This window comes from Mytilus edulis, chromosome 8 (genome assembly GCF_963676685.1).
Source record: "Mytilus edulis chromosome 8, xbMytEdul2.2, whole genome shotgun sequence".
NCBI classification, from domain to species: Eukaryota; Metazoa; Mollusca; class Bivalvia; order Mytilida; family Mytilidae; genus Mytilus; species Mytilus edulis.
The window spans coordinates 44,203,754-44,275,842 of NC_092351.1; the positions used below are offsets into that span (position 1 = coordinate 44,203,754).

The window sequence follows — 72,089 nt, forward strand, 5'->3', positions numbered from 1 at the left end:
TCATTTTCAACTCAACTTGAACTATATTCTATATATGTATAGCTATCGGCCAAAATATCTGTGTTAATGTGTTTATCTTCAATAGATATAAGAAGATGTAGTATGAGTGCCAATGAGAAAACTCTCCACCCAAGTCACAATCATAAAAATAAACCATTATAGGTCAAAGAACGGTCTTCAACACAGAACCCTTGCTTACACCGAACAGCAAGCTATAAAGGGACCATAAATTACTAGCGTAAAGCCAACAGTCTACTCTATATAAAAGCAAGAAACGATAAACACATTAAAAAACGAGAACTACTGGACATCAGATTCATGACTTTGGACAGGTGCAAACCATTGCAGCGGGTTGAAACGTTTTAATGGCACTAAACCTTCACTTGCCTACTAGCCATAGTGTCGTCATTTAAATTTCAACATATGAGTTTGAATGACCCTTTGGTATCTTTGCCTTACTTTTACTTTAGATAAGATATAAAGAAAAATTGAGGTATGTAGCTTCTCTGGACATATTATGCTGGCTTTTAAGAGAGAAAAAAGGGAGGTTTGAAAGCTGTTAAAAGGCAGTGAAAACTATTGTCTAAAACGCCAGTGCAATTCCATGTATGTTTTTAGGCTTATGCTTAACTGAGGATTGACGATGATTTTTGAATTTGCGGAAATAAGAAGATATAAACTATGGACATGACCATGTTATGTTCTCACATTTACTCAGTTTGTTATAATCTTCTGGACTAATGTTACCACATTTGATGTGAACCCATAGTTGACAATTGTCACATGACACAGCTCTATGGTTGCTGTTGACTGATTTATCACAGATTGCGCATGGATATTTTATGGGTCCTGGATTTTGATGAATGTCATTTGATAATATAAGTGTAAGTAGCAAAAATGTTTTCAGGATTCTTGGCAGTGTGTTCTTATTAATAAGAATTTTTAGTCTTTGTGCTTGAAGGCAAAGGCTTGGGTGATGTCTTTCCATGACATAGCTTTAACATAGAAAGTAGTTTTGAACTCATCTGTTGACAGCCATCGGGGTGATCTTACACTGACACACCGCGTCCTTGTGGGATAACTATTAATGATTACTTTTAATACAGAAGCCAGTACACCAGTACTTGCATGAACATACGGGTATTGTTTGATTAAAAGTTGGAAATCATTTTAGATAAGGATTATATATCCCTCGTGCAAATCTCTCATTCCTTGTCTGAACCTTTCTATACGGTAGCATCATTTTCAATTGATCTAGTATACAACTTTTTTGGGAAGGGGACAAATATTTCGGGCTCTAGAATCAGAGAAGATCCAAAAAAAGGGACGAAAGATACCAGAGGGACTCATAAATCGAAAATAAACTGACAACACATGGCTCAAAATGAAAAAGACAAACAGACAAACAATAGTACACATGACACAACAAAGAAAACTACAGAATAAGCAACACGAACCCCACCAAAAGTGCAAGTAAATATTTGACAAGAATGCGCATCTGTTCCAGTGAAATTGGTACCGTTCCTTCTATTTGTGTTAATTGTATATTTATTTCAGTTGGTTCATTAAGTTAAAACATTGTGTTAATTACTTGACCTAGTAGAGCTTCACATTAAATATATGATTTGGCGATAATTGAATTGATTCCCTTACTCACTGGCAAGGAAATACTGGTATTAACATATACAAATATGGTATGCAAAGTCTTTATACAATACACTTTTAACGAAAATTGTTCATGCAAGTTTCAACGGGTATTAGCTACGGACAAGATAACAAAAGATAATGTGTTGAATTGTTTTTTTTTAAAGTGGAATAAAGAAGAAATTAATAGTCTTAAAGGAGGAGCTAGTTGGTTCTAATTCGTCCAAAAAAGCTACAAGACATCACTTGCAATTTAAAATTTGAACACATTTTATTCCTTATTCACGCCAGCTTTCTTTTTAACCTTACGTGAATGGGGACGGCATGTGATCAGCAAATGGTTTATACACTTTGAAAAAAAGAACGTCAGCATTGAAAAGTAAAACAAGGACGACACATGAAATAAACATTTCGTTGACGGATCCGTTGGCATCTAATTGAATAATTATTGAAATTTTGTATTTGCACTAGACGTGCGTTTCGTCTATATAAAACTCATCAATGACGCTCAAATCGAAAAAAAAAGTTCAAAAGGCCAAATAAAGAACGAAGTTGCAGAGCATTGGGAACCAAAATTAGCTAAATGATTTGATAAAAATGTCGTCAATATATTTCCAAAAGAAGACAAGTTACAAATATTGTCGTGATAAATTAAAAGATATCTGGTGCAAAGTATCGGAAATACTGAGATGAAATATTTCTGTTGTCTGTTTGCTGTTGAATTTAAACATTATTCGTAAAATGTTTTATTCTTTTATTCTATTCCTTTTCATAAAATATATATGAAATATTTCTTTATAATCACTAAATGTTCCTGTAGTTTTCTGAAAATAAATTTGTTAAGTTAACATGATTTCAATAAGTAATATTATTGAATCATGTTCAGAAATCTATGCACTGTTTCTTACATTTTATATACAGAAATGTCGAATTTCTATTGTTTTCCACACAAACATGTTCTTTTGACCCATTGGTGGTCTTCGGTTGTTTTCTGCTCTTTAGTCTTATTGTTTTTTCTTTGACACATTCCCCATTGCCATTCTTAAATGTATCTTTTGGTATATTATTCATTGTTTCGACAATAAAAAGTAGTTTATGTATGTATATTTGTTTTAATTTTCTATTTCCAGTTCATTATACTATTCATTTTTTTTATGAACTATTCCGATAGAGTTGGCTGAATTCAGTAGAAAGTCTAAATCCTAATGTGAATTATCTCTGGTTTTTATAAATAAACTCATCGTAGATAACAGGATTGCAATTTTGTATTTGCGTCAGACGCGCGTTTCGTCTACAAAATAATCATCAATGACGCTCGAAATTAAAATAAAGTTAAAAAGGCCAAACAAAGTACGAAGTTAAAGAGCATTGAGGACCAAAAGTTCCTAAATGTTTTGCCAAATACAGCTAAGATAATCTATTCCTATTTTATTTGAATAGTAATCACATTTTATAGCTATACTTTTACCTGGATAATTTTCCATACACTCTTACAAAACCCCCAAAACATTAAACTACATATATATTGTCAGTAATCATGGTAATTTTAAGACTTAAAAAGGTCATACTCCTTGAACCAAGACATCTCATAATATTATATTGTCAATAAGTATCCTGTAACAGAAATTTTTAACCAATTGCATATAATTGTTTGTTTTTTTCATTAGAAGTGCCAAATCATGTTGGTAAACCTCCGTATCTGTCCTACACTATATTTGGATAACAATTGAATTGTATCTGACGCAAACATTTATGTCATCTGTTTCCTGTGGAAATTATTCATAAACTTCAATCGATATCTGAATTAAGGTTTTTACTAAGAAAAAGTTTGCAGTCATCTGTGGCATAATAAAATAGAATACTCATGTTAATTATTTTCTTCTACTGTTTACCATATAAGATGAGAAAAACAAAATAGCAAACAAACGTTTCTATTTTGTACTTACAGTAATGATTTATTTCCATAAGAAATAGATCATAAAACGTTTCTTCATTGGTAATAATACATATGGAAATGCTATGCATAAACAATTACTCGTGTATAACAACCATATGTTGATTCTAAGAATAACCCTAAAGAGCTTCTGTATAAATTCTGAAATTAATTCTATTAAAACTTTTGATTTTTCAACACTATATAACACCATTCCTCATGTATATATATGCCATTAATTTATAACTTCGGGATACCATACGGCATATTTTGTTAAAAGTTAACAAAAAAGTAAAACACAAAGGAACAAGTGGTCAGTATATATGCCGGTGTTTCTTATTGACAACATATTTGTTGAATTTGGAGGCAGACTTTTTCATTTGTCAGCATTCATATGAGAACGAACAGTGAGCCTCCTCTTGCCTACCTGTTATAATTTTCATATGAGTCTAAGAACCCAGATCAATTAACGTCACATTCAGATATATTGATGATTAGTTTGTTATAATTCAAATATGAGAATAAGGGTCAAATAGGTGAACAGGTTTTTGACAGCAAATGCAATAATGCTTTTAATTTCTAAGCATTAAATTGTTTTTCCTGAGTCCTACTATTTAGTCAAAAATATGGATTTAGGACAGAATAGACAAAATAGATCTACATGCATGTTGCTGCTCACAATGAATTATTGTACCAAGAGTTCCAAAAGGAAAAGTTGAAATCATCCCTTCGTTAAGTTTATGGACGCCATCGAGAGTTGGTTGAACTTAAACGGTTATGGAATATCTGTTTCACAGATAATAGCGAACATGTTCCTTATGTCGTAACTACAATCCCGTTCCCTTTTCACAAATGTGACCCACCCAGTTAGATTTATTACTGGGTTTGTACTAACATGAGCAGAACGACAAGTGCCACATGTGGAGCAGGATATACTTACCCTTCCGGAGCACCTGAGATAACCCCAAGTTTTAGGTGGGGTTCGTGTAGCTTCCTTGTGTTGTGTTTTACGTTCTTATATGTTTGTCTTTTCTTTTTTGCAATGTCGTTGTCAGTTTATTTTCTGTTTATTAGTTTAAATGTCCACTTGGCATCTTTTGTCCCTCTTTTATCAGTAATGAAGAATTATGTACTGTTTATGAGATTTTGCCATTCACAGGATGTATATTGGACTTGTTTTCTTTTCAACAAAAATCGTTTTGCAGATCATCGAAGTTAAGTGTTCAAAGATTTACATAGATTTAGATGTATTTGCATAATTAATATCATGTTATAATGTAGTATTAAAATAACTTCTTATCCACTTTGCAATTACGAATTTTGCAAACAAATCATCCAACACTACAAAAGTCAAAAAGTTTTTGTCTGAATTTGCATGAATTTTTACTCGACATTCTTTATTTGTCTGAATAATATTTAAAAACTCTTAACACAGTTCGAATTTGTTTAATAAGGTTCTTGAATATTTATTGACAAGTGTCTTGACAGTATGAACATTGTCTAAAAATTAAGAGGTAATGGTAAGAGGATAAAAACGGTTTGCTCTAGGTTTTCTTTGAGGGACCTATATATGTCAGTAGATTTCCTTCGAGACCTTGTTTGTACGTATCCGGACAATGGAAAACAGCTTGCAATAACAACTGTGTATGCAACCAACTGAAATCCGAGTAAACCAATATTTGTTCATGTGAGGGTCTGATGGTTGTAGAAATTATTTAACTCACCGCGCAATATTGGAAGAAGACGTCGATGAAAACGATGACTGATGTCAGGTTTTCGAAAGTTGCCATGCCTTTTGTTTGTTCAAATACCCCATATAACCACTCTTTCTAATGGGTCCATGTGTGCTTTTGTAAGGTAAAGGCGCATAAAACATAAAAAGTTCATAGAGCTAGAATATAAGCTGAAACTTTAGTCCATCATTAAACTCATTTGATTTTATTGCCTTGTGAAATATTTGTGACTGGCAATAAATTTACATCAAATCAAAAACCAAATTTACTTCGATTCTTTTTATAATGCCGTAAATTTCAGAAAAATGTCTTTAGAAGTACATGCGATGTCAAAAAAAAATGAATTGAGATTCGGTTGTTCCATCTTCTATTTTGTTTCTAGTCTGAACTCCCTTTTAAATTTGCATTTGGTGGTTTCATTTTTTTCAAATTAAGTAAAAAAATAAAATGTCACAGTTTATTTCATTATGAACTTCTTGTTTAGGAACAATTCAGATTTTATGGAGACTTTTTATAACTTCTTGTGAAATAAATTGACAATAGAGAAAAACCCAATCACTAACCTTTGGCCCGATTTAAAACAAAAATGCCCCATATTTCAATTCTACGACCAGGCAAAAATTAAAGAATAAACATTTCTCTTTTTAAAAAGTCACAATTTAGCCTGCAGGTAGGGTGGTCCATTAAAGTTGAAAAATTGTTGACTTGGTCACTCCACTAGGTTGTGTACAAGTTGTAAGTTTGTACACATTATAATTTGTACAGGGTTTTTGTACGAGTTATGAGTTGTTTTACCCAAAATCTTCTAAAATGTATGGGTTTACTTTCCTTAATGCAAATTTATATACCTCAACCTAACATTTTGTGCTATTCTCCTTGTCTTCAAACTGGAAATAAGGATAACTGAATGGTTTAAATTTTATTTGTATACCCCCGATTTAAAAAAAAGAGGTATATACTGTTTTACCTCTGTCCGTCCATCCATATGTCCGTCGTACCGTCTGTCAGTCCGTCCGGCCGTCCGTCTGTCCATCCCATGAATATTTTTCGTCGCATTTTTCTCAGGAACTACAATAAAAGGATTTCTGAAATTGGGTTTCAGAGTTTATATAAGTCTGCTCTACCGAGTGATGCGTTTTCAGATTCATCACTTGACAACTTCCTGTTTACCTAACACTTGTAGTGATTTTATACATGACAGCCAAGTTGAAAATTTTCGTCACATTTTTCTGAGGAACTACAGTACAAGGATTTCTGAAATAAATTTAGTTTCATTGTTTATACAAGTCAGCTATACCCTGTGATGCGTTTTAAGTTTCATCACTCAACAACTTCCTGTTTACCGAACACTTGCATCTTTTTACACTTTTAATATTACCCACTTGCGGCGGGGTACCATCAGTTAGCTGTAGCTCGCAGTTTCACTTGCTATTTTTATCCTTGTCTTAAAATCATATCCAAAAAAAGTCTGTTTGTGTTTTTATAATGTTTTCTGTATCAATGTTCAGTATCAAACTGTATAATGTAGTCCTGGAAATATGTGAGAAATATGCTTAACAAAAGATTGTAAGCTTGCATCATTCATTTGTGTTAAGCGGTTCATAAAACACTAATAACTTGTATAAAAAATCGGTTCAAATTACATTTATAATTTGTACAACATTACAATTTGTGCACAACATATTTATGCAACGATTCAATAATTTCCTTAACATTATAATGTGGAGCAGGATCTGCTTAACGCTCCGGAGCAGCAGAGTTCACCATCGGTCTTTGATTGGTTAGTGCGACTCAGTCTACTATGCGGATGTGTTCTGTAAACTGTCTTTTTGTCGTTTTTCATTTTTTGCCATTTCCCTGTGAGTTTGTTTTCGACGTATGAGTTTGACTATACCTTTGGTATCTTTAGTCTCTTTCTCAAATATAATTAAGGCTTTTAAAAGGTTCTGGTTCAACAAAGGTTAGGGTTATAGCAACACACGTAACAACTATGTTGGTTGGCAATAAATATATTAATATCAGTTATATCAACTCTTTTGTTTCATTTCTTTTTATAGGTTGCACTTTGAAAATACAGCTGTTGCACATGCCAAGCCCTCACGGTCAAAAAACAACATGCATCTAGTCAAACCAATAGTTAGAACAAAAATATACGGAGGGAGACGGTTTGATAGAGCGGCCGCCGTTTAATGAATGACTTACCGAAAGAACTGCGAAACACTGAATCTGTAAATGCTTTCAAGAAAAACATTAAAACTTATTTATTCAGAAAGGCTTTTCCACATAATTATTTATCGGACAGTATTAAACTTTTATTATATCTCAGTATATATATATTTTTTAATGTATCATACTAACTTTTTATTGCATTTTCATTACCTTTACACTTTTTATTTCTTTGAGACATTTTTCATACTTAATTTTTTTTATTGCTTTTTATTTCCTTTACTCTTTTTATTTTTAGACATAAAGATATTAAGCCGATTTTTAAAATTGAGGCATTTCTGTTGATTTTCTTTTATTATTTTTTTTTCAAATTTGTTTATATTTTACAATTATTTTTGATGAATAATTCTTAATTTTCATATATTGAGTTGTATTTTTTTACGGTTTCTATTTTGATTTTATTTTTAAATTTGTTTTTATGTACTTGTTTCCCGGTTTTTATGCATTGTAAAGCGCTTAGAGTAAATGTTTATTTCGATAAGCGCTATATAAGCACTGTAAATAATAACAATAATAAGCCTCTTTTGGGCAAATATATCACGTTTATCTATAATTTGTTTTGTTTACCTCATGTTTCCCAGATATGAACGCTATGGTCCATCTCATAGAGTCATAACATGCGAATGTTACTAGTATAAAAACACATGGTAACGTCGAATATTGAATTCTGAGGAAGACCTAAAGTGAAGGTAGGAGTAGTACAGAATTTTAGTACATTTAACTGCCAGCGGACCGTTTGAGGTTGTATGTAACTACCACCTTTCGATTTGGCCGATATATGTATTTTTTAACTGCCAATTAAAAACATTAATTTGATAATTCTGTCAATATTCCTTCTTTTTCTCTAGATTCTTCCTTTTTTCGTGACGTCATATACAATTCTCTGACGAAACGGTGACGTCATTGCTGTAAAAATCAGCGCAATGGTTTCCGTATATTCACGGGTGCAGCTTTTCCGTCAGAACCGGAGCAGAACACAATATTCCGTGCAAATCCTGGGCCGCAAAACATGCCCACAGTCAATTCAGCACAAGTAAATAATTGTATTTCTGTCAATCGTTCAACAATCGTATTGATAAATGAACACACACATTTTTGAATTTACTATATGAAAAAGAAAATTGATTTATCCAGGTATGATGATAAGTCGTTCACATAAGACTATTTTTTTCTTATTTTTTCTCTAGACGTTAGCGTTGATTTTTATTACCATGTATTGTCAGGCTTGGTAACTCATAATTGTTTCTCAGTTACTCAATGTACGATGGTGTCCCATACTGAACCTACTGACCTGGTTTGTTTACATTCAAATTTCAATGGCGTCAAAATCATGTGATGTAAAATCGTTCTACCCAACCAAATTGCTCTATTGTCAATTAGGTGATTTTTCAGTCTACAGTTATTACATAATTTGTTTGTGGAATATTGCTTTAAAATAGTTTGCAATAATTTTGGGTTTTATTCAACGGGAAACCTTATTTTTTCCATTTTATCAATGGAATTTTGTATGAATATTTAACAACAGTCATGATGGTCGAATAATCGATCTTTTTTATAATGAATCAATTTTTTTTTCTATGAAAAATAATGTAAATTGTTTTTTATTAACCTACTGTATATTCCTGCACAAAATTATGGCAGGGACATCGTTTTTTCCTATATTTTTCCTTTCTTTTTGGTTTGGCTTTTTTCACCGGAAAATCGCGAAAGACGTATGGAGCTTGTCATTTTGAAATTCATAAAAATATGATTTGCTTGACCTGTGTTGCCTGCCACAAGATTGATGACACTGAATTGAATGTACACAAATCAATGGAGGCCGAAAGTGGGATTTTGTGAAGTTCTAGAATGTTTTTAGACATTCGGAAGTTAGGATTAAAACGGCCATTAGAAAAATGGCATGTTTGAGCAATACTTGAGGATAACAATGAAAACTTACCTTAAGACATGTTTTTTATTCAAACAAGTAGGTCAAACGTATTCTGCACTATTTTTCTACGCTGGAAGTAACGTTGTGACGTCAATGCGTAGTTTCCCCGTGAGTTAAGTTCAAACACAAATACCTTACGAACTAACAAGATGACCGATGTTAGACTACGGTAGGATATATCTAGTTCGGATAATAGATCTATTCGATATTCAAGTTAAGCACCTAGTTCTAAAAATTGTTTTAGAAAATATCCTCAAATAATCAACATTGGAACAACGGTCATAAGGCTTTAATTTTTTGGTACGTGCACGTTTGATTGCAGTTGTTCTTTAGAACTAGGTTAAACGCTCCAAATGTGTATGAGAGTCATTACAGTTTAAATAGATGACGTGCATTTGTGTTTAAATCCCAAATTTGGCGTTTCTGAATATATTCACTCTTTATCTATCAGTTTGTGTGAAATAAAAGATATATTTGTTTTTATGAAGAACCTTGTATTGCTTTCTTTGCATAAAATACATATTTTGTCATGAATACGTGCCGTCCACAGTGGATTTGATTCGATTACTAAATACAGTTTATTAACCATTATATATTGAAATATGTTATATCAAAAACAAAGTTTTCGCGAAAAATTGTAAATTTTGTAGTTACATATTAATTGAAAAAAGGGGATTTTCCATGACTTTACATCATTTTGACAGTTTCAACGGTGGATTTATATTTGAAATTTCCATCCACGAATCGTACATGTTGCTGTCTGTGTTGGTTTTTCACTTTCTTATTTTTTACCGTGTGTTTTTGATTGGCTATAAGTTGGCACTTGTCTTGTAAAGTTCAGATGTATGAAAACTATTAGTTATTTCTGGTACATAGAGCATTGTATATGCTCTATCAACACTAATAAATTGCTCAAACACATGCTACCTGAAAGCCTATAAATTTTGCAAATTACGCTTTGAATTTTCCTTTGAGTTCAGGATTTTGTTAAAAGTAAAATACTTTTTACAGTGTAACGCCACCAATAAACTTGTATACGGACCAGTCATTAAATAAAAATCCCAACCAAGAAGCAAAATGACTGGATAATAAAATAATCCGTTTGTTGTGATCAACTTCAACTCTACCCTTTTCATTACCGACATAAAGACTTCGTCAATTAACTATGTTTTATTATCGAGGTGGTACCAAACATTTTGGAAATAATTTGGCTCGTTTAATTTTCATAAACTTTTGACAAAATATTTTCCCTTATTTTAAAATACTTGAACAACACACTTTATTGGAAAAAAATCATTGGATATATAGCAGTTTTACTAACACTTGTTTTGATCATTGAGAAGCTTAACAATAGAACGTGATTAAAACGTTCAGCTGATTTTTACTGAGTTATCTCCCTATAGTGAAATGAACATGTGCATATACTAATTGTTAGAAGGAACCTGATCTTGTTTCTAAAATTCTACAGTAAGAAATTCAAAAAGGTGTTGCAAGAAGCTCTTTTTAATCCATCTTTTGTAATTTATAAAGTGGAATACTAGTAGCTACCACTAAATCCTAACATAAGGAAAGATTGGTTTTAGATTTATCGTCATCCCAATTCAAAAGTAATCGTTCTAATATTAAACACTTAAGTGAAAAAAAATGTGTATTCTTTGAATTATAAGAGAAACAATGCTATTTATGCTACCCGTAAATACGGTTCTAGGTAAAAATGCTGTAAAAAAGACTTATCCGACGCATGTTAAATAACCTCCAATTTGTAAAAAACAGTGACATTTATAAAAGAGGAACGAAAGATACCAAGGGGACAGTCAAACTCATAAATCGAAAATAAACTGAGAACGCCATGGCTTAAAATGAAAAGGACTAACAGAAAAACAATAGTACACATGACACAACATAGAAAACTAAAGAATAAACAACAACAACCTTACCAAAATCTAGGGGTGATCTCAGGTGCTCCGGAAGGGTAAGCAGATCCTGCTCCACATGTGGCACCCGTTATGTTGCTTATGAGAAATCAAATCCGGAAAATAGTCGAATTCGGTAGGTCACATTCATGACAAGGAAGAGGATTGTATTTACGACGTAAGGAACATATCCGATATCATTTGTGAAACGAATCTTCCATAACGGTCAACCAACTCGTGATGGCGTCCGTAAAATTTACGAAGTGGTGATATTATGAGCTGGAAAAGTATGTCCTCACATTTTGAATGTAGATCTAGACACGATAAACATACATTGTCAATTAAAACTCCGGATCGATATGTTTGAACGTATCACAGAAATTATAATTTCTATTCGACACAGTGTAGAAGAAATGACATGGAGGAACTTTTAACTTGGGCGTGCCATTTTTTCGACTTATCTAAATAATCGAATGGCTTCTGTTTAAAAAGCTCATAATTGTGTTTACTTAAATAGTGAATGTGAATATGATCATAACTATATTATATATGAGTGCCCATTCTTATCATTGGCGGTATAAACATACAGTAACAAAACTTTCAACGCGTAAGCTATCAACTTGAACGCGTTGATTTGTTTTTCTTTTAACGCAGTAGTATTTACTTTTAACGTGCTGGTTTTCACTTCTAACGCGTTGAGTGTAAAAACTAATGAGTTTTGTAATCTTAACCGTTAGTTTTCTATGAATGGCCATTCGTGTCATTGGCGATATACACATACGGTATCAACTTTAAACACGTTGATTTTTACCTATTCAGTTGGTCAAGGATACCCTAAGGCACAATTACATATTCAACTTCAATAGCACCATTTGGAGAATAACATGTTAAGTGGTCAAGCAAATCAATATTCTTTGATTTTCTATTTACAGTATCACTATTATCACAATGGAATAAAAATCGTTTTCCTGTTTAATAATCTCTCCATAATATTACTGATACTTCTATCGGATATAGTTGTAAGAAGCTACACTTATAGTTGATGTATTTCCCTCGATTTTAGTTTGTAACCCAAATTTGTTTTCTCCCAATTGATTTATCACTTTCGAACAGCGGTTTACTACTGTTGCCTTTCTAGATAACTTATTATCTGCTAAATTGATTAAAAACTTCTACCATCTGTCGTTCATCCTAACCAGAGCTTCTTTAAAAATGCACGACTTAGGACGAAGATGTATCCATTTAAAGACATGTTTTTAATACTCCTAAAATAACTTTCAAAACCTAGCTTCAGGTACATTATGTAAGGGACTGGTTGTCTTACAAACCATAGATGAATGCGACATGGGTGACTTTAGAAATTGAATCAATTCTAAATATCCGTTTATATTATATGTTTTATTTCTTTTTACCATGACGGTTTAGTAAAGAGAAAGATACAACTTGATAAAATACAAACATACAATATACATCTGTAAATCTAGACCAAATAACTAGAATTATTGAATCAAATATTTATAAAAATAAACCTTTTATGTGAAAACAGAAAATTAAAGACTGTGTTAACAATATAACAAGGTCTTTAAATGTTTCTGAATGACGCAAAAGTAATCATTGTGCATATGAACTGTAGTTTAAACTGTTATATAATATATAGCCTATTCATGAGATAAATAATTCGTTTTAGATTTAAATAAACTGTAGACACTTAGTAACTTAGGATGATGTATCAAAGGTGAGTACCTTTCTTATTTCAAAATAATATAGTATTTGCTGGTAACTGGTAACAGTGTATCTCATACTTCATTCTATAAATTGAATTAAATACACATTGTTTATTTAGTTTGTAAACTTATGTTTTTACTTGTTGAGGCTAAAGGGGATAAAGTGGTGGGGTTGTGGGGTGTGGGTTACTTTAGGAATTTAGTTTTATGATTTGTATCCAAATTTTTGCTCCACAAACATGACCTCTATTGATAAAAATAGAACATGGAGTCAAATGCAGTTGTTGGCTTATATTTCAGATATTAAAGCATTTAGAGCAAATCCGACATTGAGTAAAAATGTTTAAAAGGTCAAGATATATATGCCCTGAAATCGTCTGACAAACCGGAAAACCTATTGTTGGGTTGCTGCCTCTAGATTGGTTATTTTAAGGACATTTTGCAGTTTTTGGTTATTTTCTTAAATATTATTGAAGATAAAGATAAATTGTAAGCAGCAACAATGTTCAACAAAGTCAGATTTACAAAATGTAGCCGCAGCTACATTGTGATAACGATAATCCTATTAGTAATGGTTGAAATATAACATGAGGCAAATTTTCTATACTATTACGAAATTTTGACCATATAATACATAGTACTAAATAGTTTTCTATTGCCGACAATGTTAGCCTTTTGTTTTATTACATCTAAATTAAAGAAATTCTGTGTTTGAAAGTGGTGTTAGACGAAAGAACAATTTAATCTAATCAAAATGCCACACAAACAATATATGGTCCCATGGCTTTTACGGGTGGATTTTGGGGTTGTCAAGAACGCATGACAATCCCGCAGAAAAATGTCACTAATTTTCAGCATTTTAACTCAACTTATAAAACACAACCTTCTGATTCCTATGTAAATTATTTCCCAATAAAACTATGCTTAACTGTAGACATACTAAGGAGGCTTTTCAGAAAAAAAAATACCCATCTGATATAAGAACCGATCACAAAGACCCACCATGTTTCTCTTCTATCTTATGTTCCCTTAACCAAGAACTGTCAATTTGCTATTTCACTAAAATAAATTTATATACTATTAAGATACACCAGTAACATGATGCTACCTTTTCATACCATTCTGTCATATTACTTTGTCATGAAAATCTGCTAAGATGTTAATACATGTTAATTTAATTATTTATTGTCCTTAGCAACCAAGTAAATACATTTTGACATTATTACATCACCAGTGAGTACGTTTAATTAACCTCACCAGTGGATACGCTCAAGTAGTATCACCAGTGAAACCTCGTGAGTGAACACGATTAAGTAAGCTCACCAGTAGGTATAAAATCATACCGTCCTATCATTTAAATAATGAGTTATTGAGTTAAAAATTTTGAACAAGTATACCTCAAACAGCTGTACGAATTCAAATAAGGCATTATCTATTAGCCGATAATCAGATGAATTGAATGATATTTTCAGAAGAGCTCCATTTTGAGTTGTAATATGACCACGGTGACACCGAGTACGAGCTCTGTTAGGGCGAATACGCCTCCTTCAGGAGTAATTGATGAAAACGGGTGTTTTAATGAACGTCAACAGGACGTCAGAACAAAACTAGACGTAAGGTTTATGGTTTATAGTGGAATCATATAAAGAATTGAATGAACCAGTATACAGTAAATTAACACATAACTGAGTAGCATTACGTACTAGTTGAAATGGCGTGAAAGTAAATGGAAAAACGTCGATGACGTCACGGTCACATGACAAAATTAAGTCTATGAGCTGATAAATAAAACACCGCCAGTCAATTAGAAAACGTGTGACATCCAAAATTAAATTATATATACATAATTGACGCGGAAACATTTCTGCATACGTAACCATCTCTTTTATCATTACTCGTATATTTTGATTTTTAAAATGATGAGACAGTTGTTACTTTCAAAACGTAATTACTATAACATGTCGTATTTCTTAGAATATATGCCATGCACATATTTGTATTAGCTTTTTTTCAAAGTTGATCCCACCGAACCCCTAAACTGAAACCAAAGGAAATGTCAAGTCTGTTTCATATCTTGATATACACTTATACGTTATTGACAATAAGGGTCAACTGAGGACTACTCCAAACAAACAAAGTATTCTACTAATAATGTCTATGTACTAACAATCAAGAAGAGGTAAAATATATTCTAGAGCTTTCGTTTGTTGAGTGTTACTGGAGTGTTTTGTCTCGCTTTCTATTTTTGTCCCTATTTAATCTAATCTTAAGAGAGGCAACTGATATCAAAGTCATGTTCCAACTCATAAGTCGAAAACAAACTGACAACGCCTTTTCAAAAAAGACAAAAACCAAAAACAAATAGAGAATACACATTACACAAAGTACAACATAGAAAATTACTAATAGAGCAACAATAACCTAACCAATAATCGGAGTTGATCTGAAGTGCTTCAGAAGGGTTTGCAAATTTTGCGTCACATGTGACAATCGTCGTGTTGGTAATGTGATTACAAACCTGATAATAATTCTTAATCAATAGGTAACTTTCGAGGGAATAAGGACGCGAGTGTGGTAACGACAATTGGAACATATTCATCGTCAACTATGAAACAGATAAACAGATATTCCTCAACAGTCAGCCAAATCCTGATGGCATTTGTACCGTTTCGAAGGGATGGTCTTCTGTTAAGTCTTCATGAAAAATTGTGATACATATTGATTCACAAACACAAGGCAAACAATACGCAATGAGACGGGAACAATTAGTTGTTCCCAAGTGTTTCCAAATTTGATACTAATATCAGCTTATATAATACTGAAAACAAAAATAGATAATGTAAAAATTCTAAATTCAACTAGTATAAAAAAAGAAGATGTGGTATGATTGCCAATGAGACAACTCTTCACAAGAGACCAAAATGACACCGACAATAACAACTACAGGTCACCGTATGGCCTTTAACAATGAGCAAAGCCAATACCGCAAAGTCAGCTATAAAAGTCCCCGAAATGACATAAAAATGATATTAAAATCTTTTTCCTGAGAATTTTACAAAATAAGCGTTATTTTTTCCAAAGATAAAGAAAAACGCCCTAGAGTATAAGAAACATGCATATACAAAAAGACCCTATACACCGCCCATCATATCACACTATCACCCAGACCCCTGATATTTTGGCTAAGGGAAACAATACATATGTATGAACATAAAATATATGTACAGAAATCAACCAATCGTCAATAACCTCCTTTTCTAGACACACAATCGTTATTGACACAGGCTTCTTATTTTATTTATGACTAATCATATAAGATTAGTTCCTAAGTGAATTACAGGACAAGGGACAAATTTACGAATGAAATAAATTTATCTAGATAACAAATTAGAGCAACGTCTACAACCGTAATCAGTAAAATGTTCAAAAATGTATGTGTAGCTTATATGTGTCCAATTCTAAGACTATTGCGTGTGTATCAATGTGATAGAAAAAAACCGCGAAGAATTATTTTGTATTTTCAAGATAATAATGCAACATAGACACATCTGATCGGGCAACTCATTTGTGACAGCGATAGTAAATTGTGAGGTGACGATTTCTGACGTAGTATAGTTAAGTACATCTAGTTATCATAACATTCTTTGCTAGCAATCAATAGAATGTCAAGTTAAGGGATATGATAGCTAATTCTTATCAATAGTAGCATGAGTAGTGTTCATGAATTCAATTCCAAAATATTCCGATTGATTTTCTTTTCTTGTGTTCAGTGTATAATACACAAACAACAGGAATTGAAAAACTGGAAAGAAGAAAAAACAGTAGCAGTTCTGTCTATCATAGGAGATTCTAACCCATATCTACCGAATGAAGCAATTAAAATGCAGCTAAAAATTGGTCTGCTGGAATTGACAAAAGCAAAAAGTAAGCGTTTACATTGAATTTTTATTTCCTTTATTTGGCCTACGTACAATGCAGGTTCTAATTGTTTTACATTGTGTCTCTCTTTATAGACATGAAAACCTTTCACTTACTCATTTAAAAAAAATAGTTATTGATTTTAAATGCAATATTGATGACTGTAAGGCAAAAAGATGCACATACCACAATTTATATTCGGTGTTTTAAAAGATGCATTCAGTGGTATCATAATCGGGAAAAAGAAGACGGGGTTGTTGTTACGACAATTGAAATACAAATGTGGTAATCTTTGTCAATAAATGACATCAAATCTTAGAATCTTACAATCCCCTTCCATTTTCATGAATGTGGCCTACCGAATTAGACTATTAGTCGGATTTGTAATAACATGAGCAACACGACGTGTGCCACATGTTAAGCAGGATCTGCTTACCCATCCGGAGCACCTGAGATTATCCCTTGTTTTTGGTGGGGTTCGTGTTGCTCAGTCTTTAGTTCTCTTTGTTGTTGTTTTTTTTACCTTCTGCTGTTGTCTGTTCTATGATCGAGTTGTTGTCTCTTTGACACATTCCCCCATTTCCATTCTCAATTTTATTTTGTGTACTTTTATTTGTCTGTGTGTCTTTTTTCATTTTGAACCATGGCGTTGTCAGTTTATTTTCGATTTATGAGTTTGACTCTGGTATCTTCGCCCCTTTATTACAAATGCTTTAGCCGTGTTACCTGCAGACAGGCGATAAATTCTTTTCAACATTTTAGGTAAAATGATAACAGCGATAGAAATTTAATTGGAATTGTTGATTACGGAACATTTGTTTTAAATTTAATTTTTTTTAATTAACAAATCTTTCCCTTGACCATATTGAACGAATAAATAATACTATGATGATCATATGTTTATCAATAAGATTAAATTACTTGATATTGTTAACCTTACACCAATTTTTTTTTCAAAAATTCTGGTCTACATCATTTGAACAACTATACGTTCAATACAAGATTTGAATACATTAAAATTATTTTTATAAATTATAGTTCAAAAATTAGTATTATCATTAATATTTGTTTCTTGTAATATAAGATATATGGATAATAATTGAAGAAAAATGTACAGCTGTTAGACAGATTGTTGGAGAGGTGATTGAAGGATATTCAGAAAATAGTAAATCCCGTGTTTTGTTGAAGGATAAAAAATTTGATTTGATGAAGGTAAGAGACGATTGAAAGTCGCTAAAATTTAGCCATAGTTTCACACCAAAAAAATGTTCACATAATTCTTTAAGGAAGCCCAAAGGGATCCTACAAACAAAAAAAAATATATCTCGTTATTTCGATATGATTGAATCGTTATCTCGATATGTTTATATCGTTATCTCGATACTTATATCGTTATATCGATACTTATATCGTTATATCGATATATTTTTTGTTATCTCGATATAATTTTCTCGTTATCTATATATAATTATATCGTTATCCCGATATTTACATAATAAGGTTAGAAGGGGTTATTGCACCTTATTTTGCAAATAACTCAAAAACTTGTACATATGATAAAATTCTAGCAGAGGTTAAAATTGATCAGTACATAATGATCCTGATAGTTCTACCCTAGAACAGTTTTAGACAGTTCTACCTAGGACTGACCAAATCCTTGGTGAGTTCCACGACTAGAACAGTTCTACGACTAGAACTGATTTGGTCAGTTCTTCGACTAGAATTGATTTAGTCAGTTCTATCCATAGAACAGTTTTAAAAGCTCTTTGTCTTACAAATAAAAAAAAAATAAGTCAAAAGGAAATAAAATATATTTAGCGTTTTGCTTTATTAACGATAATAATAAAACTGAATGGTGACCAGTGAAATACCCTTATTGCAGTGACGTCATTTAAAACTGTTCTACTGTGTAACAGACTTGACAGGCTTGGTCAGTTCTACGACTAGAACAGTTTTTGACAGTTCGGCTGACAGTTCTACGGTTATAACTGATTTAGTCAGTTTTGCTAACAGTTCTTCGGTTAGAACTGATTTGACCAGTTCTGCTGACAGTTCCACGACTAGAACTAATTTGACAATTCTACCCTAGAACTGATCATGACAGTTCTAGGGCAGAACGGTTCTAGGACAGTCTTAGAACAGTTATATAACTGTCTATTCTGACAGTTCTAATGAGAGTTTAGAAGTGATCTCCACTGTACATATACAAAACTGCATACATTTTGTATATTTATATCCTTATTTTAGAGTAAGAAATATATTTCACCGAAATTTTAAAAATTACTGTTTTTAAATTTTTTTTATCGATCAAATCAAATCCATTCAATTTAAATTTTAGGTGAAACGCTAGAGCAAAATTGCAAATTGTTTAGATCATTTAGAGCTACAATAAAGTCTTGTGGTCAAAACTTTAAGATTCTCTTAAAATATCCAAATTTGCATATTTTGAGTTATTTATTGAAAACTATAGCCCAAGGTTTGCTTGAAATACTTTTTATAATATACACATTTACTTTTCTACCTTGGCTAGAGGTACACAAAATGTATACGGGGAGGGTTGAGATCTCATAAACATGTTTAATCCCACCGCAATTTTGCGCCTGTCCCAAGTCAGGAGCCTCTAGCCTTTGTTAGTCTTGTATGATTTTTAATTTTAGTTTCTTGTGGAGGATTCGGAGTTTAGTATGACGTCCATTATATCTTTACTGGTAAACATATTTTTAAGGGGACAGCTGAAGGACGCCTACGGGTGCGGGAGTTTCTCGCTACATTGAAGACCCATTGATGGCCTTCAGCTGTTGTCTGCTCTATGGTCGAGTTGTTGTCGCTTTGACACATTCCCCATTTCCTTTCTCAATTTTACAAGTCAGTATCTTGACAGATCAAGATGATTGTTTCGTTTTCTCGTTGTATATCATTTGTGTAATATTAAATTGAGAATGGAAATGGGAAATATGTCAAAGAGACAACAACCCGACCAAAGAGCAGAAAATATCTGAAAGCCACTAATGTCTCTTCAATACAGCGAGAAAATCCCGCACCAGGAGGCGTGCTTCAGATGGCCCCTAGGCAAAATTGTATACTAGTTCAATGTTAATGGACGTCATACTAAACTCCAAAATATATATATAAAACAAACACTCAACAATACGCACATTAAAACTCAGTGTACAGGAAGTTCAAGTACGATGTTAGAATAGGTAATAAACGAAACTAAACAAAATGACATTAATATATACATTTACAAAGGACTAATAGCAGTTACTGACATGCCAGCTCCTGACCTTAATTAAATTGTCTGGATCAACATCTTTAGATTTTTAAAAGTATGTTTCATTTCTTTCAAACGAGCCATAAACCGATATTTTTCCTTTTATATTAAAAAAGTTCTGCAATGGGACATCTCATAATTTAAAAACACATTCATCAAGGTGGGACAACTATCGGGCAGCGCTGGCTAACCCTACTAGGTGATTAATAGAACATTCTTTATTACGCATGCTTCAGATAAAAGCCAAACCTTGAAAGACATTAAACAGGCTAATATATTTGGCGCTGGCAGTTTGATCCGCTTGCTTGATATTTCAATTTCTGTTTATATTGATTGTTGTTTGCTAAACGTCCAGTCGCATATAGTTCATGCTTAATCAGGACGAAAACACGAAATCGACAGACCAGGGAAGCCGATCGAACTGTCGGTTGAAATATATAATGCCATTGAATGTTTATAATCAATCTGTTGCTAAGAGAAAATGCGTAGAACTGTCTCGATTTTCAACATAGACACGCTTGAAATAGTATATATACCTTAAATATACATGAGGTCGGACAACTATCAGGCTGCGCTTGCTAACTTACTGTAGGATCAATCGACAGTTACAGAAATCCTAACGACAAAAATCATTATACAATGTATTTATATTTTCCTATTCACATTTGTTTTTTATTTAACGCCAATTTGTCCCAAGTTAGAGTTGTCCTATTGTCTTAATGAACTTAAATGTCGGAAAATACTAATGTACTGATCAATTTAATTCTCTGCTAGATTTTGATATCTGTATAATTTTTTTAGTTATTTACAAAAAGGTGCTATAACCCCACCTTAACTATACATTTAAATTGAGGTAACGAAATAATTATATCGAGATAACGAATTAATTATAACGAGGTAACAAATTAATTATATCAAGATAACGAAAAAAATATATCGTCATAACGATATCATGATATCGAGATAACGAAATAATGTTTCGATATAACGATATAGATATTAAGACAACGATATACATATATCGAGATAACAATATACATATATCGAGATAACGATTTATTCATATCGAAATAATGATATGTATATATAGATAACGATATAACAAAAAAAAAACATTGTAGGTCTCCTATTGGCTTCCGTATTTCTCGGAAAGACCTTCAGGTTGCGAAAAAAAATCAAAATGTAAAACAAATTGCAATATTCGTTATATTTTAGTATTCAATCGCATGTTATATTTAAAACAACAATATTTTGGATTACTGAGTTATAAAACAAAGAGGAATACGCTAGACTCCAAATGCAGTTAAGACTCGATGCTAAGACATTTATTTATATCTCCAGTTATGAATTCATTAGTTCAATACTTGTAGGTTCAATCTATGAATGAACAGGAAAACACGTCATTTCAACTAAACGGAAGTGACATTGAAAATTGCATCAAAGGTAAGGCAACATATTTTGGGTAACCTTGTAGGACTTACCATTCATCGCCGATGGAAGATATGGCATTGCATGAAAATTGAAAGTACTATATTTTGTTAATACGTACTTTATTTTGGCAGTGCAGAAGATTATGATTTTCTTTGCTAATTAATAACGTCTTTACACCAAATACATTTTCCGTTTGATTAAGTATTGGGTAAAAAAAATTGTATGTGTCTGTCCCAATCAGGATTATGCAATTTCGGTGGTTTTCGGTTTGTTGCTATATATTATTTGTTGTTTTGTTTATTGGTTCATATGGTTTGTACAGTCTTGCTTGTGTTGTGCTGTTGTAGCAATGTACCAGAGAAGGTGAGGGATGTGTGCCCCAATTTAATCCCATTACATTCACATGTGTTCATTATGTCCGTGTGGAGACATCACATAAGTGGTTGTCGTTTGTTGCTGTACATAATATTTGTTTTGTACATATATTCAATTTAAACCGTTAGTTTTTGTAATCTGAATTGTTTAATATTTGTTATGTCAGGGTCTCAGCTTTTACAGCTTGCTATACGGTATGAGAATTGATCGTTGAAGGCCGTATGGGGATTGATTCTTGTTATCGTGGACTTTATTTTGTACATCCTGGAAAGTTGTCTCGAGCCCATTGGCAATCATATTAGATCTTTTTTATTATTATATTAGCATCTGCTTTTTGGAATCGACTGCTTTTGCGTTTATTATAGAATATAATGTTATTTCATCTCAAAAATTGATTTTTTTCTACTTATGTGATTCAATTTATTGTATTAAACCCCTTGATCACATTTGCCAGTTTTTCTATCGAAAGTTGGTTGATCTCTCCGGGCATCCCGGCGTCTTTTACAAACAATTATCACCAGAATACAGTTTGGCAATCATACCACATTTTCTCATTTGTATGTTTAACAGCTAAAGAATTATTTCTGGCAAATTTACTTATCACAAAAATGAAAAAAAAAACCATCTTCTTACATTATTAGGTTATGTGCGCCTATTGTACAAAATAACAAATGTGAAACATTATAATAAATGAGAAAACAAATTTGAGCTGATGCATAGTTGGTTGATAGTTGGCTAATAAATTATAAATGTAATGTTATTGTTAAATTGTTTAGAAGAGATATTTCACCAAATTAAAATAATAAAACTAGTTTATTAAATGTGCATTTGATATGTATTTGATAATAGAGCACATGAAGATCCCATTGGTAATTATTGTTGTTGGCGGCGAGGAAAACTCATTTGAGACCGCTATGATGAACTTAAAGAGGAAAATTCCTGTTTTGGTATTAGACGGGTCTGGTAAAACGGCAAATTTTATATGTAAGGGATACAAAATATGTATGCAGAAAAACAGGTTAGAGTTTTACTTATAGTTATAAATTGGCTTTGAAGTAGCGTTCAGTAAATGCAGTGACTCTTAGAGAATTATCATATAACTTTTTTAATTTTGTAAGTAATGCTTTTTGTACTTCATGCAAATCTGATTAGTCCAGATATGTCCAAAGAATTCTTCTAGTTCGTATGCGATGGTGTTAAACGACTGTTCCAGATAAGAGAGGATTGGACACTAGAGACATGATTGCCAAATCATTTTAGTCAGGAGCTTGTTGTTCTGTTGTTCTCGATGGTTGTTGTCTGCTATATTTTTTTTTTTTTTGCTAAAAGTCCGATCTTTTGTTTTATCGTGCCTTTCTTATTTCAGCAGACACGATTGTCATTTTATTCTACATTTGTGTAAACATGAAGCTTATTCGAATCAAAAATAAACTAAACGTACTCCATATGGTTTCTAATCGGGTTGCATTAATCGTATTTAATTTGAATAAAAGGTTGGTTTGTTTGTTTATAAATTCACTGAATGCACTTGTGACTCTATTTATAAAAACGTGTTCGTAAAACACCTGTTTATGTTGTGTTTTTATTGTCTGCTAGGGGGACAAGTCATACAAATGATAAAAGCGTTGCTGTTAATAAATGCAACAGTAGTATACCACTGTTCGATATTCATAAATCAATTAAGAAAAAAAACGGGTTAGAAACTAAAACTAAGGGAAACACATCAAATATAAGAGAAGAACTACGACACAACAGAAACACCACACGCTTTTATGGCAATGTTAATTATAACAATGAAATGACAACATTACAAATAAATGCAAAAACATTCAGCACAAATACACAAATAAACATTACAATAGGACATTTCGACATGATAATGATTAGCAGGCTTATATTTTAATACACCATAAGTGTGTTCCGTCTACATAAGACTCACCAGTGACGCTCAGATCAAAATAGTAAAGAAAGCCAAACAAGTACCAAGTTGAAGATCATTGGTGACCACAATTCTAAAAAGTGGTGCCAAATTCGGCTAAGGTTATCTATGCCTGGGATAAGAAACTCCTAAGTAAGAAGTACAAAAGCAAAATTGTAAGAAAGGGAAAAAAAGATTTAAAAAAGGAGTTTTGCATGTAGAAAAAGTAAAATCACAACAATATTGAACTGAAAGAGGACAATTCAAAACAGAAAGTCCCTTGTCAACTGTCAACATCAAATGATTTAACACATCAAACGAATGGACAACAACTGACTTTGTACTGGTATTATACAGTTTAAAATTATGCATTTAATTTTAAAATCTAGAAGGTATGAGAAGGTGTGATGAATCTCGTTTTAAAACAAAAACGTTATCTGAATACTTTTTAAACTAGAGGCTCTAAAGAGCCTGTGTCGCTCATCTTGGTCTACATGGTCTATGTGAGTATTAAACAAAGGAAGCAGATGGATTCATGACAAAATTGTGTTTTGTTGATGGTGATGTGTTTGTACATCTTACTTTACTAAACAGTCTTTGCTGCTTACAATTATCTCTATCTATAATGAACTTGGTAGTTTCAGTGGAAAATGTTAATAAAAATTTACAAATTTTATGAAAATTGTTAAAAATTGACTATAAAGGACAATAACTCCTTAGGGGGCCAATTGATCATTTCAGTCATGTTCCTTAAAATTACCGATTCAGGGGCAGCAACCCAACAAAGGGTTGTTCAATTCATCTGACAAATTCAGGGCAGATAGATGTTGACCTGATAAACATTTTTATTCCATGTCAGATTTGCTCTAAATGCTTTGGTTTTTGAGTTATAAGCCAAAAACTACATTTTACCCCTATGTTCTATTTTTAGCCATGGCGGCCATCTTGGTTGGCCGGGTCACCGGACACATTTTTTAAACTAGATTCCCCAATGATGATTGTGGCCAAGTTTGGTTTAATTTGGCCCAGTTGTTTCAGAGGAGAAGATTTTTGTAAAAGTTAACTACGACGGACGACGACAGACGATGACGGACGACGACGACGGACGACGGACACAAAGTGATGGGAAAAGCTCACTTGGCCCTTCGGGCCAGGTGAGCTAAAAATCGGATATCTCGATATCTTTTGTATATTCACAGTGAAAAAGAAAATGTTTTTTCAAATATATTCAAATCGAAAATGATGGAAGCGGCAAAAAAGCTATATGGCCTAAATGATAAGAAGGGGAACACACAATTAATTAATGCTGAGAAACTAGCAAGTCAACTGCAGGAGGGGTTGGAAGACAATATTAAATCGGTATGTAGTATCTATTCTTGAAGCGTGTCCGCATTTCTTCAAAATTGACTTTTGCATCAACATATTTTTGTTTCTTACAACTTGGACTTTGTATAACATACCAATTAAGGTACCTTTAAATGAAAAGTATTAGCTGTGTTTCAGGTCTTGAAAATTAAAATAACGATAGCGACTGTATTTGCATAAAATATATCCACATTTCAAAGGAAATCAAACATATACCCGCAAATATATATTTAATTTCAGTTTAGCAAGCTTTTATACACCATGTCTGCACATGTTAATTCTAGATCGTATATAGAATAATCATTTCAATAGATATTGTTAGTAAGCAATTATTTATTTAAGAATTTAATGCTTCTTTTTGTAACTTCATTGGGGTGTAAAAGCGTTGACCGAAGTACATTGTGTATAAAGCATGGAAGCACTTCTTTCTAAAACTGTGAGAACCGTCAACGCTTTTACAACCCTATGATGTTACAAAAGAAGCATTAAATACATGTACTTCTGATTACATTTTTTTAGCTATGATCATGAAAACACGATATGTATAATGCTATTATTTGATTTTCCTGTGCACGTTATTGTGGAACCTCGTGTCATCATGAATGCTAAATTTTATTGTGTATTAAATTTGCTTAAGGAATAAAGCGAGATTGCAGTGTAGCCATTCATAATAACGTATTATATTGAAACATACATCTAAAGTAATTTTAATATTATAAAACTATTATCTTTGATTTAAACAAAAAATGACTCTCTGATTGAATAAGCATTTTGTTTAATTTTTTTTTTTAAATAAAACTACATTTTAACACTCGCTTTGTTATCCATACGTTTTTGTTTCTGCTTCTTTGTTAAAAAGTTATTCGTTGAAGTAGAACTACAACGCAAAAAAAGCAACAAGTAGAGGCAATGTAGCTATATAATGTTAATATAAAAGTAATGTTTTTTTTCTTAAATAGAACTGCAATTCACCATTCAAAATATAATTCATTATTTTCAGATGCACGTGTACTCGGTAAATGAAAGTACATACACATTAGACAGGACAATTCAGGATATATTATTTACGTTACTTTGCACAGGTTTGATTATTTAATAAGCATAAGTTCATAAAGAGTGTTACAAATTAAAACATAATAATCAGTTTGGAATGAACAGTGCATACTCATTCATTATAACATTTCAGTTTAAGTATTTTCACAATAGCTTCTTTATAAGCAGCAACCCGCTATCAAAGATATCATAATTGAAAATAGCTCTGACAAATCGTATCTACATGGAGATACATATTCGATATGCGGGCTCTACAGAATAGCTTCTGCATAGAAATGGGGAGATACCGAAATTACCTTTGATCGTTAAGTTTTGTTCTCAAACAACCTTAATTTACAATATTTAGATGTAAAACCAGATATGAGGTAGAATTAAATGTATCCGTTATATCATTTATCTAAAAATCGATGTGATAGATGCGTTCAACTTCGTCACCAAACTTAGAAATTATTCAGTGAGAGGACATCATCCACATAGCGAAACGTGAATATAATATATAATATTCTTTCTTTCTTAGAAGTTCATGCACGAATCCTGTTTCTTATGAATACAGGAACATGTTAGGTAGATGAAAAATAAAAAATAAAAAAAATATAATTTAAATGTCATATATTAATTACATGTACTATTTCTATTTATTGCTAAAACGAATATAGCGAATGAAAACAAAATATTTTAACGGGAATCAATGAAAAGGCTCTAATTGATAAAGGATGACTACTAAGAAACAAATAACCCATAAAGTTTGAAGCTAGCTGATAAATATCTTTACAGAATATATAATTTTAGCCGTAATGAGTACGAAACATAGTTTTCTTTTTAATGGCTCAGTGGCATAAACTATTTGTTTTTATAATTTTCCTTTTTCTTTTAATTATGAAAACAGCAACTAGAACATTTATTTAATGTTGTGTCGGTTCGTCTTTGTTGTGCGAACATATCTCTTTTTGATTTAAAGTCTTGCAGATATATTATAATCAGTATTCTTAGTTAAATGTTTAAGAATACAATTTTCAAATGAATGATGATATGTTTATGTTTGAAATAAAGTGAGTTATAAGGAATTATTTTTGTTTACGAATGATAATCATTTCAAAATTCAACATTCCTTGCAAAGTTATCAGAAAAGAAGACACATGCCGGTAGAATTTCTATTTTGAGTGACGGATTTATAGTGCTAGCTTTGTTTGGACAACATCCGTTCGTAATTTGGTCGGTTCGATTGGTAAATTTTTACAGCAGAAACAATTTAGACAATAAAGGTATATCGCCAAAAATATGTCCTCAAATATCAACCTACTATAAATACTGTACACTTACATCCAAAATGTGCAAAAACGTATTGTGATATTAAAACAAACTGAACAATTTTAGAGGGAAAAAAAGAAGAAGAGCTGACAGATGACATACTTCATTTTGTTGATTTATGGAACAGACCTGATGTTGCAGAGAGAGAAATATTCAATTTAGAAAAACACGAAGTTTTTGAGAAATTACAGGTAAATGTAACACTTTGATTTATGTCTGTTGACTCTTGGCAAATATCATTTGTCAAATTTTAAATAAACATTTCATAACATAAAAAAATTTCAGCACCAGATGTGCATTTCGACAATCAATGCCTCTTCAACTTCATTGATAAGAAATTGATTCCTTACTTAATTGAAACTCCCACAAACTCCGTGTCGTAGTGTTTTTGCCTTATATAAACCCAGATATCATTTGAGATATGGCTTTCGAGTCACGAACAATGAAAGAAGGCACTTGCAGGTTATTTTTATTTTTTGTCTTATTGATTTCTTATGTTTTTATGCTTCGTGTTGATCTGATGAGTTTTACAGTTAGTTCTGATGTTGTTCTGTTCTACAATTGTACAAGGGCATGCAGAGAGTTTAACGCTCACAAACATGTTTAACCCCACCGCATTATGTATGTGTCTGTACCAAATCAGGAACCCATATCTCAGTGGCTTTCATTGGTTTATTTAAGTTATAAAGATCTTTCATTAGTTTGTTTACCATTGTGGAAAGTCTTTCACAGCTGACGACGGATATGTTCTCTTTTTCCTTGAATATGACTTCCAGAATTATACCTATCACCCAGTTTGTACTTAAATGAGCAACACGACAGGTGCACCCAAGCTCAGGATGGGTTCGTATTACTCGGTATAATGTTTTTTTTTGTAGTTTTTTTTTTATTTGTTTTGACAATTTTTCATTTTTTGCCAAATCAATGTCTGTTGGTTTTCGACAATTGAGTTTGAATACCCCTTTTGTATCTTTCGTATCTCTTTTGTCATAGATCATGCCAATGATTTTTTCGTTTGAATGATTTTACATTTTATAGTGTCGGGGCATAATATAGCTGACTATCCAATATGGGTATTTCTAAATTATGCGGCCTGTAAATTTCACTATAATCCCTTATATATAAGTTATCTATACTCTTTGAAACGAAACTTGTACTTATTTTATACAAGACTTACAGCTACACTAAAGTACATGTATTTGTATCATGGACAGGTATTCCGAAACCGAACAAGCAAGTAATAAAGACGTGCGTGAAATTCCAATCAACTTGGTATCGTTTAGATATGTTGATCCATATCTTCCTACCGTACCATGTACCAATGTTGGCTTTGATAAAGGGATTGTACAATTTCCATCGATTATTGTCCGTGAAAGACTTTTAAAGAAGATAAAATTATTGTCCGTGAATTACTTTTAAAGAAGGTATAGATTGAAATTGACTTTTCGGGTTTCTTGCCGTGTTGCACAAGTGCATATCCAGTTAACGTGATTTAATTATTCTGTATGTTATATAATTATATATCTCATTTATTAAAAGTATTATATCTATTAAACAAACACCACATGAAGGGTATACTTTTTTATAGGATAAACTAGGCGAAAAACAGAGCTGTTTATCAAAACTATTCGCTAATGCTTTAAAGTTTAATAGGATTGATTTGGTGAGGCAAGTTCTAGAATATATTTTGGACGAGACACAGTATAAAAAGTTCTTAGATCACTCACTTGAAGACTTATATGAGGTAAGTTCCGATTCATTCATATATTATACATTCTTGTATGTCTGTGTTAAATCCATCTTTGTTCCCATAAAGATGCCAAATAGAAAAGGCTGTGTATGAAATTCTCATATCGACAAATCAATAAATTCAACTTTATATATAGCTAATATATGACAATGGTGTTGATTAAAAGATACACCATTCAAGACTCTTGTGTTTTCCACATAATTAATATATATTGACAATAGTTAACAAATTCCGGTTTGAATCCAATATCAATAATATTCTATTCACCTGTTACCTTTTACCTTATCTCTACGTTCCGCATCTGACAATCACACCACCAAACGGTATATTTAGGATTTGCTATATGCACCGGTAATAATCACAGGACTGACACTACTAAATCCAATCATTGTAACATTGTTTCCTAGGGTAGTAATTTAATCAGCATGATTCTATAAGATAACTATATGAATCCTAAAAACAATCTAGACTTAGAATAAGGCGTTATGGCACAGTTACCAATTTGTTAACCGCCATGACGTAAAAACGGCGAATCAGAGAATTCAACTTTATTTATAACTTACCATCACCTACCATATGACATAATTGGCAGCGGTAGTTAGTTTGATTGATACGAAATATGCTAGTTATCTCGTGTTTGCTATAAAAGTTAAAAAAAAACTATAAAATTGAGATTGGAAATGGGGAATGTGTCAAACAGACAATTACTCGACCATAGAGCAGACAACTGCCGAAGCCCCCAATGGGTCTTCAATATTTTTATCCTTTGTAAGATAAGTTATTTTCTGACATCAAAAATTCCACTTAAATGTATTATTGCTTGTCTAATTGTATAAGAAAGTTTAAATTTTGAATAAAATAACGTGTTCTGATAGTCTTCGTTCAAGTCTATTTAGAAGTGTCAAGAATTGGAAAAGTTGGAAGTTTAAGTTTTAAAAATGTGTTATTAGAAATATCTTCTTTTAAAAATCCACTAACAGTAATTACTTCTCTTTCAGAACGACGGTGGTTTCGGGGGATATGTTTTTCGGAAATTCACGGTAAATTTCATTACATTGAAATTCTACAAATTACACCACCACCATCAAGTTGGTATTAGTTTTTACTCTCAATGTGCCTGAAACGCAATCTGATACAATACAGACAATGTTTCGACGTTTCGTGTACAGGTATCTGACAATGTGTCATTCTATTTTCTGCGTTAAAGACCTTTCGGTAATCTCTTGTTTTGTTTTACAGGTATATATATACCTTACGAAATCTGAATGCACACATTTCATCGACTTATGAAATAATTACAAGAACATAACATTAGTAGCCATGATATAGCTTAAACGGCCAAAAAGATATTTACCATCTTTAAAAAAGATAACTGGAATATTGAATCAGATTAACAAAAGTTAAAAACAGTTTTCCATCTTATTCAATCTATTTTAATACCAGTCAAATATATTCCCTTGCAGTCATTCGAATTATTTTAAGACCCGATTAAACTCCGTCAAATTAATAAGCCACGCTCCTGTTTAACTAGTTTAAACTGATGTTTAGTCCTTTTAAACTTTAAAGCGTCCGCCTCCTTGTAAGGTAAATCACTCCAGCAGAAAAGCAACTCCGACAGATATACCTTTAATCGTCTGTCCAATCCAAAACGTTATTGATTTTCGCTAGATAACATATATCTATCAATTATTCCACTTCAAAAAAACATATAAAAATTACAAATAAAATAATTTCAATTTGTCCACATATCGTATAAGTATATTAAGTAACTTATAAATTAATAGTTTTAGTATTTTTCAAACGAGTCAGAATGTTTAACCTTCATTTCGGTCGAACCATCAATAAAGGCAACAGTAGTATACCTCACTAACGTAACTGATGACTCAAATGTAAAACTTGATTTTTAAACGATTTGAATATGCTTGAAAGTATATATATAATTGCCACTGGACGATACATTAACACAGATATATCCAAAGGAAGAGCTTTACCATAACAGGATCGCCAATGTAATTGCAATGAATTAGTTTAAAAAAATAATCAGTTTCGAACTTTTAGAATTTCATATCAAACATGATTTTTCTTAATTTATAAAGACAAAATCTGTATAGCTTTTCGCAATGCCAGTATTCTGGGTTTTTTTCGCATGAATATCTAACACAATAAAGCCTCAAAGTAAAAATGAGTTTTAGAAGCTCTTCTCGCTTGTTTTTTTTATAGCCTTTCTGGTCATTGGCTCATACACAATGTCACATAAAGAAATGGGACACAATAGGTAAAAATATTGATTTTATTTTCTCATATCTAAAGTTGTAAGACCACATGTATCTTGTGAGTTGGAACATAAGCACAAAGGGGTCGTGTTTGAGCCAGGACCAAACATCGCCGTATACATAGACCATGACCATGTAAATGCATGTCGTATCAAATATGTAAACACTTGTTAATATTTTGAGGTTGTCTTTCTGTGTCAATTTAGAACAAAATCATACAGATATCGTGCAAACCGTCAAGTTTTGGTAGTATCCATAGTTTCCAATCCAGTTTTATATATATTAGATGCATGTACAAACTCAAAGTGTGTTTATCTGAATGATTAACCAAAAAAATGTATTTTTTGTTTTTGACAATTTTGTATGCATTGTGCTTTGTATAAATGCAACTAAGCCAACAAGTAAATATATTGCACTATTAATATATGACTGTCCCTTTGGTATCTTTCGTCCCTCTTTTAAATCTTTTTTTAGATATTTCCTTTCGTAAATATTTGAAAAGTATAATTGAGAGTACATAACCAGTTCAAAGTAACTCAGTAAAACAAAATGTACACACAGCTGCGATTAACAATTACCTAGCTAGTTGAATATTAGAACACTACTACGCAGATGCATAAAGTAAGAATTTTCAAAAAGCAATTACAATTGCAGTTAATATAAAACAAAATACAGTTAGGAAATATCTAACTACAAGGAAAGAAGATAAAAATTAGTCAACAAAAAATAATAAGCCTAAAGGAATCGCGTACGAAGATGTCTCATTCTTGTTTGTTTTGTAATAGGTGTATAACACAAATGATGGTAGACTATTTTGGTAAAAGAGATTAACTGCTAAAACATCTCCATGGAAATTTCTGACAAACAAAATTTTCAGTAGTCCTCCACCAAATCAATATGGCGTCCGTCATCAATTTCCGAAGAATTCATGTTATGAAAGGTTATGCTGCTACTCTGAACACCTTGTGAAAAGAAATCCCATATTGAGGAACCTATTTTTGAAGACTAAATCTCTGAACTATTGTTTACACTATATGTACTAGATGATAAATACTCTTTTGAAAGTAAAACGTGTATCTTTTTTCACGAACATAAAATGAGAAATTAAACAAATCTCGTTATATATACTACTAAATTCAAAGACCGTTTTTATATACACCTAATAAACATATAACCAAAGAAAGCTACGAGTCAAACTTATATAAGGGTATATATGTTACAGTGAATTTGTATAATCAGGGATTATGTAAATTTTTTGATTTTTCAGGGAATATGTAGAATCACTAAAATCATTAGTAATTATATATAATCCCTGAAAATGACCAGTGATTTTACATAATCACTGAAAACTTTAACTATTATTCCACAAATTCCCTAATATAATTTCAGGGAATATGAATAATTTAAGGATCTTTTGTTTGATAAAAAAAAATATAGACAAATTATGATTTTTTATTTTTTACTTTCATACTCCTTGCCAAATGAAATAATTTTGCTTTTAAACACAGAGGATGATCTTAAAGATATAACCAACTCAGGGTTTCGAGATAAAGTTGAAGACGTCAAAATTAATAATATTAAGATTCCCTCTTTTTAGCGATAAATTAGTAGTGTTTGTTTATTAAAAGCCGACGTTAAATAGATATTCATGTTCTTTTTGTAAATCCAAGGGCATGTTATTTGTGGTACATGTAAAACAAATGGCGAAGAAGATTATGAACATCTGTTTTTTTTTTTTTTTTTTTTTTCTTTTTTTTTTTTTTTGGTTCAAATAAACAAGAAATTCCAACAGAGAGAACTTACACATCTAAATGTATAAAAAATTTAAGGATTGACAATTGGAAAATTTTTTTAGCGGAAGCAATTCCACAGGGTAAAAAAAGAAAGGGAATCCCCAACAATATGATGGTAATTGTTCACCAAAAGTCTGAAAAAGGATATCGCCTGGCAAAATAAAGACATGGTATCTTGCACGGATCAGTTTGAGGTTGCTAATTCCCTTTTTTTTTTGGAGGGGGGGTACCTACAGATGTATTTACTGAACACTTTATTACGGGTCATAATATCTGATTCAATTTGTGAAGGAAAGTTTTTTTTTAATATGGATATTGTGGTAAAAACAGATATGAAGCATTTTATTTTAATATATTGTGTTTAACATTTTAATATATTGTGCCTATCATTTTTAAAATTGGGGTTATCATTTTGATATTTTGTTCTTAACATTTTACAATTTATGTTTATACAGTGTAATGCTGTTTTAATATGATTTTATAGCATAAATTAATTTTGACTTTTATTCATTTTCTTTATAAATAAAACTATTTTTTCATTTCAGTTATTATGTATAATCCCTGACGTTTTTTCTAATGATTATACATAATCCCTGAAAATTTTAGTGATTATATAAAATCCCTAAACTGGCCAGTGATTTTACATAATCCCTGAAAATTTCAGGGATTCTACATAATCACTGATTATACAAATTCACTGTAACATATATACTTGATAGGGTATACTGAAAATTTTACCCTTTAATCTTACATCGATTACCGTTTTAAACAATAAGCAATTAGACAAATTAATAAGTTCTGGAACTCTCCTATGCGATTTTCCTTTTAGCCATGTCATTTAATGTCACGTGTTACCTATTACCTTATCTGAACGTTCCGCATCTGTCAGGCGCACCACCGAACGGTGTATTTGGGATTTGCTATATACATGGGTCATAATCACAAGGTTGACACTACTAAATTCAATCATTGTCATATTGTTTCCTATTGTAGTACTTAAATCAGCATGACTTTATAAAATGACAATACGAATACTAAAGATCTAGACCTAAAATAAGGCGTAGGTTAAGTTTCCAACTTGTTAGCCAACATGACGTAAAAGCGGCGAATCAAAGAATTCAACATTATGTATAACCTTTAACTTAAGCCGCGGTCACACCTTACCGGATAGCACAAACGGAAGACTAACGGAGGAAAATAAAAGTTGTCCGTTGACAAAATTGTTATCTGTTGGGAGTCCGATGATGTTCTAACCGAATGAAACGGACGTGTAACGAATGCAAAACGGACACACACCGGATATGCAACGTACGCGTAACGGAAACGTAACGGACAGAACGGATGTCGAACGAACATCCAACGGACAAGTACCGAATAAAACGGACACCTAACGGCAACGTACCGGATAAAACGGATGAATACGATATATGGAAAAATTAATCGCGACAATAATAATACATGTGAATCGCATAAATATTCAAAATGTTTCTCTGTAACTGGTTTTGGTTGGTTCTTCAAAATGCTGCCAAAAGGCAGTGTCTGGCCTGAATAAGAGCTGCTTAATTGTAAAGACGTGCTCTTACTCTAAGATCGATTATGAATAATAAGAATTCATGACACTCCAGAAAATGACAGAAAATGATTGGCATTTCTTACGCAAAATTTTAAATTGGCATTTATCCGTTTCAGATCCGTTCATCATCCGTTTTATCCGTTATACGTCCGGTAGAAGTCCGTAGGTGGATTTATTTGCCAGACCTCCAACGAATGTATAACGGACACGTAACGGATACGAAACGGATGAGTACCGTACAAAACGGACGCCTGCCGGACGTTCAACGGACATTTCATCTGTTGGACGTCCGTTCAAAGTTTTGAACATGCTCAAATTTTTCCACCGAACAGAACGGACGTCGACGAATAAAACGTACGCTTAACGGACATGCAACGGATATGGACGGACGTCTAACGGATAAGAACGGACGTCTTACGGACATGAACGGATTGAAAAAAGTTATCCGTTAGGCGTATGTTCGAGCTATCCGGTAAGGTGTGACCGAGGCTTTAGGCATCCGTTCGAGCTATCCGCTAAGGTGTGACCGAGACTTTATATAGTACAATGCTGTTGATTAAGAATTACTCCATCCCAAGCCTTTTTTGTTTTCCAAATAATTAATATTACTAATAATTGATAAGTTCCAGGTCGGCGGGTTCAAACAAAACGATTTTGAAAGCAGAGAATATTATGCATCTTATAATCAGCATGACTTTATCAGATGACAATACCAATACTAAAAATCCAGGCTAAAATAACTTGCTTACACTTGTTACACATAATTCGATACTTTAATTCAATCACAGAAATGTGATATCGCGGATGTACTCTAGTTATATAAACAAAATCGTTTGTCGTAGTGTCACAACCAACTGTCATATTTTATGTTAAAATGAACACATTTCATGTTGTACTAATATTTTGTTTTGCTTACAAACGGTGTGAGAAACCAACACGACGAAAAATCAACCCTAAAATTACTTCTTACAGACAATTAATGATACAATAAACCACACAAACATGTTTTTGGACAAACAAAAACAGAAAATGCTTAACAATCGATGATATTTAAGCAATAATAAAATGCACCTTTACTTTTATTTACATACAATTGGTAATGGTTATCTTGGCGATATCTGCGATATGATCAAGATGAGGAAATTTTCTAATTATTTTTAAGAAAAAAGAATTAAGACAAAACAACATTGTTGAACAGATTAATGTTGCTGTGAAAAAAACACTCGGAAGACGTTCCAAGGGTATCTTTGAGGAAGGTAAAGTTGTAATACAAAGAGAACACTGTCATTTCTATTTTTCTAACTTTGTAATTAAGATTGATATCAGGTAGTTCTTTAACACAAACCTGAAGCTTTTATGAAAGTATCTAATTTGAAACTGGGCAGATAATCATAATAGTTTTGATATAATATTGGCTATCTGTAATTTATATCAATGAGCTACAATTCAACAAGACCGACTCCCAAAGGTTTTTGAGTAAAAACAAATATTTCGTTTGTGTCTTGAAATATATATTGGTTAAGGTAATCATATAATATCTAAATATATTGGTGGATATCCATACCAGTAGGTTTTAAATGTATTGGGGTAGGTATTGCATTCAACAAATATTCTTGCACATACCCATTTATTATGTATCAATGGTTCAGAAAAATATTTTAAAACTGTCGAACACACTTTTGTCTCTGACGTCGATAATTTGAAACCATATTTGCCCTAGAGCAATATAATTGAAAAGTGAATGCCAACTTTTAGTTTTATTCTTAGGAACATTGTATGTTTATAAACAATAAATTATTTAATATAGCTTAGCTTTTATATTATTTGGGCTCTGATATTTCCTACAGTTTCTTACTGGCAACCAAAATATATCTTCTTTTTGTTATACAGAACGAAATACCCTTAGTTTATAAACCAATACTAAGATGTACCATGCTAAGTTAGTCTCCATAATAGGACTTGAAATGAAATAGTAAAAGAATGAACATTTTTCTTTCGTCCCCACATTCGGATTTCGTCCCTTAATACTCTATTTAATTTGGAAGCAGAGTTTGCTAAATGATTTAAATGTTTGGTGATTCTTTGAAATCATGGCGTCTTAAAGAGAATACTATTTTCATAAAAAGTCATTTTTACGATAATAGTTTTATCCTTGTAAATCTTTTGTGAATAAAATTCTTAACGTTAACTTTGTGCAATAGAAAAAATAACATTTCCCGACACTTTAAACATGCATTTAGTATGCATTTCCGTACGATAATTAATATTGAAATGTTTGTGAATGTTTTGACAGGGAAATACAATCATGTTATAACATGCATGTGATACTGTCAAAACCCAATATCTCACTGAATTATGATTTCAATGCGCATCAAATTAAATATATTTTCCTTTTTATCTTCACACATTACAATATAAATGACAATATACCTTTTTTCTATGTACATGGCTGAGGATGTTGTTGAAATAATCTTTGCTCTTTATACTATAAGTTCATATTCAGAATTAATGTGAAATGAACATCAGAGCAAAGTTTGAAAAATCATTTCATTAACAACTTTATCTTTTATGAATTGAACTTTCCACAGTTTGCTAATCTAGAGGACATGCAATTATACTTTGAATTACTTCATACTAAAGAAACTTTAGACGAGATATGTACCATTCAAATTTTCATAACCTTTTTATACTGAAAATGTTAACGCATTCCTAAAAACTAATACAAAAATTAATAATTAATTTCTAAATTGTTTGAAATGTCAAATACACGAGAAAACGAAACAGTATATTACAGTCGATATACTAAGTGATAGAACTGAAACCTCGTTACAAATAGGGATTCATTGACATATACCATAATTAAATAGTTGTCTGGATCTCAATACTAAACCCATTGGACATTTTGTTTTCTCAGACAAATTATGATCGAGCATATCTATATATTTGTTTCATTTTGGTTATTAACATATATGATTGAAAGATTGAAAGCGAACAAAAGGACTAATTTCCCCTAAAGAAATTATGATTCCAGAGACAATTTTTTGCGTAAGAGACACAATTTCTCTCTTTCTTTCTTTTTCTTTTAAGTGGACGAATTTCACCATTCTATCAAAATATGTAAAAGATATACAGTGCTGATGTTTAATTTCATGAACTGTGCTAAGTTAAATCAAAATGGCTTAAAATTTCTGATGTTAACGCTTGTGTCCGTTCATTTTCTTGCTGACAGCTAACTTTTATCATAATGTGCAAAACAATCCCCATTATCTTAGCAGCTATGCGTTCGACAAAACCTGAAACTTGACTATAACATAGTTTTTGTTTTAAACCAATATGTAACTCATCGAACCGGGCTTCTGATATAACAAGTACAGTACTGTATTGATTCTTAGGTTTTTCTGTTGTTCCCGGTAAGATGAAATGTACAACAAATAATGAGTATGCAATGTATATGGTACATAGTTTCTTCATAATGACTACTTGTCGAATAAATTTCCTTGATTTATCAAATGTTATTCTTTTTTGTTGATATTCTTTAAATGCATAAGTCCGGAATATGACAGTTGTTATCCATTCGTTTGATGTGTTTGAGCTTTTGATTTTGCCACTTGATTAGGGACTTTCCGATTTGGATTTTCCTCGGAGTTCAGTATTTTTGTGATTTTACTTTACTATGAATTTTTACCTCTAGTACAACATGTTGAGGACAAAATATTTGCAGGTGATAAAACGAACAATGTTGAGATAGACGATATTTTCAAGCACCTGTTTATATGGGCAGTGTTTATGAACCGAGAAGACTTGGCCATGTTGTTTTGGAAAAAGGAAGACAACGATTACATATGTATGTTTTTAACTGTCTTGCAATGAATATGAACTAATCTTGATTAATTGTTGGTGAATAATAAACCCAAATATTTAGATGTCAATTAAAACGTTCATTTTATAATAATTGCTGTTGTAATCGACTGGGTCTACCTAGGAACAGAGATTAAATGTCTAGATGTTAATGTCCTTTTCGAAAAGCAATATGAATAAAGAATTTAGCTCAACAGGTTGTTGATGAAATATATTAGATAAAAACCGCAATTTTCAAACGTGTGCACACAAAACAAATTTCTTGGTACATGTGTCTAGATACAGCAAACAACATTTTCCTTAAGATAAAAAAAAAGTGTAAAAGTATATTTTAACAAAACGAATTTGACTAGCAGGTCGAACAACTGATGTTCTTAAACCCTGCTTACTGCTTTTGACGATTGTCAAATAAACTGACCACCAGATTTAACAACATGGATCTTATTATTAATTTATTACCAAACAGAAACAATAAACCTGCGGAAAAGACGAACATGAGGTGGAAAAATGTGTACACTATATCCGAACTTTGACAATTAATGTCTCTTAAGTGTATTTTGAAAGCAATATAATTTACCTCAATGTAAGATAAGCTCCTGAATTTTGAAAGAGTCGAAATAGGATGAACGGATCAATTTAACCCGAAGGCAAACATGATACAAGTCCAAACGAAAACAAATATAAACATGTCTAAATTGAAAACACCGTGGAAACCTATGATTGTGTTGGATAAAAACCGCAATTTTTATATGTGTGCATGAAAAATAAATTTCTTGGTAAAGGGTATATGAGTGTTTATCTTAAAGTTAGAATTAAAGTGATCACTAAAAAAAAATAATATTTAGTTGATTAATGATGAAAGATAATGCCTTTTAAAAGTTCAAGCTGACAAAGTACATGTAATTTTACATAAACGTTTTTTTAATCAATGTATCTAGGTTCTGCGTTATATGCAAGTTCACTTGCTCAAATGCTTGCTCTTAATTCCGGTGAAGAAGCATTCATGGACGAAAAGGCTGCCTTATTGGAAAGTTCTAGGTAAGCCATAACCTAATGTTTTTAAACAGCATAAATATATTAATTCATAAAACACGTCAAATATGTCTAACAATTATACTTTAAATGTCACGTAAAGTTTAAAAATGACTTTTTCTAGTATATTTTTAGTTAATGTCGAAAAATATTTATTGCGAACACAAAGCAGTGTTTCCATCCCATAAAAATTAATAGTCGGTGCCTTAGCACAATTCAAAGATACAAAACTTAAGCTGAACCTATACAACTTCATTTAAAATATCATGAATATAATGTGGTATTCCAGACAAGTACACATGTTTTGTATACATCAGACGTATGAGTGAGCCAGAATGAAAGAGTATAAAACTTATCACAGATTGGATATCAAATTGGGACGTGTACGGCTGTGTTGTGTTCAGAGAAAGCCATATGAGCTTTATGATCACAAGGCAGCTAAAAAAAGGGGCAAAGTAAAGGAAGTATTGCACTCTGGCTTAGGATGTGGGAACTTTTTTCTGGTTAATATATTTGTAGGACTTTAAAGTGCGATGGCCACGCTAAAGTGCGATGGTATACGCTAAAGTACGATGGTGTCGCACGCTTAAGCGCGATGGTTGTTTGTTCGCTAAAGTACGATGGTATATCACGCTAAAGTGCGATGTACCAAAGGGTAAGGTTCGAGGGCTTTATAAAAAAAACACGTTAAAGAACACTCAATGCAACAATAGCCCTTTTGTATTATCTAGTATTATAAGGTGTATACCATAGATTTGAAAGGCAGTATAATTTAACAGTAGCCTTAAGTGAATAATTCTCAAAGACCGACCACGTAATAATGGCTAAAAAGGAAATTTAGGTGTCACAGAATACTATATATTGCTTGTAAACTCGTGCGTATTAAATATTGTTATAATTGGTGTAGCTTGCCGTACACAGTCTATCGCTTATGAGTACACCTCCCCTTACAATCGTCTTTTTAAAGTTAAAAGATACAAAATTCGATTATTGTCGGAATGTGTATTATTTATTTGTTTAATATAAATGAGAGAGAAAGGCGATGTTTTCCGAGCTTAATTTTCTTCCTTTTTTGTAGCAACTACACATCCATGATAATGTTATATTTTCAGGCAATGTACAAACTAATGTTTTAGGCGGTTAGTTATAACTTACGCATGAAAATATGAACCTTTATATTGTACACGTTACTTTTCAATAAAAGCGACATTTTAAAGGGAACCGCAAAATAAACTGCAACATAAACAATGATTCAAATGTATCCGTTCGCTTCAAATGAAAGAAGGATACAGGATATCTATGCGAATACTGCTTGTATCTATTAGACCTATAGTAAAACAATCGACTGCAGTAGGTTACATATAGATTCTTACATTGTTAGCAGTGGATTATCGTGTTTCTCCAATCGAGATAGTTAAATTATGAAATTTTAAGTCCGAGCCTTGGCGAGGACTTAAAATTTCATAATTTAACTATCGAGATTGGAGAAACACGATAATCCACTGCTAACAATGTAAGAATCTGTTTCTCTAATGACCAAAAAACCTATTTTAGTTTCATAAAAAAATAAATTCTCCCAACCATGCCTTAAACTACGTCATCCGGTGTTACGCGCCAGCATATTTATACGCACATAAGTCTTTTGTTTAATTTCAAGTATTATCTAAAAAAAAACACAATCCAATTCAATTTGAATTCCAACATATTCATACTTAATCACAAAAAGAACATTAAAATAGTTTTTATCAATTGAACGTTGATAAGAAAAAAGAACTTTTTTCGCGTAGAATGAAGTTCACCGCTCACTGAAATAAACACGAGGAGAATGAATGAAGTTCAAAACGGCTGACCACAGTAGTTTATTCATCTTGTGAACTGTCACTCTCGATAACAAATCGGCGTTTCTTCTGAGGAGGCTGAACTGATGGTGATGTATTGTTAATATTGATATTAAATGTCCCTCCATAAATAGGTGCCCCAAAGATATAGTTCATTCCTGAACGCGGTGCATCGTGACTTTGGCTTTGCCCAACCACGAGTTGTGTCTCTGTTTGATGAACTGCTTGACGTCCCATCGTAACCGTCCTCGTTGTCTGCGAAGACTGTATTTGTTGCTCATTTTCATCCTGGTTACCTAAGATGCATTGACGTCCCATCGTAACCGTCCTCGTTGTCTGTGAAGACTGTATTTGTTGTTCATTTTCAGCCTCATGATCCTGGTTACCTAAGATGCATTGGGCTATCTGTTTATGTTTCTGAGGGTTCAGTTTTGAGTAAGTGGTGATACTCTGTATGTTTTTGTGTCCAGATATCTAAAAAATCAGTAAAAAAATCATAAACTTTCTAGTATGAACCATATGTGAATTTTTATGAAATAGTGTGGATCTGAGGAAGAAGTAAAGGTGGACTAGAATTTAGAATTGTGAAATATTAAATAAGGGTGTCTCATTGACAGATTGAGGGGTTCTGATCCTGGATCCAACTTACTGTTTTGTCAAATTCCTGTATCCGCTTACACTATGTATGTAACTTTGTAAGCAATTCTCATTTTTTGTAAATTCTTGTGTCCCCCCTAGTCCAAATAATTATGACGTCTCGTTAGGCTATTTTTTTATATTTTTTTTGGGACGCTGTACATTGATGTACGGCGTCCAAAAAATTATAAAAAAATAGCCTTTCAAGACGTCATAATTATTTGGACTAGTGTCCCCCTAGACTTCCTAACACAGTACAGTACAATAATTTGACTAACATGTGTCATGCTCTCAAAGAGTTAGCAATTCAGGGTTGCACTTAGACCCTAATGAGATCCACAAATAAAAAATAATTAATCCGACAATTTTAAAAAGGATTTCTTCAATTTTTGTGCTATTTTTACATTTCCTGACCGGTGTGAGAAAAAATATTTCTCCTCACTAGTGAAAAATCTGTTCTTGGCAAGTGATTGATTGAATTTCAATGGTTCAAATTTTGCCGTTATATAGCCTTTTTGTGCTAATGCGGCGTCAGCTGTGTGGCGTAAAGCAACTAACAATGAATCAATGAATTTAATCTTTGATAAAATTAGAGAAACAAATTCCACCGATATGTGTTTCCACTTTCAACAGTTAAATTTTTAATATTGAAAAGCTCAGCAAGCCTTGTGTTTTAAATTGTAAAATTTAACGTTAACTGTCTCGAGTGGAGAATTTCGTAACACTCTGTGAAATCTATATTTTCATATCTCCAGTTACAAAATTTTCTTATCAGATGATTGTTCAAAATTCAATCATGACAAAAATTGAGTGGATGAAAACTGTAATTAATGTAGTCAAGTGGTGTTGTAGTAATATTTTTATGATTAATAACCTGTTTGATATGATTATGTTCAATTCCCTCATCGTCAAGCTTCTGAAGCATAAACCTTCTAGCTGAATGGTTGGTTAGGCGCCTGTTTGTATTGTCATCTAGAGGTTGGTTCTCATCATTTTGATTGTGTTCTTTAATAATACCTACAAGTATATGTACAGTATTAATAATTAAAAGCAGTGATTAAAAGAACATGCTGGTTATACACATGTACAGTGTTTATATGGGGAAATTCAAATATGGTATCAAATTTTCTTGATTTCTTCTGAATTTCCTATTGTGACGTCATGAAAAAAGACAACCATGATGACGTCACTTACATGTATGCCTTCAAATTGATATTTTATTGTGTGTTTTTCTATGTTGTGATGTTATACTATTCAGTTTTGTGTCAGTAAAAGGGAGAAGGTTTGGTACCATTAAAACATTTAATCCCTCTGCAAATGTTTGCACCTGTCCTAAGTCAGGAATCTGATGAACACAACAGTAGTTGTTGTTTGTTTATGCAATTTATACATGTTGCTTGTTTCACTTGTTTTTATAAAAGACCATTTGTTTTCCCGTTTGAATGAATTTACACTTTAAATTTGGGCTCTTTATAGCTTGTGTTATCCAAGGCTACATGTTGAAGGCTGTACCTTGACCTGTAATGGTTTACTTTGATAAATTGTAATTGGATTGAGAGTTGTTTCTCTAGTTTTCGTGCTATTTTCACCTTTCTCGACCGGTGTGAGAAAAATATTTCTCGTCTCTAGAGAGAAATTTGTTCTTGTTCTCAGCAAATGATTGGTTGAATTTCAATTATGACATCAATTTTTTTGCTTTCTTCTGAATTTTCTATTGTGACATCAGGAAACTAGGTGAATTTAAAAATTTAACTGTTTGAGTGGAGAAATATTGTAATACAGTCTTGATGCAGTTGTGAAATCTATATCTCATTGGCACTCATACCATATCTTCCTATGCATGTACATTGTACCAATAAAGAGCACAACTTTCAGCAAATCTCTCAAAAGGAATATCTCGTGTATTATATTTCTCCAGTCTTGACAGTTAAATTTTAAATATATTCAAAATCTTGGCATGCCTTGCATTTTAAATTTTAAAATTTAACTGTCTCTCGTGGAGAAATATAACACGTAATATGTGTCTTTGTGGCATGTACAAATGTTTTATGCTTGCGTTAAAACTTACATGTAATCTTTTTTTTTAGGTTAAAGGATAGAGTTTATTTTGGATTTTTATCAACCTTAAACAAAATTTTAAGACGGCAGGGTTGATGAATTTTCTGGATATATCGAGAATTTTTTATAAAAAAAGGGGGGAAACATATCAACCAAAGTATTGATTATTTGACACAGATTATTCTACATGTACATGTATTTAAACTATCCTTGTTAGTACAATGGTCAGTACACTCATCTACAGATGAGGGATCTGGGTTCGATTCCTGGACTTGGAGTTTACATGTAGAGTCAAAATGTGTCTATTTACTCTTGCTTAAATTTGAATAAAAATGTACAAGTAACTTAATTTGACCATTGTTGAAATTTTAATTATCAACATGTTGTTCACAGTTCTACCTTCATATTGGTAAATACTCAATGATGACTTTCCTTTTTTTTTTAATTTCAAAACTAAACTGATTTATAAAAGAAACAGATTAAACAGTTATCTGTCACTGTTGACAAATAGGTTTCTCAAATCTTTCTCCAATCAATGAATTTGGGAAAACCTGCACATTTCTTGAGTGGTGTGAGTAAACTATTTTTCACCACTAGTAAAATATCTGTTCTAAATCAAAATTGATTATGACGTCATCATGTTTTGTTTTTTTCAGAATTTTCATATTGTGACGTGGGGGAAAAAAGGCGACCTTGCCTGATGACATTGCATATATTAAAGGAACACAAGTTTCTAAAAATCTTTGAAAAAGAATGATACAAATCATTAAACAAACTAATTTCGACACTATAAGTTATAACTCGTGTATTACAATATTTCTCCACTCTCGACAGTTAAATTTAATTATTTAAAAAGCTCGGCAAGCCTCACTCTTTAAATAATAAAATTTAACTGTCTCGAGTGGAGAAATATTGTAATACACTTGTTGCAGTGTATGAATCAATATATACATTAATAACAAGTAAATGTACCTGTTTACAATATTTTATTACCTGTATTTAAAGCCATTTTCTTCATGAATTTTCCTAATTTATTGATACCAATTCTTTGTGATTTAAACCAAAGGGCTGACTTGTCAGGGTTGTTGTTCTCCTGAATGTAGAAGGGATCTTCAGGCTTACTATATTTTGTAGGTCTTTTTGACTTGTAAAGCTTGTATGCAGCTACAGGACATTTTGTTTGATCAGTTGTGGCCCAGGCCCTTTGAGGAATTTCTCTTGTGTTTTTCAGATTTGCTCCAGTTCTTGTTTTAGTATTTCTCTCGTTCATTTGCAAGTATTCCTGACTTTTAGAGTCTTTACATAGTTGGACATCCCCCCATGTCATCTGATAATGTTCAGTTACACCACGTAGGCCAAAATATATTGTGTTAAAAAACCAGAGAGTGTGCAATAGAGTTGTAGGATTGGACAAGCCCAGCTGCCCAGTTTTAAACATTGCTTCAATGTCATCATCAGTGAGTGTTTCAGCTCTTTTATCACCATTTCCTTTACCCATTTTTTTTTAACGCTATCTGTTTTGCCGTAAGAACATCTCTGGTTTTAGCAAATTCTACACTTTTACTTAATTCATAGCCATAATCATTGCTCCTCAGTATTCTATCAAATGAACACATCATTCCACGTAGTGAGGATGGCTCATACTCTTCTCCATCAGTTTTTCTCACAGAGAAAAAGTACTGACATAAAAGACTGTTTAATTCTTCAGGTGGAATTTTATAAATTTCTCCTTTTCATTTTTTCTGTTGTAGGAACTGTGTAAGTGTGCGCATATCACTTATATTTTTTCTGGCAGTGCCTTGATTTTCCTGATCTTTAACAAATTGTTCTACAGTTGATTCATCAACTGGAACAAACTGTCTTGGTTTTGTTGCTTTTGAACTAGGCTTTTGTGTAGGTGCTTGAGGTGGTGCTGACACATTTACAGGAGCTTCATTTGGCGTTTTATCAACTTCATTCAACTCTGGCTCAAACAGATACAGGAGTTCATCAGGAACATGTGGTGGGGAGTCATGTTCTAATGGGTGTGTGACTGTTCTGTCAGGCTCAGAAATAATGTCAAACCTGTATCTGGCCTCAGTTACAAGTTTACCACCTTCTAGCTGAATTTCCCACAACGGAAACCCAAAGTTGTCTGTTTTACCTTTTATAACTCCCATTTGCCCCCCTACAAGTCTGACTTTTTGTCCCCTTGTCAAGTTTTCGTTGAGCGACATTTCTTTCTTATAATGAAAATTGCAGACGACGAGTTCTCGATAGTTTGTTTACACGTTACTAAGATGTTTATCGAAGAAGGCCGAGAATTCTTGTTAACCTTGAAAAAGTAGTTCCGACAGGTCACGAACTTTGATTATCCAATCAATTGCTGAGAATAAATTTCTCTCTAGAGACGAGAAATATTTTTCTCACACCGTGTGAAAATAGCTCGAAAATTAGAGAAAAGTTCTTCTTCCAGCTAACGAAATCAAACACATTTTCTTTAGCCGACAAAGCACGGTTAGATTTAAATTATCTAAGTTATTCACATTTGGTTCAAACGTTTTTAATCAAATATTTGTAATTTGTCTACCGGCGTGTTCATGTTTGGATTGTATAAACGACTGTTAACGTCATAATCAAACTACGTTTATACTGTTTATACTTTCGCGGACCATCGGACTTTAGCGTATGGAAGAATCGCACTTAAACTAAGGATTTTCTTATCCCAGGCATAGATTACCTTAGCCGTATTTGGCACAACTTTTGGGAATTTTGGATCCTCAATGTTCTTCAACTTTGTACTTGTTTGGCTTTATAAATATTTTGATATGAGCGTCACTGATGAGTCTTATGTAGACGAAACGCGCGTCTGGCGTACTAAATTATAATCCAGGTACCTTTGATAACTATTAGCGCAGACCATCGCACTTTAGCGTGACCATCGACCAAAGAAACATTTAAGAAAAAGATATACTAGTAATAATTCATGTAAGTACCGGATCTCCTCGGTTGATATTATACTAGAGAAGTAACGGATCACCAGAAGTGGTAACGCCTCACAGCTAAAATCATAAAATTTACATTTGAGCATTATTTTGGAAATAAAAAGCCATCGCAAATCTACTAAATACAAATGTATTGTTAAAAACCCATTTTGTTTTGAATTATGAATTTGTAATGAATAAGTTAAAACATTTAAGAAGATCGAAACCCCTGCTGATTTAAGATTGATCACAATTTGTATAGATGATTGGATAATACGTATTTGAGAATAAATATGCATGTTTATTTTTATGATATACATTTAAGATTTCTAATGATGTATCTTTTTTTCTCCCAGAAATTATCAAGACCTTGCTTACAATGTAATGACAGAATTATATTGCATGCATAAACAGTATGCTCTCCAACTGTTGGTGACGGAGGTGAAAAGATATAATTCGACGACAATTTTTGAAATTACGGAAAAGTTCGTAATGAAGAAATTTATGGGACATTTTGCATGTCAAACAAAGATGAATCAAATTTGGAGGGGTCGTATTTCTGAAGATACATCAACTATTAAGGTAAAAAGCATTTATAAATTTCGGTTAAAGAGGCAAATGTTATCCTAAAAATTTTGTGCATTCTGTGTTAGAGCATGTGTTTGAACTGTAGATTCTTAACGAGCACCGAAAGACATTCTATTTCAGAATCCCGAAGATGAGGAGCATTATGTTGCTTAAAGGAACATAAGCTACGAAGTATGAAAAAAAAGAATATGATTTTGTTTGGTTCAATCATTAAACAAAAGTAAAATTATTAAATGATAATTCGATTTTAGCAGCCAATTAGGTTCAATTTTGTTAAAATGAGACTATAAACATTGCTGATGGATTAATCACTTGCATATTCATGTGACCTTTAATTTAACACATTATCTAGAGATTGCAAATGTCCTTAACATCACTTTGAGGTGCTCTAGGGTATAAATCTTTTTTTTTTTTTAGATATAGTATTTTGCTAGGTTTTTTTTCTATAAATGATCTTTATCATATACTTAATAGAAAAATAAAGTAAAAAATGGGATCATTGTTAATTTAAGCTAACCTCTAATTTCTGTAAAGGTATTTTTTTCTGTTGGGAAAATAGGAGAAATAAAGTAAATATTAAAATAAGAAAAGAACTAAATTACAGATATGGCATAAATTGTTTAGTTTAAGTACAGTTTATTTGAAAACAATCATAAAAAAGATAGGTCACCGATGAGTTAAAAAAAAACGATATTTCATTTTTAATGCAATATAAAATGCATTTTGGCACCAAATGGAGATAATTTGGAACATTTAAAAAGTCATCTGGGGCCAAAACAAACCGAATTTTTTGGCTGATTTGTGAACCATATCATAAAGTAACAACTTAAAGTACTTCTCGGAGATTTCTATCCTTAGGACTGACATTCTTGTTGTTTAGAAAGATAGCCATCAGCAGAGTTTTATTCAATGATCATAATTTTTTAAAAAGCCCTGCATTTTTGCGCTTTCTGTCTATGTTTATAGAAATAGAAAAAATTATCATCGGTGACGTTCTCATAAACATTGTGAATATTGATCTTTATACCAAAACAAGCTAAATATGCCATTTTAAAAATAAAAGGTTGATGTAGTACTTTTCAAGCTACTAATAAAAATCAGTCAGAATGGGCACATTTACCACATTATGTTGAACTTTGCTGAGATGAAATAAACTCATCATAGATATCAAGATTAAATTTTGTATTTACGACAGACGCGCGTTTCGTTTATAAAAGACTCATCAGTAACGCTCGAATTCAAAAAATGTTAAAGGCCAAATGAAGTACGAAGTTGAAGAGCATAAAGGACCAAAATTCCTAAAAGTTTTGACAAATACAGCTAATGTAATCTATGCCTGAGGTAAAAAAGCCTTAGTATTTCAAAAATTCAAAAGTTTTGTAAACAGTTAATTAATAAATATGATCATATCAATGATAATTCTTGTCAACACAGATTTGTGATCAATTGTGAAACTGTTCAAACGAAAAAAATAAATGTCCGATTTATGCAAAAAAACAAGAAGCGAAAAACAAACAACAGATTAACGGAGAGCAGCAAACTACATTAACTAAAATACAACCTGTTGTTTTGGACAAGCACATTCTTGATATGGCAGTGTTATAAAATTAAGAACGGAAATGAGGAATATGTAAAGGAAACAACAACTTGACCAAAGAGCAGACAAAAGCCGAAGTCCACCAATGAGTCTTCAACGCAGCGAGAAAATCCTGCACTTGAAGGTGGTCCTTTACCGGACCAAAAAAAAAATTGTGTACTAATTAAGTGAAAATGGCAGTCACACTAAACTCGAAAACATATAAATGAACTAAAGTCCAAGTCCGATGTCAGAATAGGTAACAAAAGAAACTAAGCAAAATTACAATGCTACGTCAATCAACAAAGGGCTAATAGCAGTTACTAACATACCAGCTACATACCTCAATAAAAATGATTGAAAGATTATGTCATCATCATATGGAAATCAAGTACAATCCCTCACGTTATGGGTTTAGTATCGTACCATAATAGAGGTTTCCCGATTTGCCACGTATCAGGTACAGTTGGTACGTAACACAACCGTTGGTGCTGTTTTGGAGACATCATTTAATGAATGAGATCATTTCATTCATCATAATAAAATTAAAAAAAATGAAATGCATATCAGCAAAAAACTAGCTTAACATTTTATTTGATAACGATTTGAACGTTTCTAGAACACTTTGTTTATGATTCCTTATGAAATTATTTAGTTGTGCATAAGAGCACGAATCAAACAGACCTGAATCGAACTGAGTTGACATGACCTTGATATTCTAAATATAGATTTGCGTTCGTTATCGGTATTGTATTTGTTTCGTGTATTTATCAAGGGGTACAATCAAAATCACGTGATGGATATACACACACCGGAAGTAACAGTCGAGCAGACCGCTTGAAAGGTAAGTAGTCGTATTTACTTGTTCATATCAATTAGATTTAATAAATAAGGTAGTGCACCGTATGTCGGATACTATCTAGTTTTGAAATACACAATTATCCTTGCTAAAAAGAGTGCAGTTAACGCTAACACTTCGACACAGTTATCCGTCGAAAATTTGGAACTGTGTCGAAGTGTTTGCAATAACTGCACGCTTTCTAGCAAAAACAATTGTGTATTTTAAAACTACATACTATCCGATATTCGGTGTGCCAACTTCTTAATCAAAATTTAATTGATATAAACAAGAAAATGAAACTACTAACCTTTCAAGCGGCGAGTTCGACTGTAACTTCCGGTGTGTGTATATCCATCACGTGATTTTGATTTTACCCCTTGTTTATAGAAAGATAAATATTTTGTTTCTTATTTCTTTTCGTTAACGTGTCAAAATTGTATTAATTACATTGTATAATTAGTTCTTGCCTGAGATAAGACATTAATATTAAATAATAAATTTCGATCGTTTCATCAAAACATATTTTTAGATGATTGAAAACCTGACGAGTGAGAAAGGGCACTCTTCTCATACTTTTTTTTATCAACAACTTGAGGCATTTTTCCTGAAATGCATTCTGCAAAAAAGTAACTGAAAACGTATTGAAAATAAGACAAAATTCCCTATTCTGTTGTGGATGAAAAACACCAATATAAAAAGGAAGAAATGATATTTTTGCCAATGGAACAACTCTCCACCACAGGCACTTGTCTCAAATCCCCCCATATAGCCTAATATATATTAAGGTATATAGGGGGAAAATTCTGAGACAAGTGCATGTGCTCTCCAAAAAGAGACCAAATGACACAGAAACTAACAACTATAATAGATCACAATACGGCCTTCAACAATGAGCAAAGTCCATCCCGCATAGTCCGCTTTAAAAGTCTCCTAAATGTCAAATGCTAAAAAGGGTCAAACAAGAAAACTGATTTTGAAAAAAAATGAACGAAAAACAAATATGTAACACAGCAACAAACGACAACCACATAATTACAGGTTGCAATGAACTAGTAATGGGTAATTTGAAGTGATTTGAAGAGATATATGGTATCGAAATTCCTGACTTGACAATTTTACGATTTCTAACATATTACGTTTATTGATATCAAAAAGGTCATTTAAGTTGTATTTTGTAAGTACAGCTGTTTCGAATTCTCAAACCACGTTTCATTTGGGGAGAAATATAATATTCATAGATAATTGATTTTGTTGACGTACTGGTTCCCAGTTATTGTCTCTATGTTTCATCTCATAGACACTTAAAATGGAAATGTTACCAGTAAATATGCATATTGTTCATGTTGAGATCTGTGGAAATTCTTAGTCAATGAAGGGATAGTATAGAATTTTAAAACTCATTATAGTTCGGGGCATAAAGACGTTGAAAATATGCAGCAAAAACCTATATGTACCTTTGAACAAAATCTAAGTGCGTGTGATATTCTAGGATATTTTTTTTAAACTTCATAGTAAATGTGGTACAGTTTTAGTCGTAAAAAGGAGTTCCTGTGGAAAATTGCATTGTCCGTATTAACCGAAATGCAACTCATATTGGGTAAAAAAAAAAAAAAAAGATACAGAAGTTCACCAAAACTGGTTAATCTAAAACATTTTAATGAAATTAACTCAAATATGAAGATTTATTGTAACGAAGTAAGTTTTTTGGACAGTAAAATGGCCAATGTTATACAAAACATTTTTTTATGCCCCACCTACGATAGTAGAGGGGCATTATGTTTTCTGGTCTGTGCCTCCGTTCGTCCGTGCGTCCGTTCGTCCGTCTGTGCGTCCGTCCGTTCGCTCCAGGTTAAAGTTTTTGGTCAATGTAGTTTTTGAAGAAGTTGAAGTCTAATCAACTTGAAACTTAGTACACATGTTCCCTATGATATGATCTTTCTAATTTTAATTCCAAATTAAAGTTTTGACCCTAATTTCACGGTCCACTGAACATAGAAAATGATAGTGCGAGTGGGGCATCCGTGTACTTGGGACACATTCTTGTTTTAATTCAGATTTAATAAACAAAACAAAAGTAAGTAAATTCAACCAATTGAAATAGGTGAATTACTGAATACGAATATAACTAAATAAACACACGAAATAGAACTAAATATAATGTTATGAAATAAACAAAATGAAACACAGTGTGCACACCTCCATCAACTCTGCACAAATCCCGGCAATGTTGAACCATGCATATACTGCAGTATACATCTTATACTATAAAACGAACGGAAAAAAACTATTTGCACATATTTTCGGTTGATTCTAAATTGATGAAAAGAATGGTACATTTTATCATTTTACTGCAATACTAACTTTAATAAGCAATGACGACTTTAAACTGCAAAATTCTGTACGGACTGCTCGATTTTAACGGTTAATACTATGTAAATGCTAGGATTTTATCATTTTAAAGTTCTTCGTATAGAAAACAACTGTTCTGAAAAGTTATGCAAAGATCAGATGTTAGCAGTCATTTCTATACACTTTTCAATTAATGCAGACTTGTATCTTCATAGATAGAAATTTTGTAAATATGGCTTTGTTAAACACTTACCATTCATTCATAACGCTTATCTATCTTAGATATATGGTTAGAAATGATACTGTAATGACAAAATTTATAAAGGGACCATATAAGGCAGAAATTGTGATCTTTCATGGACAAACAGGCATACAGTAAGCTGTGGACTGGAGATAGAGGAAGGATTGAATACTTTATATAGTCTTGAATTGGGATGATTAACTGCTAAATATTACAAATACATGCCTCTTTTGGGGAGATATATATGATATTCATAAATAATAAATTTTGTTGACGTACTGGTATCCAGTTATGATCTCTATCTGTGGAAATACTAAAGTCAAGAAAGGGGAAGTATGGAATTTCAGTGTACGTTAAATTTTAGAAGTTCGGGGCTAATAAACGTGGACATTATGCAGCACAGATATATATGTTGACCTCATCAGTGACGCTTGAATATTAAAAATTGAAAAGGCCAAATAAAGTACGAATTTGAAGAGCATTGAGGACAATAATAGTTTTGCCAAATACAGCTAGGATTTTCTATTCCTGAGGTAGAAGAGCGTTAGTTTTTTTCCTCAATATTTAAAAACAGGCATAGCGACCAATTTTACGCAAATTCAAACCGTAAGACTGACAAAGGCAGATAATTGTCCCCATAATCACACACAAAAAACAATAAGGAGCGAATAACGTCTTTTGCTATTGTTTAAAGTTTAATATGTGGAACTGAAAAATAAATAAATCTTAAAAGGGACAATTGCTGCTGTTTATATTATTAGGTCTTTCCACTTTTCGTGGAAAGACCTTTTTTTTTTCTTCTGATTATTTTTTTTTCTTCTGCCGTCTGAGATGCTTTTTTGTCTTACAACATATCGAATGGATTTTTTGGCCAATGATGTTGTACAGTAATGGGGGTTTCAAAACTCACCCTGTGTGACCGAACACTTATTCTTATAGGAGTTATCTCCCCGCGTCCTTTTTTTCTTGTTATCGCTATATCTCTAAAACCGTATAAAATTTTTGCAAACTGTTTTCACCAAATTGTTTGTCTACTCTTGAGAATGATTTGGTTAATTTTGACTTGAGTGATCGGAAGACATCTTATGGGAGTTATTTCCCTTTGCAAATTTAAGATAGGCGATTTGTTGGATAAATTCATACGTTATAAGTCGTAGAGGCCTACAGTCTTTTCATATGAAATCCTTGGTCCATTTGAAGGAAATTGAGGTCAAGGTCAAAGGTCAAGGTCAAGTTCTAAATTTTGAATTTTGCTTGTTATCGTTATGCCACAGAAACTGTGACAGTAAATGATATGATGTTTTTGCCAAATAACTGTTTACAATAAGGCGCAACTTCAACCTATTTCAGTCAAAGTGTTTGGTTAACCCTTATAGGAGTTTTCTCCCCTTATGTATTTCAAATCAGTATTTCTCCACAACCATACAGGTGATTCACCTCCGATCTTCCGTTTTGAGTTCACTGACCTATGACCTTGAAATTGAGATCAATGTCGAGGGTCAAGGTCATGTTATAAATTTTAGAATTTTGCTTGTTATCGTTATTCAAATAAACTGTTACAGTAAATAATAGGATTTGTTTGCCAAATTACTGTTTACAAAAATGCACAACTTCAATCTGTTTCAGTCGAAGTGTTTTGGTTAACCCTTGTAGGAGTTTTCTCCCCTTATGTATTTGAAATCAGTATTTCTCCACAACCATACAAATGATTGACCTGGGGTCTTTTGATTTGAGATCACTGACCTATGACCTTGAAATCGAGGTCAAGGTCAAAGGTCAATTTGACGTTCTAGATTTTGACCTTTGCTAAAAATTATTTTCTGTTCTTAATAAAACAATTAAGTCTTCTACATATACCTTTTAATCTTATTTTTTTATATCAATTTGAAGAACTAAATTACATCAACAATGAGTGACATTTTATAACATCCTTTTTTAAATTTCATTCTTATTATCGAGGTGGAAAGACCTTCAATTGTTCTCTGAAGAATTGGTTTTTAATTTTAATTAAAGTTCTTTTGGGTAAATTTCTGTATTATTGATTGATTTTTGAAAGAGCAAACATATCAATTTAGTACTGTCAGTTTCATCAAATTTATCAATAACTTTTTGTATTCCCATAAAAACAATGAACAAGATGTTCGTATTGAATTCTCAAAGAGTTTAGCTTAATATTAGTATAACATTAACTGTTAAGCAGGTAATAAAGACAATTTCATTCCATAGTATGTCTTTTAGTAAAAAATACTTTGAGCGATGTTTTGACATTGTATATTGCATTGGTAAAAGGTAAGTTATTTCGATCATTATATTCTAGTCGTTTTTGTGATAAATTGGTTATTAATTTTCCATTTAAAAAACTATTGCAGTCTAGGTTTTGATTAGAAAACATACATCAAAAGCGTTGTAAATGGCTAAAAAGTCTTACACAATGAAATTTTAACAAATGGCGTTAGGATTATTTTTTTTTCATTTTGGGGTACCAATGATTGAATTAATCATAGGAATTTAAATTCGGAACAATAAATTGCAAGAGTTGTTGTTGATTAGTATGAAGCAATTGTTTTTTTTTTATACAGGCAATATTTTGTGCTGTTATTCTAATCCCAATTTTGTTAACGAACACAGTGAGGCTTGATAAAACTGATGCCAGAAGAAAAAACGAAGTCACCCCATTGGAAATGTCGGCTACAAATGAACAGGAGAAAAAAACAAATGGAACATGTACATTAAAACAATGTGCAGAAAAATGGCCGAGCTGGATGAGGAAAATATGGTACTTTTACACCTCCCCTATGATCAAATGTTTTGGTTCCTTTGTAAGTTATTAATATATTTGTTGAATATGCTTTAAGCATGAGACAAAATGAAATAGAAATATAGGTTAAAATCAATGTGACGGTTACAAAACAAACATGCATCAATAAGACTTTTGAAAAAATATTTGCATAAACAAAACTTAAGTTTTTTATCCGCTTGAGAATAAGAGGTATAATTCGCACAATTAAAAACAAATTCCACTGAACTTAAACAAATGCAGCAAAATGTAAAATAACAAAAATACTGAACTCCGAGGGAAATTAAAATGGAAAGTCGTTATAACATGATAAAGTCAAAAGCCAAAAAACATCTAAAGAATGGAAACAACTGTCATATTCCGGACTTTTAATAGTCATTTCTATAGTTAAATAATGGTGGATAAAACCTGGTTTCGTTGCTCTTAATCGTATGACAGTCGCATATAATTCTATTATATTGACAACAATGATAGGGGAAAGAAACAGACACAGTAGGAAGAAAGTGTACTTCCTATATATAAGAAGTACAACATACACAAAACGTTAAAACATGTGCTATGGGGAAAACGTGTAAGGGGGTGATTACATTTCCCATACAAAAGCTGTCTTGCATTGTTATTACATTTCCAAAGGTGTAAAATTAGTATAATGTTAGAACCGTAAAAAAAGACTACAGATACAAAAAATTCTGGTGTTGTTTAATAAATTGTATGGTCATAAATACCAAAATAGATGAATCTAATTAGGACCTTTCCTTTTTTCTTTCGTATTTCAAAAAAACAAGTCTTCAATAAAAAGTAAAATCACAAAAATACTGAACTCAGAGGAAAATCAAATCGGAAAATCCCTTATCACATGGCAAAATCAAATGACAAAACACATCAAAAACGAATGGACAAAAACTGTCATATTCCTGATTAAGTACAAGCATTTTCAAATGTAGAAAATGGTGGATTAAACCTGGTTTTATAGCGTTAACCTCTCACTTTGTTGACAGTCTCATCGAATTCCGTTATATTTACAATGATGCGTGAACTAAACAGACATAATAAATGGAATAGTCAAAAAATGGGTACAGCAGTCATCATCGTGTAACAATTATAATCCTGCTACCTTTGATAACGATTTCAAAAAGACCAATTTAACAGAACACAAAAACTTCCATTTACAAACACACTCATTGCTTCGCGTGTCTGACGTCAGAAAATTTTATACGTCACATATTTTTGTCGTTCAATGTTTATACAAACAATATTAAAATTTCACATGGGCAACCCATACTGTATTTAGAAGAAAGTACTATTATGTTTCCCTGTTAAACCCATATCGGTATCTCGTCAAAGCTTATAAAGAAATCGAGGTAAAGGCTAGATATATCAATCTCATTAATCGAGACAAAAAATAAAGGCAGGAGTAGTATACCGCTGTTCAAAATTCACAAATCGATAGAGAAAAAACAAATACGAGTTACAAACTAAAACTGAGGGAAACGTATCAAATATAAGAGAACTACGACACAACAGAGACACAACACCGAAACGTAACACACAGAAACGAACTATAATGTAACAATGGCTATTTTCCTGATTTGATACATGGTAATTTATGGTGGGTTGAATCTGGTTTTGTGGCATGACACATATTTAAATTGATCAAAACCAAACAACATTATACAAAATAAGAAAATAGAAAGTACGACGGGTATGACTTATGTAAATGTTGATCAAGTACTAACATTTAACTAATGAATATTTGCTTGTAGCTCAATCTCGGTGACACTAGATATTTTCTGTTGGTCCATAGATAAAATTAAAGACATGCAACTGAACTTCAAATCAATTGTAATAGACATTTGGTAAAATGATTTTTTTTCCGCAAAAAAGCAGTAAAAAATATCATCGTCTTACAATTATTTTTTTTAATTTCTAGTTTACAATTCAATATTCTTTACTTTTTAACACTATGTTCCTGCTTAAATTTTAAATTTGACTTTATGATATTCACATTAAGCTGCGACTTATAAACTACTGTATTGTGAATACTCTAAAAGGCTTTAATTGGTTATCCTGGCTGTAATGAAATATTTAGCATTGTCTTTGGTATTGAAGCTTCAAAGATCAATCAAGATATTTTAAGTTTACTTTTAAATAAGAAATGTAATCACATGTGCATAGTGTTAATATTGTTACCTTAATCTATGTAACATTTGACAGTTATCTTTACGGACGTTAAATAGTAAAATAGTGTTATTTGTGCTCTCGTGTGAATTGACTTTATTTTCACGGATGTCGGCTAAGTCAAATGTTCAGATACGCACACACAACCAACCATTAGCACAGTTAATAAGATTTCAAGTGTAATAAAAATGTAATGATAAATACAAGATGAAAAGGCATTATATTTTTTTAATATAAGTTGATACAAGGTGTCACTGGCGGGTACGCAAATTTTTTCCCGCGTAAGTTGGTATAGTATGCTTTTATAATAATTAAATCCTCCAAATTCAAATATTATGTATTTAGCAGCAACAAGTTTTCAGTCATATATAACTTTTTATTCTTTTTTCTTTCAAATAGGTGATGTATGATGCAATGTTAATTGCATTTACTCTGTATGTACTGACGGGTTTGCATCCTATAACCGAGGAATCGTCCTCTGTTTACGATTATTTGATTTTTGTGTTTGTTGTATCAACGTTTTTGGAGGAAACATACCTGGTAATATTTCTTTTATTTTATTTCTTATGAAGGCAGATGTTTGCAATCTGATTGGTGAACAACTAGTTGAAATAGCTAAATATTTTACACAAGGGACTAAAACAGTTATCATATATATGCGTACAGCTATATGAAATCCTACATAAGGATTTATATAAAGTTCCGTCATTATCTTTTATATCACAAAAAACGTGCACAGAATGGTAATAACAGCTGCATGTAATAAAGTAGGAAATTTCAACACCGGTGTTACATTCTGCTCACCCCTGATAACACCAAGATACCTACTAGTAAAACCCTTTTAATTCGAACAACCGCATACTACTGTTGCCTTTTTTTTTTAATTGAACAAGGTTTGTGTGCTGTTTAAATCATATAAATGCCACTTAATTGATATCATTTTTTGGCTAATTGAACCACATCAAATGTGTCAATATAAAACAATAAACTCGGCAACCAATCAAATATGAACAAGCTGTCAACACATAAATGTCGACATCACAATAAAAACTATCAACAAGTGATTGTAGATTATATCTTTTTCATAATAAGGAAAGAAAATATTTCTTTATATTTGTGTTTTAAATAAGTTTCTGTATAGATCTTATTTTATTTGTGAGTGGTAATTTTTAAATAGATGCAAATATTCATAAATTCGATTGCAACCAAAACAATAAAAAAAGGAACCGGCATAATTATACTCGATTTCCTAACGATTATATTTTTCCCCGTTTTGTTTATTCGTATATTCAACAAAAAGTGGCAACTTTGATGAAAAATTAATAGGTTTCTATATAGTTCTATGAAAACGGTGCACAGGCAACTAACTTATGTTCAGAATTCAAAAGAGTCAAATTAATCATATTTCGGTTGAAGTTGCTTACTCATGAACATTTTCTAAATAAGCATGAAATTGTTATATTCAATATGACGTATAAGTGTTGGCAAACAGAAAGTAATTGCTTGTTGGAGGAATGGTACAGACGGATGCAATCTGTTGCCATAGCTCAAGAACCTATAGCTTGTAGATTCACGAAATATCAAATACTTGTTGTAAAGTTATAAACGGATGCAAAGGTGCAAGGTCATATGGACTGATGTATTAACCAGCATACATTCTCATTAGGAGACGCTGGTTAAGAAACTTGTAATATTCAGCTTAACGTTAGGTTGCACTGAATAGATGGTATACTTCTAGTGCTTATTTGAAAATTTAATGAACATAAGCATCGCATTTATTACATTTAACATAGAACGAAAAAAATACAAAAGGCAAACCTTGTTTTTTTTTCTGGACATACACCTTTCAAAAGATAAATATAGTACAGTCTCTACTCTACCAAAGCAGCAATTATGTAAATAAAAAAATGTAATTTATAAAATTTCAGTATTTAGAAGTTACATGAAACGCTGTTTTCTTGTAAATGATTCAGAGTTTTAAAAAGTAAAGGCAAACATGTGCAATATAGTCACATCTTGGAGGGGGCAATACATTAAGGTTTGAACAATTGAAAATCACTCGCAGAAGAAAATCTAACATTTAATATCAGAAGAGAGAAGAGAACTGTCAAAACCGAATCAACACAAAACAATAACAAGTACGAAAAAAATTGACCAAATTAAACAAAAACAAATGCTACACCAACTCAAATCGGGTTGCTCGTAAGATGGACATGATGTAAAAAAGTCCTAATCAACTGTCGGGATGCACTCATAATACAAATGATCTGCTTCAGTCGTATTGAATTGTATTATCGAAATTGAAAGATGATTAAGTCAATAAATCTAACTTACATGTATACAGTTGAGTTTCACACACATCTCTTCATTGTTGTCGTTATTAACCATCATTTTGGTCAACACAATTTTTCCATTATGATTATAATTTTAATGTGACGTACCTCCATCGCTTCTTTAACAATAAAGTGATAAAATTTTCAAGATATAAATATCAATAGCCGACTCAGAAAATAATAACATACACCTATTGACTGACAATGAGGGTATGAGCAAGTTTATTGTACCTGAGATACCAACTATTGCTTGAGGCAAAGCCGAGGGCAATAGTAAGTATCAAAGGGACAACAAACTTGATATTGCACTCATAACCAGTCTTTAAATATATTTTTCAGTGTTTCGCAGTATAGCGGGAAAATACTGTCTTAAAGTTTCTATAATATTTTGTATGGGTCAATTATGTATGATTAGATAGGTCAGGTGACCTAATGTTTTGTTATGTTAATTTGTTTTTCGCGGGTTCGTGAGAAAAAAATGTCTAGGTGGTCATTCTAGCCGTAGACATCGTACAGTTAAAATGTTGGAGCCGGTACAGCTAGATTCTTTGATTAAACAACGTGTGCAAGAAGCTGTTTCAACCGCACAGAATAATATTGTACATCACATGGACAGGATTATCAAAAGCAGTTTTGACTCTTTCCAAAAGTCGACGAACGAAAATCAACGACAATTGTCAGAAACACAACTTGCCAAAATTGAAGAAATGAATTCGGACAATTACGTTTTTAAGAGAAAGGGGAATGAAGAACAATTTAAAGTCAATTCCAAAGTTGCCAACAAGATAGATGGAGGAAGCTAGATGTTTTCTGAGGGAAGACCCGGAGCAAACCGAACAGACCCAAAAGGCAGCACAACGCATCAGTGGAGGTTTGGTAATATTACGTCATAGACAAAAAATAGTTAAATTGGCAGACCAATCTGACAGTGGCTAGAAAACGGTGACAGAATACGAAACTCATAGTCTGGCCGACGACTCTGAAAATGAAAAACGAATCATCAGCGCCGAAAACAAAGCTGCACGTAACATCAAGAACGAAAAACAAAGTAAACAGCATATATCAACCTCTTACAGTACCTCTCAGTCGTCGAGATTTAATTCCAACCCCTTCAGAAATAATGTTTTAGTTCATCGCCCAGGGAAATGTTATGAGTGTGGTATTCCATGACACTGGAGGGTCGACCATCAAACTGGTGCTTTTGGTGCAACAATGCAAAGAAACAAGATTGACAAGATAAGTAAAAATGTAAATAGTTTTGATAAAAGTGTAGAAAAATTTGATAGTTTTGACAAAAGCACAAGTGCAAAAGATACGCATTCACAATTGGCCAAGCTTGATAACACATTTAAAAGTACAGTTACAAAGGTGAACTCTAACGATTCACCGGTAAACAGGTTACGCAACGCGTACACTTATTGGCAAAGTATTAATGCAAACGACTATATTCTTAGTATTATTAGAGATGGTTACAGAATTCCGTTTTATACAGAACCTGAAAGCTGTAGTTTAAGGAACAATAAGACAGCATTTGATAATGCAGAGTTTGTTGAATCTGATCATGAGATCACTAAGTTAATGATTCGGGGTTGTATATCTCAAGTACCTCAGTTACCTAAAGTAGTCAATCCTCTCACAGTTGCGAGAAATAAAGAAAAATTCAGACTTGTTCTTGACTGCAGGCATATAAACCCCCAATTACACAAATTTAGGTTCAAATATGAAGATGCTGTTGAAGCTAGTCATATGTTCGAAAAGGGGGATTATCTATTTACATAAGATCTTCGATTGGCCTATCATCATATTGAAATATTTGAGGATCACAAAACGTACTTAGGTTTCAGTTGGTTTCATGAACATGAAAAAGTAACAAAATACTACAGCAGGATACATACTTACTAAGGTCGTTAGATGCATTGTAAAATTCTTAAGAGATCAAGGATTACAGATTATAATGTATCTTGATGATGGCATAGGTAGGGCAAGTGAAATTAGTAAGGCTAATTTCTGTAGCTTAACTGTACATGTACGTTATGCTTTAAGTTCGGCTGGTTATTTAATTGCCGAAAAAAAGTGTAGTTGGGAACCAAGTCAGTTACTTGGCTAGGTTTGGTGTGGGACATGAAAGATGGTATTGTTTATGTGACAGAAACTAGATTGAATAAGTTGAAAGATACGCTGAATGTGATCATTCACAGGTTTGGAAAAGGTGAAATAAAAGTAACAGCCAGGTTTTTTGGCGTCCATTATTGGACAGATTATTTCTATGCAAGGGGCAATGGGCCAGTAGTACGGTTGCGTACAAGGAGTATGTACGATTGCTTATTGTATAGAGCAAGTTGGAACGCTCCTGTTTTTTAATAGCAAAGCATTAGATGAAACTGTTTTCTGGAAGGAAAACGTAGCCACACTGAATGACAGAGATTTGTGTATAGTGGAACAGTACTCTTGTATTGTTTATAGGGATGCCTCTCGTATAGGTTTCGGAGGGTATGCTGTCAGTATCAGTGATACTGAGGTTATGGGTAGTTGGCATTATGTAGAAAGTTTGAAAAGCTCCACATGGAGAGAGTTAGAAGCTGCATATAGAGTTTTGTTGTCATTACTAGTAACATTACAAGGTGACACTATTAAATGGTATACTGATAATCAAAATATTGTTTACATTATTAAGCAAGGGAGTAGAAAAGGCGATCTACAATTAATCGCTATCAAGATAGCCAATGTATGTAAGCTTAACAATATTGTATTGTTACCACAGTGGGTACCAAGAGAGGAAAACATTAAGGCTGATCAGATCAGTAAAAGTGTAGGCTGCAATGACTGGGGTATAGACCCAGAAGTGTATTCAGTTCTAGATAATGTGTGGGGTCCTCATACGGTAGATCGATTTGCGTCAGATTATAATACAAAATGTTTGGTCTTCAACTTTAAGCACCGGTGTCCTAATACTTCAGGTATGAATGCTTTCAATCAAGATTTGAAAACGAAATTAATTGGATTGTACCACCACCTTTACTGGTTTCCAAATGTATTCAAAAAATAAAACAAGAAAAATCTATCGGTACACTAATTGTTCCATACTGGAGGTCAGCTCCTTTTTTGGCCAATTTTAAATGTTGGTATTGAAGGTTCGCAAAAATTTGCTAGTTTTGTAGTTGACAGCAGATTGTTGTCATCAAGTGTAGTTATGAGAGGAAGAGGAAAGAACGGATTATTCGGTAAGACAGATACAAATTTCACTTTGTTGGCACTTAAAATTAGATTTCAGATATTTATTATTGTATTTGTGTTTTAGGGATCGGGTTGAAATGTACCATTCAAAAAGAGATTTCACAGTATGGAGCGTTTTCAGAAAATTTCACTCATCTTGGTGGGAAAATGGAAGAATTTTTGTTACATTCACATAGCAGCAACACCAATAGTAAATATTTTTATTCTTTTAAACGTTGGGAACAGTTTATATCTAAAGAAGAAGAAAAATCTATTTCCGCTTCTCCAATTCACGTTGCGTTATACTAAACCCATTTACTGGATAAAGGCTCGTCTAAAAGTGTAGTGCAATCTGCCGTTTACGGGATCAAGTGGGCGCATAACATTCAAGGAATTCAAGATCCGACAACAAATTCTTTCGTTGTGAATTTAATGGAAGCTGCAAAACGACAACCACACAGACCGAAAGTGAAAAAAGATCACATTACCGTAGATGTTTTGATAAATTTATGATCTAGGTACAAAGATTGTAATGATTTACTTGTTATACGGGATTTAACTATGATTATTTATGTTTTGCTGGTTTTCTTCGCTATGATGAAGTAAGCAGTATTCGTTGTTAGGATATAGTTTTCAAAGATGATAATTTTTCAATCAAGGTATTTAAGAGTAAAACTGATCAATATAGATTAGGTGACGAAATTGTCATTTGTAAAGGAGAGTCAATTGCCTGTCCATATTTATTATTGAAAAAGTATTTTTAATTAGCTATGATTAATTCTGAATCAGATAATCTTTTATTTAGACCAATTTTCAGATCAAAACAAGTTTGTTCATTAATATATAAAAATAAACGGTTAAGCTATACCAGAGCTAGAGAATGTATAGTTTCTAGGTTAAAAAGTATTTGTCCTGATTTAAACATTGGTTTGCATTCTTTGGGAGCAGGTGGGGCTACTGCAGCCGCCAATTCAGATGTAAACGAACGTTGTTGGAAACGACATGGTCGGTGGAAAAGCGACACTGCTAAAGACGGTAACGTGGCCGATTCACTTGATCATCGGCTTCAGGTTACGAAAAAACTTGGTTTGTGAATGTTTAGTGTTTGAATTTTTTTTTTTTTTATTATGATTTATGATTTTGACTATTATCATGCATTGTATTCATATTGCATTTCTCACGTCCGTTCTTTGTTTTTCTAGTCTGTCTGCACGGCAAAATGCATATTTTAGTTGCGTCTAATTTAGTGGCCAAAATTATTGTGTAGTTAGGACATATATTTTTCAGCGTTTCGCAGTATAGCGGAAAAATACTGTCTTAAAGTTTCTATAATATTTTGTATGGGTCAATGATGTATGATTCGATAGGTTAGGTGACCTTATGTTTTGTTATGTTAATTTGTTTTTCGCGGGTTCGTGAAAAAATTGTCTAGGTGTTCATTTTAGCCGTAGACATCGTACAGTTAAAACTTTCTTTTTTGCATAAATAAAAATGATTTATTTATATAATCATGATCATGATGGAGTACGGCATCATTACCCAGAAACGGTTCTTGCATTGCTCCATGCGCAGGTTTCCAAACTTTATAAGTTGGTTTTTCCTGGGCGGCGAGTGTCTGTTTATGACGGGTATTCATAATATGATATTTATCATTTGGAATGTTCTTGTAAGTTAATAGATATTTGTTACTATTGTTGCCGGGAGTATTTTTTTGGTTCACAAACTTGTGTGCTGAATTACTTAGTATAGATAATATTACTGTGTTATATATGATGTATGCATATGTATATATGAGATTATTGTATTGTGCTGAATTTGAAATTTGATTAAACGCTGGCTCCAGTCTGTCTGCACGGTAAAATGCATATTTTAGTTGAGTCTAATTTCGTGGCCAAATTTATTTTGTAGTCAGGACGTGTTTTATTATACCGAACAAAACAACTTTTTAAAAAGACTACATATTCCAGTTAGGGAAATAAATAGTCAAATAAACATGCACACGATGAACTATCATTTTTATTTACTCGAGTTGTATTAATCATTTCTAATTACTGAAATCAAGACCAGGCATCCTTTTATAAACTCCTCTGCATAGTTTAAACGATAGCTAAAATATATAACCGTACACCAAAGCAATCCCAGATTATGAAGACGACGACATACAGACCTATACCATAAATTTGTTGTGTTTTAGTTAAAAAAATATATTACGTAGATTTTTTCTTTTCTTTTTAAAAAGTAAAATCACAAAAATACTGAACTTAGAGGAAAATCAATTCGGAAACTCCATAATCACATGGCAAAATCAAATACCAAAACGAATCAAAAACGAAGGGACAAGAACTGTCATATTCCTGACTTGGTACAGGCATTTTCCAATGTAGAAAATGGTGCATTAAACCTTGTTTCATCAAATTCCGTTATATTTACATTGATGCGTTAACTAAACACAATGAATAAAATAGTCAAAATATTTGTACATCAGTCATCATCGTATAACAATTTTAAAAGGAACAATTTAACAGAACACAACATCACTTATCTACGAACACATTCATTGATTTGTGTGTCTGACGTCGAAAATTTTATACGTCACATAGATTTGTCGTTCAATGTGCATACAAACAATTTTAAAATTTACATAGGCAATGTAAGCATATAGGGTTAAACAATCAAAAGTACATGTATATAAGAATAAATTTCAGAAATAGACCGAGATTGAAAATGGTCCAAAATGTATATATAGAATTTATAAGAATCCACAAATAGTTAATTCCACTACGCGATTGAATGATTTTGACGTTTATGGTTCAACGTATTTTGTAATTCATATCAGAAATATTTTGAAATATTTAGAAATGAATTGCTTCTGGTAGGTTAATATTTATTAGTTTAAAAATACGACGAAAAACACATTATACTGTTTAAAATATTTCTCTTGTTACGAAGTTAAAAAATTCCACGCACAACAGTCAATGAAATCATTGTTGTCCACTGAAAATAAGTATGAAAACGTACGGGAAATATGTTGATAAAACTATTCACCGGGGTAATAGTCTTTGAAACTATTGACTAGCAAATAGTCTGTGGGATGAAATAGCACAAATATTTCATTCTTTTTTGTAAAGAAAAACATACTGAGCTATAATAACAAATGTTCTTACAAATTACCACCAATGTATCGCAAGCTTTGTAAAAAACGATGTCCATTTCACTGTGTTTATTTAGAAATATATAGAAAAATAAACCTACAAAAACGTGTTTTTATTACATTTTCATGTATAACAAAAGAATAACTGTATTTGTAAAGAAGTTAAAATAACATAAAAGACAGTGAAATTCCATTAATTGTCTTTGTGCATTAAAAGCTTCTTCAAATATAACGTCATACGAAGGGGAATATCCAAATGAAATTAATTTGTGTTACGTGTACGCTTCTTATTCTGATAGCATTGTATTAAAAAGGAGTTTGCAGGTGGACGTTTATCTATTTTCTATTTAAATACATTTTTCGCACATTCATAGATTAGCAAGTAGATTGTATAAGTTTGATCAACTGGTACCTCATTCCTTTTGCTTATTTAAGTAAACCAATATGTTTAAACTAAGGAGCAATTCAACATGGTGATTCACTCCTAAGTTAAAACACGTCACATACTGACGGTTAAAAGTAGACAACTTAAAAATATTTTGGTTGAGAATTACAAAGATTAAACATATTTTTATCCTAGAGGTTATTTGAGAAATAACTCATGTAAGAGCAAAATATATTTGAAATGCTTAGCTTTGATTTACAGAGAGTAAACTAGAATAGCTGCACAGACGGCACAGCTTGTAATATTGCATTATTTGTCATATACGAATCGAAATATTTGAAGCAAATCACACGTTTTAAATCACTTGTATCAGGCTTATATTTGTTAACATTAATCAAATGTTGAATAAATTATCTCCTTACTACTCATTTACTTTCAGCTGATAGAAATCTTAAAACAGTCAAAATATATATCAATCTGGATCATTTTTCGTCTGCTGTTTGAAATCATGATATACGGTATGATATCGTTCTCTTTATTAAGTCGATTTTACTACACAGAGGAAGACTTTTGTTATATTCGAATATCCTATGCAATAACATTAGGACTACTTATAATCAACTGTGTGAAGTTTTGTCTTGTTACGGAATACCTTGGATCAAAAGTTCTTATGATAGTAAAAATGGTAAGTATTATGATAACATATTATTTACGCTAAAGATTAATTAGATTTTAATTGTGTAATAACGTAATCTTTAAAAACGTCACGCCGCTAATGAAATCATTATAAACGTATCCAGTCTACATAAAGTGAAGCAATTAGATTATAATATGATAGGTTTCTTTCTATTTGAAGAAAGTACGAAAATCATTTTAACCAGACGTACCTCACCGTAACCAGAACTAGGGTAAAAATTTACAAAAACTTACAAGATTGATGAAAATTGTTAAATATTGACTATAAAGGGCAATAACTCCTTAAGGGGTCAATTGACCATTTTGATCATGTCGACCTATTTGTAGGTCTTACTTTGCTGTACATTATTGCTGTTTACAGTTTATCTCTATCTATAATAATATTCAAGATAATAACCAAAAGCTGCCAAATTTTCTTAAAATTACCAATTCAGGGGTAGCAACCCATCAATGGGTTGCCTGATTGGTCTGACAATTTCAGGGCAGATAGATCTTGACATAATAAACAATTTTATTCTGTAAGATTTGCTCTCAATACTTTGGTTTCAGAAATATGAGCCAAAAACTTTACTTTACCCTATGTACTATTTTTAGTCATGTCGGCCATCTTGGTTTGTGAGCGGGGTCATCAGACACATTTTTTAAACAAGATACCCTTATGATGATTGTGGACAAGTTTGGTTAAATTTGTCTTTATAGTTCCAGAGGAGAAGATTTTGGTAAACGTTACAAAAAATTACGACAAATTATTAAAAATTGACTCTAAAGGGCAATAACTCCTTAAGGGGTCAACTGACCATTTTGATAATTTAACTTATTTGTAGATCTTACTTTACTGAACATAATTGCTTTTACAGTTTATCTCTATCTATTATAATATTCAAGATAATAACCATAAACGGCAAAATTTTCTTTAAAATACCAATTCAGGAGCAGCAACCCAACAACGGGTTGTCCGATTCATCTGAGAATTTCAGGGTAGATAGATCTTGACCTGATAAACAATTTTACCATGTCAGATTTGCTCTATATGCTTTGGTTTCCGAGATACAATCCAAAATCTACATTGTACCCCTATGTTCTATTTTAGACTATGGCGGCCATCTTGGTTGGGTGGCCGGGTCACCGGACACATTTTAAAAACAAAATACCCTAATGATGATTGTGGCCAAGTTTGGTGTAATTTGGCCTAGTAGTTTCAGAGAAGAAGATTTTTGTAAAAGTTAACAGACGACGCTGGACGACAACGACGACGATGGACGACGGACGCAAAGTGATGAGAAAAGCTCACTTGGGCCTTCGGACCAGGTGAGCTAAAAACGGGAAGAGTCATTTATTGAATGATATTGAATAATCTTTTCAACTCGATAACAGATGTTTTTTACATAAAAAAGAATTTAATATTAACTTGATGTATTTATCTTATGTGATTATACACACATGTTATAGCGGAGTGACTTTAACTTTAAAATTCAATTTTTAACGAACACACCTAACACATTGATACATTATGTACCATTTAAAAGCCCAGCATATGTACTTTCTGTTTTAGTCGGTCGTAAAAATAAGTCCGTTAAATGAAGATTAACGGTTTACTGATGAGTCTTATGTAGACAAAACGCGCGTCTGGCGTATTTAATTGTAATATTGGTACCTTTGATAACTATTGAACGAACAAGTGTAAAATATCCAAGATGTCAGCATAGTATATCTTCTTTATAATAAAATAATGTATACATACAAGTGTATCATTCAGTTGAGAGATAGACTGTTACCTAGCATAGCATTCTTAAATATTTAAAGGTTGTTTTTGAAACACAGTACTTTTTTTGTAATTCAAGTAAAGGTGATTTGATCGAGTAAAAACAAAACTATTTGATTGTAATTTAACAGTTAATCGCATATATTGAATTAAACCATAGAATCAGTGAAAAAAAAGTTTTTGACAACATCAATTTCTTATAATTATGCTTACTTCTAATCAAACAACTAATCAAAACAACTATAAATACAGACCAAAATAACGTCATCTGTCGATACACAGCTTTTTAACACTTTTTCCTTTAAACATTGTTTGTACTGAATCAAATATTGAGAAAAAATGAAAAAAAGATTTAAAAAACTTAAAATAAAAAAAATATATATCTATGCAGGCACCATATGCATGCTATTGCATTTAACTTACATGATTCAAAAGACTTTTGGATTTATATAATGTCAAACATAAAAAGTATTTAAAATATAGACAGTAATAAATGAAACAAAACATACGAAAAAAGACCTTTCAAAGAATTCGCCTCTACGCATTAGAAAACTTATCTACTGGCTGTTCAAACTACACTGTTTATTGTTTAAAACATGCATTCATCGAGGATGGACTAGGGTGTAAATATCATCATATACTTCACATTGTAAGGAACATCTGCATGCCTATACTTAGTAAGAAACCTTATAGTTATACGTATTCAACAAGTATAAGGGCATGTTGCATTTACATTGACTTTGAATTCGTAATCTTACCTTTCTTTAATTACTTCTGTTAATCAACTAAGAAATCTTTATAAAACTTAAGTCCCAACTTGTTTAAACATAGTTGACCTCACATATATTTTATTATGTTATTGTTCCTTGATATCAGAAAATGTGGTATGAGTTCCAATGAGACAACTCTACATCAAAGTCACAATTTATAAAAGTAAACCAATATAGGTCAAAGTGCGGTTTGCAACACGGAGCAATGGCTCACACAGAACAGCAAGCGATAAAGGGCTACGAAAAATATTAGTGCAAATCCCTTCAAACGCGAAAGCCAACGGTCTAATCTACATAAAAAAAAAGAAGAGAAACAAGAAACATTTATGAACCACATTTACAAACGACAACTACTGAACATCAGATTCCTGCCTTATAACAGGTACAAACAATTGCAGCGGGTTATAACGTTTTAATGGAACTAAACATTCACTCTTATCTAAAACAATAGTGTAACATCACAACATAGAAAAACACAGTCTATAAGATATCAATTGAAATAGCTTAACTCAATCAAACGACATGTTTTGAGGTAGTTTGACAACCTTTTCTTTCGTAACTTTGAATTTGAGCGTTCTCGATGAAAGTATATCAAGAACAACACTTTGAACGCAACAAATTGAAATAAATCAAACTTCTGATCACATTCAAAATGTCTTAAAGATTTTTAGCAGCAGCATTTTTCTGGTTCGTCTTTTAACACGCAAAAGACATCAAAATTTAGTCGCAAGCACATTTTTGCATTTCAACAGGACTTCAAAAGGTAAATAAATTCGACTTCGAAAAATACATTTTTCTACCTCAATAAGCTCGTAAATTTCTTTTAGAACGTTACATATCCCATCTTTTAATGGAGAATTCCTGTCCTCCCTGATATTTACAGTTTCCGGGTGTGCCATCTAAACATAGAAACGCCATTTGCAGATTGTACACTAGTAATTTTTTTTCGACAACTGCAAACACTATAATAGAAGGCTGTTCCAAGAAAATTATACATTTCATTGTTTATCATTTGCATCCAACAATTCGGAAAAATATCTTCTTGACCTAAACCAAACATTTATTTGATTTTAAACATATAGTTATTGATCACCCAAGATTTATTTTGCCTTTAGAGTACTTTTCACAATTTTGAAGGATTTGTTTTGTAAGTGGGAAAATATTGCGCAATTCAAGTCTTAATTGTTGGTGAATTCTAATAACTATCTCCTTGTCTATGAGGTTCAAATGATCTTTCGGAAAACTTTAGCGTAAATGACTGGAAAATGGCATTTTGTTGAACCGCAAAAATTTGATTTTACCGTACGATTTTGTTACGGCCGGGCAAAACAGAGGGAACAGATAATAAACGTTCAAATGATGTATAATACAGCCGTGTGTTGGATGGTTGTATAAAAGCACTTACCTAAGCGGCTTTTTGGAAATTGTCACTCGGCTTATATTGATACAATCCTCAGTTAAAAAATATCTAATTTCGAATAAGAGAGTAAAATAGACCAAATAGCTACAGATTTTTACAATGATGACCACATCATGTCGTATATCGTTGTTTACTTACAAAAAAATAACATACAAGTGTTGGATTGGAAGGGCTACAAGTCTTCTTGGAAAGTTAAAACTTCCAGCTTCAAAAATTAGGTAAAATAAGGATTTAGCAATGTAAGGAAGAAATGAGTTTTTAATTGGATATTAA

At 32.1% G+C, this 72,089-nt stretch overlaps 2 protein-coding genes across 2 annotated transcripts; one reads left to right on the plus strand and one right to left on the minus strand.

Moving 5' to 3' along the window:
* The first annotated feature begins 13,086 nt into the window (after positions 1–13,086).
* LOC139484112 (transient receptor potential cation channel subfamily M member-like 2) lies at positions 13,087–55,942 on the plus strand. Its single transcript, XM_071267840.1, has 16 exons — positions 13,087–13,114; positions 14,576–14,716; positions 16,874–17,027; positions 18,106–18,233; positions 21,663–21,735; positions 22,948–23,116; positions 25,216–25,375; positions 26,382–26,463; positions 27,809–27,933; positions 29,331–29,486; positions 30,491–30,532; positions 36,294–36,387; positions 38,853–38,975; positions 39,928–40,027; positions 47,873–48,098; positions 55,691–55,942. The coding sequence occupies exons 2-16, from the start codon at positions 14,600–14,602 to the stop codon at positions 55,940–55,942; spliced, it is 2,001 nt and encodes a 666-aa protein (XP_071123941.1). The 5' UTR covers positions 13,087–13,114; positions 14,576–14,599.
* Positions 41,522–45,600, minus strand: LOC139485661 (uncharacterized). Its single transcript, XM_071270289.1, has 3 exons — positions 45,547–45,600; positions 43,370–43,512; positions 41,522–42,333 (listed from the first exon to the last, which is right to left on the minus strand). The coding sequence occupies exons 1-3, from the start codon at positions 45,569–45,571 to the stop codon at positions 41,881–41,883; spliced, it is 621 nt and encodes a 206-aa protein (XP_071126390.1). The 5' UTR covers positions 45,572–45,600; the 3' UTR covers positions 41,522–41,880.
* Positions 55,943–72,089: the final 16,147 nt, after the last annotated feature.

Bases quoted from the DNA above. Each gene is read 5' to 3' on its own strand.
- LOC139484112 (XM_071267840.1), top strand. From the start codon at position 14,600: ATGACCACGGTGACACCGAGTACGAGCTCTGTTAGGGCGAATACGCCT. The intron at 29,487-30,490 runs GTAAGTTCCGAT...CTTCTCTTTCAG, and splicing joins CACTTGAAGACTTATATGAG to AACGACGGTGGTTTCGGGGG. The intron at 36,388-38,852 runs GTAAAGTTGTAA...AAATATTTGCAG, and splicing joins CAAGGGTATCTTTGAGGAAG to GTGATAAAACGAACAATGTT.
- LOC139485661 (XM_071270289.1), bottom strand. From the start codon at position 45,571: ATGAAGAAAATGGCTTTAAATACAG. The intron at 43,513-45,546 runs GTAATAAAATAT...ATATACTTGTAG, and splicing joins GAAAATGGCTTTAAATACAG to GTATTATTAAAGAACACAAT. The intron at 42,334-43,369 runs GTTATTAATCAT...CTGATTTTTTAG, and splicing joins AACATAATCATATCAAACAG to ATATCTGGACACAAAAACAT.